This window comes from Anabrus simplex, chromosome 1 (assembly GCF_040414725.1).
Source record: "Anabrus simplex isolate iqAnaSimp1 chromosome 1, ASM4041472v1, whole genome shotgun sequence".
Lineage (NCBI taxonomy): Eukaryota > Metazoa > Arthropoda > Insecta > Orthoptera > Tettigoniidae > Anabrus > Anabrus simplex.
The window spans coordinates 1,635,979,825-1,636,047,351 of NC_090265.1; the positions used below are offsets into that span (position 1 = coordinate 1,635,979,825).

At 42.5% G+C, this 67,527-nt stretch overlaps 1 protein-coding gene across 1 annotated transcript; it reads right to left on the reverse strand.

Moving 5' to 3' along the window:
* Positions 1-4,472: 4,472 nt before the first annotated feature.
* On the reverse strand, positions 4,473-51,344 carry LOC136881360 (myrosinase 1). Its single transcript, XM_067154147.2, has 11 exons — positions 50,999-51,344; positions 42,289-42,422; positions 42,068-42,202; positions 34,977-35,099; positions 33,736-33,919; positions 25,718-25,812; positions 12,462-12,609; positions 9,496-9,644; positions 6,813-6,947; positions 6,426-6,532; positions 4,473-4,728 (listed from the first exon to the last, which is right to left on the reverse strand). Exons 1-11 carry the CDS (start codon positions 51,282-51,284, stop codon positions 4,602-4,604), a joined length of 1,623 nt encoding a protein of 540 aa, XP_067010248.2. The 5' UTR covers positions 51,285-51,344; the 3' UTR covers positions 4,473-4,601.
* Positions 51,345-67,527: the final 16,183 nt, after the last annotated feature.

Genomic DNA, 67,527 nt, shown 5'->3' on the forward strand with positions numbered 1-67,527 from the left:
CTATGGAGTCAGTGCATAACAGAAATAATAGGTTTATAAAAACTACCCTTCAAATTCCCCTTCATAGTACCACTAAATTTAACAAATCTTTTGTTTGCACTGCATCCCGTATCTTCAATGTCTTTAATCTTCACCGTTTCGCAAATGACAGGAACTGTAACCAAGTAAAGCAGTCCTTAACATCTATCTTCCTGGAGGAGTACGCAAGGGGCTGAGATCAGGCATTCTTGTGTCTCGCAATCAGAAATATGTATATTTCTAAGAAAATTGTTTCAGTTTTCAATATTCTTAGGTTATTGTAGTCTAAAATGTTAAATAAGCTGAACGATACACTTTATTACTTCTTATACATGTTTTAATTTTATTGGAATTGGTATCTGAATTTTAATTTTTAAGTTTAATGTTTAATTTAATATTTTAATATTATAAAATGTAGTTAGTATATTCATAAACCTGTATTGTGTTATAAGGAAACGCTACATAAAGGGGCTTTTCAGCCTCAGTGGCATGTAAATCATCATCAATAAATTCAAATTCTCTCTCACCCGACGGTATTACTTTCACGAGGCCTAGGGAATATTACATTTTCGCACCCTTCATGGTCCTAGTCTTTCTTTGGCCGATACCTTCGTTTTTGGAAGTGTTGGACCCCTTCCATTTTACCCTCTGATTAGTGTTAAGAGAGAATGGTTTCCCAGTTGCACTTCCTGTTAAAACAATAATCACCACCACGACCACCATCCTCCCGGGAGAACCCACATCCTAAATATTTGAAATGATCTACCTGTTCTAATTTTGTATTCCCGACCTGGCATTCAATCCTCTTGGGTTTCTTTCCTACTGACATCACTGTATTCTTGGAAATGCAAAATTTCCTATCATACTCACTGCACCTCCCGATAATTATGTTCCTGCATATATTGTACCTCTTGTGGGCTAGAGACCCGCATGTGCATATTGCAAATTTGGTACATTCCTTTCCTTCCTGCGTATTCTCCATCCTAGGTTGCTCTTCAGAATTCCAGTTGTATTCCAGAGCTTCTACACAGGTGCGTGCACTGTGATGAGCGCTTCTACGATTCTTAACTGAATTCTACTGCACTGAAGTAGTATTTCAGTTGCTTTCTTAAGGCCCGGTTTCACAGTTTGAGTTTAAGCCGAAGCTTTAGTAAGCCACGCACGCCGCTTAAGCAAGGCTTACTCTTTGGCTTAAACACTACGAGTTTCACAGTAGGGGGAACATGTGCAGCTTTACTAAGCTGAACATCTCCGAAGTTGGTAATGCTTGCGCATGCGCAATGATTCAATTCTCATCTTTGTTTACATCCGTAGCCTATGATTGATTGACTTGTAGGTTATACATCGTTTATCAGCCAAGATAATTTAGAAAAATGAACGGAAAATGTGATTCCAATTATAGTAACAAAAATAAAGTTTAAAAAAGGTCACTCGCCCGTCCTACTGACACGTATTACCACTACAGTCTAATATGGCCATAACGTCTGAACCATTCATGCAAATAATGTCCTGACAAGGTTATTGTAATCCTTATAAAATACTGGAGGAGGTCAAATAATTTATTTCGATGAGGAATTCGAGGATAATATCGAAATATTTATTTAATATTAAGGAGTTATATTTTTTTACCGCTGAGTATAGCATAAAATCGCTTCTAGAGGGCAAACGGTTGGAAATAGGTATATACCATCGCGGACTTTTTTTGTAGAGGTTTCTATGCTCTACAATTCGTACGCTTACACTTGGGGTCTATCGTTGATGGTTCACGCAGCGTAAGCCAAGAAAGCAAGAGACCGACCGACATTTTTGTCTCTTTTACTGTATATCGGAACACGGAAACTGTATTATTTCACGAGCCTCGAAATATATTCAGAAATATAAGTTATTTAATGTTAATGTTATTGGTTTTACGTCCCACTAACTATGAATTTGAGCACCGTCACCACAGGACTGAGACAGGATCGAACCTGTCAAGTTGGGCTATAAGAAGGCCAGCGCTCTACCATCTGAACTGAATCCTTAGCTTAAACCTCAGTTTCATACAGCTTAAGCCAGTCACAGATATGCTCGGCTTACCACTTGCACTCTCCACTGTGAAACTCGTCCAGAGTTTAAGCTCCCGTTAAGCCCGATCCAAGGCTTAAGCTTATACTGTGAAACCGGGCCTAAATGGTCTTTTAATACAGCGTCCCCAAAACAGGGTCAAAGGTGGCTTTCGCTCCCGTTGTGCCACGAGCACATGCCCATAACTCTCCCTGCTCTGAGCTTGGAAGTCAGCCTTCTCAACACGTCAATTACAGGATGACTGTGATTGGAGTTTGACACTGTGTAAAAAGTTTTGTATTTTTGCTGGTCGTTTAACGTTCCACTAACACTTCGAAGATTTCCGGCGATGTAAGGATGGAAAAGTATTAGGACTGGGAACGTTGCGGTCGTGGCTTCAATAAGGTACAACCCCAGCATTTGCCTGGTGTGAAAATGAGAAACCACTGAAAACCATCTTCAGGGTTACCAACGCGACGTTGGGATTCGAACTGTTTCGATTTAACGCATTAAAGAGAATCTGATTTGCCTCATATTACTGCAATACAGTTTGTTTTACGTCGCACCGACACAGATAGGTCTTATGACGACGATGGGATAGGAAAGGGCTAGGAATGTGAAGGTATCGGCCATGGCATTAATTAAGGGACACCTCCGGTATTTGCCTAGTGTGGAAATTGGAAACCACGGGAAACTATTTTCAGGGCTGCCAACGGTTGGATTCGAACCCACCATCTCGCAAATGCAAGCTCACAGTTACGCGACCCTAACCGCACGGCCAACTCGGTCGGTTGGAATAAACTACCTCTAAAACATAATCTCTCAATATGGCCAACCGTTTATTCCTTAGCATTTTATCACTTGCCTTCTCCAGATCTAAGAAACATGGATGTAATTGGTTATTCCTCTCGCTCAGTTACTTGAAGCATACTGAAAATCTGGTCTTTATGGGCCCAAGGTGGTCTGAAACCACATTGTTTTTCATCCAATTTACTGTTCATCTCTTTTCTAAAATGCATGTCAAGTTGTAACACTTAATTTAATGCTTTAAAAATATGTAATCACTCAAATCTCTCTATTTTCAGGCAATACCTTTCTACATGCTTCACTGAAAAGAAACGACAAATATCGCAAAGCCACTGAGTGGATTTCCTACCCTCGCCTCACTTCTGTTTTGGGTCATTCTCTGAGCAGCTTTATTTGGAGTCTACGGTCTTGCAGCAGTTCGTCAGTAGATGCAGAGTGGGTCTCGGCCCACAAATGCTCACGGTTTGTCCGTGGTCGAACAGCTCTGTACTCCGACCGGCTAACCGAGCAGAGAAGGGGTGGTCATGGCTCTCCCGTGGCTCTACGCCTCCGCATTCGAGAAACGGGACAGGGCTGGTCCTCAAGGCTGGCCCCAACCGTCGGCTCTCCTGAGAATGGTTTCCGTGGTTTTCTATTCTCCTGCACTAAGGCGAATTCCGGAACAGTTCCTAGTATAGGTCACGGCCACCAACCCTCTCACCTTTTCCGAGCATCTCCTTCACCGTAACAAATCTCCCGGCCTGAGAGACGGCGTCACCGTCTAAGAGGACCGCCTCCCTCTTCAGAGGAGGAATAAAAACGTTTTAGCAGTAGCAATGCAGCAGTTCAATATGCCGAAATGCAAGTATGTGTTTACTGCCGCATTGCTAGAAAAGTAAGTGTCTAAAGACTTGGAATTTGTAATGAACGTAATCAAACTTAACTCCCCTTAATTATCAATAAGTAGCTTTTATCACAGATATACGATCGTAAATAAAACACAAGCTGATTCTGATGTTCGTTGCATCACGTATAACATCGAATTTGTCGCATGGAGGAAAGAGCGACATTGAATAACAACTGAAATCAACCAAACATAAGAACGCATGAATTACTGTCGCTTCGCCCCAGAGTCTTTTTTTTTTTTTTTTTTTTGCGTGTGTGTTATTTTAACATTAACAACGTACGTAAGTGGAGGTTGAGGTTACAAAGTGCTCAATGTTGGGAAGTGTCCCGTTATCTGCTTCAGAAACTATACCAAACCAAACCAAACCCCATGGCACTACAGCCCTTGAAGGGCCTTGGCCTACCAAGCGACCGCTGCTCAGCCTAAAGTCCTGCAGTTTACGAGGTGTCGTGTGGTCAGCACGACGAATCCTCTCGGCCGTTATTCTTGGCTTTCAAGACCGGGGCCACTATCTCACCGTCAGATAGCTCCTCAATTCTAATCACGTAGGCTGAGTGGACCTAGAATCAGCCCTCAGGTCCAGGTAAAAATCCCTGACCTGGAGCGAATCGAACCCGGGGCCTCCGGGTAAGAGGTAGGCATGCTACCCCTACACCACGGGGCCGGCTTCAGAAACTATAGACACATATTATTAAATAAAAACACTCAATTGATCGAATTTTCTGTTATACGCAGTATATATTCATTAATATACACAGTCATGTGCGTGCAAATAAAAACAGAGTATGTAAAAGTAAGTATCTGAGTAAGTAGGCAGTTTGTAAAGGAACACAGAGCAGACGTGTCCTTATCTGGTGAACTCGTCGGGTAGTTGTCGAGTACGGATGATGTTCCTGAGGACCTGGGCTGACGCTTTGGCCGTCCTGGGCCTCGTTGGATCGCTGAAGTTGACGAGATACAAACCGAACCTCTCCCTGAAAAATAAATTTAAGGATATGAAATAATCGGAATCTATTCACAAATTACTATCAATCTGAAATAATCCCTACACCAGGTCGCTTCTTGTGAGACCATGAGGATATTCTTATAGAGTTCTTTTGCTTTCATATTTCCTATCCGACCCTCAACGGGGAACTCTTTTTCTCTTCCAAAGTCGACAGAATAAGGTTTACCTATTCAAGAAACATCACCTGATTGACAGTAAATGATCACATGGATGTCCTGCTCTGGCTAAATGGTCAGCGTTCTGGCCTTTGGTCATAGGGGTCGTGAGTTCGATTTACGGCAGGATCGGGAATTTTAACCATAATTGGCTAATTCCAATGACACTGGAGCTGGGTGTATGTGTCGTCTTCATAATCATTTCAACCCCATCATGGCGCGCAGATCGCCTACGGGCGTCAAATCAAAAGATCTGCATCTGGCGAGCCGAACTTGTCCTCGGACACTCCCGCCACTAAAAGTCATACGCCATTTCATTTCATCACATGGATCCTGAATTCTAAATTTACGTTTGGAGGAGAATAAGCATGAAACAAAGACACTTGAGAAATATTGATTCATCTTGAACGATGACGGTTCATAACGAAGAAGGGACATGGTGAAGGTTGCTGCACGAGTCTTTGATTATGTCTATTATAGTCTTCTCCAGCATATTTTGCTAGATCTTAGTTTTTAAAGGGACTCCACCAGTACTGTCAGGTCCACCGAAATTTTGGAAAATCTTTCTGATTTTTAGAAAGATTCCACAAAATACGAAATTAGGTGGAAATCCTCCGAATTTCCTCCGCCCTCACTTCAATAATAATAATAATAATAATAATAATAATAATAATAATAATAATAATAATAATAATAATAATGGCGTGTGGCTCCGGAGAGGTCTGGTGCAGATCTTTCGAGCTCACGCCGTATAGGCGACCTGCGCGTCTACGAAGTGGTGCCCTACCTGGGATGAATTGTAATGATGAAGACGGCACAAGAACGCAGACCCCGAGCCAGAGGAATAAACTAATGAAAGTTTAAATCCCCGACCCTGCCGGGAATCGAACCCGGGATCCCTTGGCTCGAAGACCATGGAGCCGAACATTTCATGGATAAAAGTAACCAGGTGGAAAAATGTATTGTTTACAGTTTGGTTTACGTCGCACCAACAAAGGTAGGTCCTATGACGACGGTAGGATAGAAAAGAGCTAAAAGTGTCAAGGAAGCGGCCGTGGCCTTAATTAAGGTACAGCCTTGTATAAAAATGGGAAAGGACGGAATAGCGTCTAAATATGGGTTTCCGTGGTTCCCCATTTCCATTTTTTGTCAGGCAGTGTATATTCAAACTGACTTATGATCGAAGTTTTGAAGTTGAGATTTGTCAGTAGAAGATCAAAAAGTGACAAGTTGGAGTGTTATTAGGTCTTAGATTGGTCTATTCATTCGCATTCTATCGACTCTTAAACTCGAATATTCATACTTTTGAATCCGACAGTGGCTCCTCACACATTTCAAGGAAGGAAGAGTCTTGAGAAGAGCACTGTACCGTACAAGGCTGGCTGTAATCCTCCACTGAGTATTCATAGCAATGCAAAACATTTTCATACATTTTCTTCTCCATTTTTGAACATTTTACTTATGCTTAGTCGTCAACTTTCAGAAATGTTTCATACTGAGAGTTACTCACGTATATCCACTGTTCCACTCGAAGTTGTCAATGATGCTCCAGGCTGCGTATCCTATAACGTTACAGCCGTCCTCGTGAACAGCCTTCAATAGCTCGGACAAGTAGCTCTGGAACAACCACGAATACAGTAGTTACTCGTATGATCAACTGAAAACGGCAAATAAAAATATACACAGCCTTCGGGATGGGTTTCAAACAATTGTTAAGGAGTGCGAAATGTTATCAGCAATTAGTTTAAAGCAGATTTTGAGGATATTTAATGATACATCTTCAATTTACTTCAAGACTTAGGAATGAGTACTGCCTTCGATTTCTCTCATAATAATATCAAAAGCAAAAAAGAAAAAGAACAACGGAGGGGGCATGGCAATAGCGCAGACCACTCACCGTGTAGTAATTGATCCGGCCGGTGTCGTTCAGAGTGCCGTGATCGGAGAAGCCGCTCTCGGTGATCAAGATCGGGACACCATTATACTCTCTGTACACCCAGTTGATCATCTTTCGAAATCCCCAAGGCACCACCTGAAATTCAATGAGAAATTTGTCAGAAGCATGGTAAACCCATATCCTTTAATCCCGTTTCCTGATACGGGAGCGGAGATGAGGTGAGATAAAAGTATATGGCATGCATTACGGCCGGATGCCCTTCCTGACGTCAATCTCAGTTCAGGAGATAATCAAGATGACATGAATGATGATAGAAATTGGGTAATGAGATGGAATGAATCGGCATTGGCCTACGAATAGCAACTCTCCCGGCATTTGCCTGGAAGTGAAAATGGGAATTCACAGAAAACCGTTCTCAGGACAGCCGACAGTGGGGTTTGAACCTGCTAGTCTTCCAGTCAGTAATCAAATATTATAATAATAAGACGAAGAAGTAGAAGAAGAAGTAATTCTACAAGTTGCTTTACGTCGCACCGACACAGATAGGTCTTATGGCGACGATGGAACAGGAAGGGGCTAGGAATAGGAAGGAAGTGGCCGTCGCCTTAATTAAGGTACAGCCCCAGCATTTGCCTGGTGTGAAAATGGGAAACCACGGAAAACCATCTTCAGGGCTGCCGACAGTGGGGTTCGAACCCACTATCTCCCGAATACTGGATACTGGCCGCACTTACGCGACTGTAGCTATCGAGCTGGGTAGAAGAAGAAGACCCGAGTGAGTTGGCCTTGCGGTTGGGGTCACGTAGCTGTGAGCTTGCATTCTGGAGAGTGTGTACCATGGCCGATAGGGTCCACTTTCCCGACCCTAGCCTTTTCCCCATCCTTCCGCTGCCGAAAACATTCGATGTGTTAGTGTGACGTTAAACCACTAGCAAAACAGGAAGCAGAAGAAGAAGAAGAAGAATCAGAAGAAAACTACGAAGAAAAATAAGCAGTTGACCCCGCGATCTAAGTGTGGCTATTCTGTCTGTTATTTGGAGGCCCCGGGTTCGGTTCCCGGCCAGGTCAAGGATTTTTTCCTGTGACTGAGTGGTGGTTCAAGGTCCACTCAGTTTGCGTGATAACAATTGAGGAGCTATCTCACGGTAAAATAGCTGTCACAGTCTAGAAAGCCAAGAGAGCCAAGGCCGAGAGGATTCGTCGCGTTGACCACGTCGTACCGGCTAATAGTGCGCGAACTCCTAACTCTCGTAGAACTCAGACAAACAGTCTATTTCGGTTACATTTTGACAAATACTGCCAAACGTTCAGTCCAATATTTGTGCAAACGAGTTTAGTCCATCTATGCGTAGCATTTAGGTTACGATATCAGATGGTGGAACGGACTATTTTGAAAACAAATTCCACGTGCAGAAAAAAGACCACGCACGGTATTCCTGATTGGTGTACACCATAACGATGTTGTCCGGACATACAGCCGCTATCGTGTAATACAAAACATTGAAGATCATGCTCGCAGTGGTCATCCGCGGTCACAGATGCAGCTGACGACCGTTACGTGCCAATCCTGGCTCGCAGGAACCCGGCAGACACCTTGACAGAACTGCACAATTCTTTACGGCAGACAACTGGTAGGGATGAGTCATCAGAAATCGTCTGCACAAGGACCACCTACACTCAAGAGTTCCTTGGGGAGCACCTGCACGTACACTCCAACACCGCGGGGCTAGGCAATGGACTGGACTCTGGAAGAATGGGAGTGGGTCCTCTTCACGGATGAGTGCCGATATGTCTAACGCCGGATAATCGTCGAGGGAAGGTTTGGAGAGAGCGAGGAAGAGTCCTGTACACCATCTAACATGCCCATCAGGGAGGCAGATCCGTCATGTTTTGGGTCGGTATTTTGTACGGACATCCGACGCCACTAGTTTTCGTAGAGGACAATATGACTGGTACACAATACCGGAAGAGAATCCTCTGGTTCATTATTCAACCATACCTACAACACTTCGGCTAGTGGCGTCCGAGTCTCCCGACATGAATCCCATTGAAAACTCATACTGTCCAATCGCCACATAAACACGCACTAGTGGATACATACCTCCACAGAGAGGTGGCGTCGGGAAGGACAGTAAAACTTCGTCAAATTCACATAAAGTTACGACCTCAGTAAATTGGGAAGAAGAACCGGGTTGTTGACAGCCAACGCTCCTATTTGGTACCATCTCTCAGAGACGCAGAGTGCGACACCAGAGGTAGCAATTATAATAATGAATTTCGAAATGCGCGTACATCGGGAGGCATCGAACCTGTAAACTTCAGTTTATGAATCAATGCTCCACCTCTGATCCTTAGAAGTAGCTAACCTAAGTACGTATTACATCCTACAAACAATATTTGAACGATACGGAGGTTGAATTCTGGCTGAAAAGCAACGACCATGAACAATCTCAACAGTATTGTGCTGCTTTCCTGACCGCATTCACACCCTCTCATATCAACAGCTCCTGCGTTAACTAACTTGTCTGAGGGAACCCTGTTTCTACCCTCAAATTAGGATTTAAATTATCGGACGAGCCAAGAATGTATGGTTGATACAGAAAGAAGAACAATTGGGTAAAGATGATCAGAAAACAAACAAATATGTATATAATTGGAATTTGGGTGGAAGCGTGCTGTTTACCTTAAGCCAGCTGGAAGCAGACGAGGGCCAAGATGGATCCACAGAAGACAAAGTCCCCGCATCACGATATCTCGATGGTTTCCTCCCGGCTTCTCCAGAAGCAATCAATTGAGTGCTGTAGTGGTTCAGTGCGAAGAAGTCGTAAGTTCCTGGAAATCACAATAATATTTTAATAATGAGACCAATTTTTCCGTCTAGTAGCTTAATGGATTGTTCAGACAGTTCTGACCATTATCGTAGTAGAAAATTAAAGAAGTGAATGAATTCAGGATGAATCGTTATTCATTGAACTTTCATGCTTTCACATACGGTATAACAATATTACAACTCGTAGATCCCTCTGGATAGCAGTGATGAGTTTTAACTTCTGAATGCCAAGACCACGTGCGCAAAGCCTGCGGAGATAGCCGCAATTCTAAAGAGCGGAGAAAAGATCATGTTGTACAATATCAACATGTTACATTTCTGGCGACGCATTAGGCGTTTAACCGACACAATTACAGTAAAATTCCGATAAGACGCTCGTGTACCAATTCTCTCTTTACGGGTGGGGGCGGTAGAATAACACCCACGGTTATCAGCTGCTTGTAATAAGTGGCGACAAAAAACGGGCCCCAGGGGCTCTTAACTTGGGAGCGTTGGACCACGGGGCCCTTAACAGAGTCCTGGCATTGCTTCCACTTACTTTGTTTTTTCTAGGGGCTTTACGTCGCACCGACACAGATAGGTCTTATGGCGACGATGGGATAGGAAAGGCTTAGGAGTTGGAAGGAAGCGGCCGTGGCCTTAATTAAGGTACAGCCACAGCATTTGCCTGGTGTGAAAATGGGAAACCACGGAAAACCATTTTCAGGGCTGCCGATAGTGGGATTCGAACCTACTATCTCCCGGATGCAAGCTCACAGCCGCGCGCCTCTACGCGCACGGCCAACTCGCCCGGTGCTTCCACTTACTTGTGCCAGGCTCCTCACTTTCATCTATCGTATTCGACCATCCTTGGTCAACTCTTGTTCATTTCGGACCCCGACGGTAGTAGGTGTCGAGGCCTTGTGAGTCTTTCATTTTCACGTCTTTGCGTCCCTTGTGTTTCTTTCGCCGATACCTTCATTTTTGAAGTGTGGGACCCCCTTCAATTTTCCTCCTGATTAGTGTTAATAGAGGTTGGTTGCCAAGTTGTGGGCCTGCTTCCTCTTAAAACCAGAATCACAATCATCAGCACCGTGGACTAATTATTGTTATTTTGGTCTTTTTCGCATCTCTCGACCATAATTTAGACTAATGTTCGTCGCTGCTATCAGCACATCAGCAAGCTCTCCTCCGCTACTAGCAATGGCACTGTCGTCAGCAAAGCGTAAGGTACTGATTTTATTTCCGCTATAGGCAGCTAAAATGAGTACCACATGCACTGTTTACTACTGAACGTCCTGTTCTATTAAATAATTAATCTTCTGTGAGGTACTTCTAGAACGTTCCTTGTAAGTCTGCGGGGTTGTAACCAGCTTGTTCGATGCTCCTTAAATCAGGGTGCTCGAAAATCATGTGTGTGGGGGGGGGGGTGAGGGATTTCCTCCCCACTGACGATTTTATCTCAAAGGTCCCCCCCCCCACTAAAATTGCCCGGGGGGAATTCTTTCATTATAAAATAAAAACGCCGCATCTGTTTCACTCTGACAAGTCCAAATGAAACCCAGGCGAAAACGTAAATTACTTGAAGCTCTCCTCCCTTGTCATTGCTCTAAGTGTCCGACTCGTTGGCTGAACGGTCAGCGTACTGGCCTTCGGTTCAGAGGGTCCCGGGTTCGATTCCCGGCCGGGTCGGGGATTTTAACCTTAATTGGTTCATTCCAATGGCATGGGGGCTGGGTGTATGTGCTGTCTTCATCATCATTTCATCCTCATCACGACGCGTAGGTCACCTACGGGTGTCGAATAGAAAGACCTGCACCTGGCGAGCCGAACTTGTCTTCGGACACTCCCGGCACTAAAAGCCATACGCCATTTCATTTTTTTATTGCTCTAAGTAGTTTGACCTTACCCCAAACCACTCCTGTACTTCTTGGAGAGGGTGTGTTTCCGATAGGTATCAATAAGACAGGTCCGCCTCTGTGGTGTAGTGGTTAGCGTGATTAGCTGCCACCCCCGGAGGCCCGGGTTCGATTCCCGGCTCTGCCACGAAATTTGAAAAGTGGTACGAGGGCTGGAACGGGGTCCACTCAGCCTCGGGAGGTCAACTGAGTAGAGGTGGGTTCGATTCCCACCTCAGCCATCCTGGAAGTGGTTTTCCGTGGTTTCCCACTTCTCCTCCAGGCGAATGCCGGGATGGTACCTCACTTAAGGCCACGGCCGCTTCCTTCCCTCTTCCTTGCCTATCCCTTCCAATCTTCCCATCCCTCCACAAGGCCCCTGTTCAGCATAGCAGGTGAGGCCGCCTGGGCGAGGTACTGGTCATACTCCCCAGTTGTATCCCCGACCAAGAGTCTGAAGCTCCAGGACACTGCCCTTGAGGCGGTAGAGGTGGGATCCCTCGCTAAGTCCGAGGGAAAAACCGAACCTGGAGGGTAAACAGATGATGATGATGATGATCAATAAGACAGTATTCACTTAAGCAGTGTACAAACCGACAAATTTGTTCAGTCAACACTTAGCCCTGGTAGAGGAAGGTTTCACTAATAAAACAATAATTTAGGACAAATCGCGCCTCGTTTGGCCTTTCTTAAGACAACGACAGTCTCTCATAAAATTCTTAGCTGATTGGAATAACGTTCTAATGTGTGTCATTCTCGTTATAACAACAAAATTCAAACAAAAAGATCTACAATTTACATTTTTCTCGGGGAGGGAGTAATTAAATTACCTATGTTGCTTCTCGCCCCCACCCACCCCTTATTTCTTATTTAGCACCCTGCCTTATATCACACAACAACAATATGTAATCAGAATTTGAACGTTTTGCATGTGAGGCTCACCTTTGATGTACTCCACCATCTCCTCGCTGAAGACTGGTAGACGAGAACGTGTCCGTCCTTCAGCCTGGCTGTTCCTGTCAACTCGCTCCCTTACAACGGCGGGGTAGTCTCCCTCACTGCTGAAGATCGGGTGTGCGAACAATCCAAGCTGTTGACACAGGAAAGAAAAGTTCATAGGAGTGCTTTGCATTGTACTTCTGTGTAAATTGACATTTGGGTGGATTTTATCAGTTCCAACTTACTTACATTTTACTATATTTTGGATCAAAGTAATGGAATGGAATGGAATGGAATGGAATGGCGTATGGCTTTTAGTCGGGAGTGTCTGAGGACATTTTCGGCTCGCCAGGTGCAGGTCTTTTGATCCGACGCCCGTAATCGGCCTGAGCTTCGTGATGAGGATGAAAAGATGATGAAGACGACATATACACCCAGCCCCCGTGCCAGCGAAATTAACCAATGATGGTTAAAATTACCGATCCTACCGGGAATCGAACCCGGGACCCCTGTGACCAAAGGCCAGCACGCTAACCATTTAGCCATGTAGCCGGACGATCAAAGTAATGGCGTTAATAAATCACCCTCCCCTTTGTAACAAATAGTTAATGGAAATCGTGATTATTTTCAGAATGTGTACTTTATAAATATGTGTAATTTTTACCTATGTTACGTATTCTCTTATCTTATCTTATCTTATCTTATCTTATCTTATCTTATCTTATCTTATCTTATCTTATCTTATCTTATCTTATCTTATCTTATCTTGTGTTATCTTATCTTATCTTAATCTCTTTACCCTCCAGGGTTGGTTTTTTACCTCGGACTCAGTAAGGGATCCCACCTCTACCGCCTCAAGGGCAGTATCCTGGACCGTGAGACATTGGGTCGGGGGATACAACTGGGGAGAATGACCAGTACCTCGCCCAGGCGACCTCACCTGCTATGCTGAACAGGGGCCTTGTGGGGGGATAGGCAGATTGGAAGGGATAGACAAGAAAGAGGGAAGGAAGCGGCTGTGGCCTGAGTTAGGTACCATCCCGGCATTTGCCTGGAGGAGGTGGGAAACTATGGTAAACCACTTCCAGGATGGCTGAGGTGGGAATCGAACCCACCTCACTCAGTTCATCTTCCGGGGCTGAGTGGACCCCGTTCCAGCCCTCGTACCACTTTTCGAATTCTGTGGCAGAGCCGGGAAATGAACCCGGGCCTCCGGAGATGGCAGCTAATCACACTAACCACTACACCACAGAGGTGGAATGAAGAGTATTATACAGGGCATTATTTTTAACTCTTCTCCGATGACAGAGCATTTTTCTTGTCCGCTGCCTGGCACGCGATAGCACCAGTTCTGTCCTTGACCGGTCTGTAGCCTGCAATGTCAAGTGCTCAGTCGGAATTGGAAACCCTAGATTGTTCGATTGTTCATCTACAAACATGCCTTCATTACAACAGCGCATCTCCGTATGTAATTAAAAAAAAAAGTATTTTAAGTACGAATGAGCTCGTCGTTTGTATGGGAAAGAAAAGGTTTATCAGACAAATCCTCATACTTTGGATACATTACGAATGAGATCAGAAACATTACAGTGGAAGAACTCACTCACGTCAGTCAGAATGTGCTTTCCAGATTCAATGCCTTTATAACCCAGGAAGACGACGCTTCCAGCATCTGTTATAAAATAAGACTCTATTGTATTTTATGTTATTGCATACTGAACCGTATAAATGTAGGAAGATACAATTATTTATGAACGCCTCATGCATATAAAGTATTAGCAATTTTAAATTTTTTTTTTTTTTTTGCAAGTTGCTTTACGTTGCACCGACACAGACAGGTCTTATGGCGACGATGGGACAGGGAAGGGCTAAGAGTGGGAAGGAAGCGGCCATGGCCTTAATTAAGGTACAGCCCCAGCATTTGCCTGGTGTGAAAATGGGAAACCACGGAAAACCATCTTCAGGGCTGCCGGCAGTGGGGTTCGAACCTACTATCTCACGAATACTGGATACTGGCCGCACTTAAGCGACTGCAGCTATCGAGCTCAGTAAAGTATTAGCGCCAGGGATTGAAGCTAGGAGAGCCAGACAGTGACACTGTACGCGATAGTGGCCCACCCATGACGTGCAGGGACCCCAGCATGTTGTGGGAAACTACAGTTTAGTCTCTACCTCTATTAACGAGTCATCGAGTTGCCACTACTCTACCACAAAAGGCGGGAAGTACAGTGGTGGAATTGAAATAAAATAATTCATTACATGCGCTTACCAGCGATGTTCTGCCAGTGTGGAACGAAAGAAAAATATTGGTTAAATTTACTCTTTCTCTCGATGGGATAAGATCAGCTAACTAGTGTCCAATGTACTAAATAACTGTTTTCTAAGGAGCGTGGGAACCGACGCGGACTCATCACAAAGATTTAGCGTGTGTTTGGTGGTGATTCGCCAGAGCATAGCGTCTTCCCAGAAGTTTATACCGGGTTGACAGTGCTCGATGGTTAGAAGATTCAAGTCCCATGCAAGTATACTTTTTAATCCAGTTGCCTGGAGTGTGGCAAGGTTGTATACCTAATACCGGTATTTTTCACAGACTGATTTATTTGGCCCTGAAAAGGGCCGTGGGTATGGAGCTGGATTGATAGAGCTTAGGAAACTTGTGACAGGATTGCAGGTTTCCACGTCGTTTAACGCAGCACCTGCTCGAACTGACGACCTCCGTGGTCGATACACAGCTGCGCGCGATTTATAAGGGCCGTCTGGCCCTTTGCAATATCTCTGGCGAAACGGATCGTCATGCCTCGGTGATGAGCTGTCTAAGGTGACAAGGACTGGCCGGCTCCTGTCATACGCCAGTTGTTCTACATGGCCACACAGAAAAAATCCAAGTATGTGAGATCAGGTGATCTGGCCGGATAGGGGACGGGTCCTACCCTCCCCATCCATTTATCAGGATTCGTCGCATGGAGATGGTTCTGGACGACCACTGCCGCGTGCGGTGGAGCTCCGCCATGTTGAAATCACATCCTGCAGCGGTCAAGGAGTGGCACATGTTCCAAAAACGGTGGTAGTTCATCTTGGAGAAACCCCAGATAGCGTTGGCTGGTCAGATGGCCCTCAAAGTAAATGAAGCAATGAGTTGATCACCAATTATTCCACACCATACATTCACGCCCCATTGTACCTGAAAAGCTGTCTGTCGCACCCAATGGGGATTATCCACACTCCAGTAATACATATTATGGCAATTAACTGTTCCATTGTTGTGGAATCGTGCTTCGTCCGTAAATAAGATAGTCGCTAGAAAAGCAGGATCAGTGTCCACATGCTGTAGGATCCATTGACAGAGCGCCACCCGGGCATTCAAATCATGACCATGGAGCTCCTGATGTAAGTGCAGATGGTACGGCTGAAAAGGGTGAGTAAGCTATATCCGCATAACAGACGCTCGCCTGATGTTCGCCTCCTGTGCAATGGCCCATGTGCTAGTATGAGAGTTATGCCAGACAGCGTCAAGCACGATCTCTTCATTGTCAGCAGACGTCGCGGGATGATGTCCGGCTCCATGGCTAAATGGTTAGCGTGCTGGCCTTTGGTCACAGGGGTCTTGGGTTCGATTCCCGGCAGGGTCGGGAATTTTAACCATAATTGGTTAATTTCTCTGGCACTGGGGCTTGGTGTATGTGTCGTCTTCATCATTTCATCCTCATCACGACGCGCAGGTCACCTACGGGTGTCAAATCGAAGGACCTGCACCTGGCGAGCCGAACATGTCCTCGGACACTCCCGGCACTGAAAGCCATACGCCATTTCATTTCATTTCATTTCACGGGATGATCTCGAACAGGCCGTGTCCTTCCCAGGGATGCAGTATCCCGCAGGCGTCTTTCCACACTCAGTTGTCGCCTATCGGGATAGCGTTCTTGGTAGAGGCGTTGTGCCTGGTATGCATTCTGTCTAGCTACTTCATAGATAAGTAACATAGCCATATACTCGTCGCTGGAATACATCTCGAGGCAGTGAATAATGTGTTGCGAATTGCTACATACTTACCTGACGTCGCATATTGTTATCGTTCCAAAGGGGGATACTTTGCTCTACCTGTGGTCTACGAAGTCTGGAATATATACGACGTTGCTAACTGGTCACAGACCATCATCTCCTCATCCTCGTCCAATCTAGCAACATACCCAATGCAACGATACATACGGTCTTTCAAGGGTCAAATAAACAAATCAGTCCTTGAAAGCTATCAAGTATGCAACCTTACCACATCCCCGGCAGGTGGCTGTTAAAAGAATTCTTATGTGGGATTCGACCTCCTACCTCGAACACTGTCCAATATCACATATCTCCCCGCCCGCTTGCCACGTGAGCTACTGCGCCACTTGACCTACGGCGCCCACTTCCCAGCCTATACAGTACCGTGCTCCCGGTCTGTGCGTCCACCTCCTGTTTTAAAGTACGTGTTCTGCGTATCTGTACTCGTTTTACGGGTTCATTCGAGGTACCCATAATGAATTAATAGTGGCGCTCACGATTCCTGCTGTCTTCTAGCCCGTGAACACACATGTCGTTATATTACCCCGATTTAGGGAGAGAGACCGATGTCTGTCAGAATTATAGTAAATGTAAAGGGATGCATAAAACTGAATCACAAGGGGCTGGGGTGGACCACCCGGTATGAGGTTAGAGAACCAAGCGACGCTATGGCATTTACTCCTTACTTTGTTACACAGGGTCAGAGGCAGGAATCATGTGAAAAGTTGACGGCTACTCTAGAAGACATTTGGAACTCCCTGCGTGCCAAACAGAGTGTAAAGAAAGAAAGAAAGAAAGGAAGGAAGGAAGGAAGGAAGAAAGGAAGAAGAAGTGACCCTTCTACGAAGGTAATTTCGCCAAACCACAACAAGCCAACGACGTCAGGAGTGGGCAAATCTATGAAAACGATAAATCAGTCTAGGCCAGTTCTGTAATGTCTGATCGCATGTGAAGTGCCAGAAAGTGTTAGATAATGTCTATTTTATGTGTGATGGCTGTCAGGAATCAGATAGTGATTAAGGACAGTCAAGCAGACTGAAAACAAGAGCAGAATTTTGTTTGTGCATATTTTTTGTGGAATATATTTGGCTCTTTTTTTCTTTATTACTATTTTTGTATGATACAAAGTTTCAATATGGCCAATAAAAGATAACTGAAACTTATTAATATTAATTGAACACTTCCATTACATAAAAAACTAGTTTCCATGATTAAAAAGTATTCTTAATGGTAAGCAGCATACTATCACGGAGTAACTTGAACACTATCACGGAGTAACTTTAATATCACGGAGTTACCTACTTCTACTACCAATATTTGTAAGTTAATTCCTAGAAATAACATGTAGATATTTGTAATATATATGTAAGAAATGCTTCGTAGGACATCCCTCTTTCGCATGAAACAAATGAAAACAACCGTAGTCTAAAGTTTCCGAATCCCTAGCAGAGAAAGCTTAGTATCACGGAGTTACTTAACTTTACCCTACAAAGTATTTGTGGAAAGGAGTGGTTGGGCTATGTTACGGTGCGCGAATCAAGAGACAATAATTAAAGTATATTACAATGAATATTGAATTTTCACGACCGCTTTGTAATCAACCTATTAGGCCGTGTTACGTACATTTAGTACTTGTTGAAGAGATGTTAAGTACAGAACAACATGTACGTAACACGGCCTAATAGGTTGAAAGTCGGTTTCGATTACAGTGCGTTCGTGAAAATTCAATATTCATTGACTTGGCCTTCAATGGGCAACTCAAACGCACTCTACAGTGTGATGGCAGTAGTACTAGACCTGTAGCTTTGATCCTTTCCAACGGAACAATGATTACCTAGGCCACCATAGCTCAATTGGTAGAGCAACCGACGCGAAATCTGGAGGTTTGGGCCAGTTGGCCATTTTTGTTCTGTACTTAACATCTCTTCAACACGTACTAAATGTACGTAACACGACCTAATAGATTGAAAGTCGGTTTCGATTACAGTGCGTTCGTGAAAATTCAATATTCATTGACTTGGCCTTCAATGGGCAACTCAAACGCACTCTACAGTGTGATGGTAGTAGTACTAGACCTGTAGCTTTGATCCTTTCCAACGGAACAATGATTACCTAGGCCACCATAGCTCAATTGGTAGAGCAACCGACGCGAAATCTGGAGGTTTGGGCCAGTTGGCCATTTTTGTTCTGTACTTAACATCTCTTCAACACGTACTAAATGTACGTAACACGACCTAATAGATTGAAAGTCGGTTTCAAAAGTATAAGACAGTGCGCTAGAGCGGGAAAAAACATCATTTAAGCTTTCTGAAAAGACAGCGAGAATCCGGAATAATTTTAGAATTTAAGGAATAGATTCAAAGACATTAATGCTGGTGGAACGGGGAGTAGAAATTAATTCGGGAGAGACCCTATAAACTATAAGCCGAAAGAAGGGCGTAGTTCGATTACAATAGCAGGGAAATCCATTAACGTATTACGTGATGGTGAAGTCAATGACAGTGTCGTAACGCTCAGGTGACAGCAAATGCTTCTAGGCTGATTACAGTGATCAATAGCGCTCAACCAAGTAGAACGAATTGAACGAATTGAACGAGTTGAACGAGGTGTACGAGTGATAGCAGCATCGGCTGAGGAAAACGAGGCCATTCAACTTCTTTCCGGCCGAGTAGACGACATCGCTATGGATTGCAGTGGAGAACGTGCCAGAGGGATTCGAACCATAAACTGCCAGGTTGCAATGATGCGCTAAGTGTCGCCGAGATCCAAAGCGATGGAGCCTGACGACATCACATGAAGAAGTTAAGTCTGAACAGATATTATCCTGGGTTTAGACTAGTAGGGTTCTCTTAATTGTTTGTAAATACGCCTTTAATTAAGCTTCAAGGCAAATGAATAGTAAATTAGACAGGCTAAGGATTAGTTGTGTGTATAGTGTTGTATGTTGGATTAGGTTATTGGTTTTGAGGGAAATGTGTTAGACTAGTTTATATGTTTGTGGTTTGTTCGCTGGTTAGTCGTATCGTGTTTAATGACATGAGATATGAGAGTTAGGGTCCTAAAACCGACCAAGGACGAGAGAGCCTTGTAGCTATTGGTATCTGGAAATAGATCAATATGAGGGATAGACAACCTAACGATAGAAATTGCATGAATTTACAGTGATTTGAAGTGATAGGATGTAACTGTTCCACCTCGTCATAACACTTGGGGAGATGAAAGTTATTATCTTGGGACACATGAATATTAAATAAACTATTTGTGGCTTGCCCGCAAATTGCCACGCAAATAGAAACAATTAACATTCCATGGTTCCCCATTTCTCTATGTAATGTTTGGGCGCCATGGTTATAGTTTTAAAATAAAACTGTAAACCAAAATTTATATTTACTAGCATAGAGACTTATACTTAGATCACAGGGGTAGGATTTTAAATAATTAACCATTAAGTATCGCTTAAGAAAGAAAATTAACGCAATATAAAATACAAATGAATTTATTATACAAAAAAAATGAGATGAATCGGAAAAGTTTCCTTAAAGCGTGGAGGAATTTATAATTTACTGAATTTACTATTGCTTGCTTTATCTAATTGAGGCTTACCAATTTCAGCTTCCGTTGAAGTCATCTGGTTTCCGTGGTTACTCGTTCTCTTCTTCTCGATGTAGACTCTGCTGCATGGACATCCTTCCTTCCTTCTCTGATATGGTACGGGCTATCTGGACTAACACTCCCTACATGCCTAGTCTTTAAATTAGACATTGGCCCTATACTTGTAAAAACTGATCAGCTGTGATCGTAAGAGCAGAAAATTCAGAGATATGAATTTTTCCATATTAGTAGAAATCTCAATCCAACTGAGCTATACTATTTATACGGTACAGACTTGTACCAAATTCCGTAGACTTGAACTAAACATAGTTCTTCGTCCACAATATTTACTGAATATCACACAAGCCATAAGCTTGTTTCGTTTCTCGTAGATCCGATAACATTACCGCAGCGACAACACATTGTACAAAAGTAACTATGTCGCGGAGCGACCACACACTGTTTCAAAAATCAAATCACGTCGTTCAAAATAGATGTTCACAGTTGAAGTAGTAGTGATGGAGTATCTCGTAGTTAGGTTGTAAGGTCGTACGGTTGTAAGGTCTTAAGGTAAGGCCTTAAGGTCCCGTTCTCGTTTTGAGAATCAGTATATATCCGGGCTCACCCCCACTCTTGGTAACAGTTCAATCTCAAAACTCATATACAACGAAGTATCTGATTCGATAGATCGAAGCATCAACTCCCCTTCTCTTCCTCCTCGACAAGTCCAGAAGGCGTGGCGAAGATATAGCTGACCAGCTTTGCAAGCCTCGCGCACGGGTCGCTGTTTACTAGCCTCGGTCATAAAATAAACCCATGACTAACGCAAAATCCCAAGCTTCAAGAATAACCCTCCGTATACACAAACATGAGATGAAATGAAAACAACTATGTCTCAACATATTGACCGTATTTACAACATAATGAATTCCTATCCTACATAATATAATACTTTAAATAATAAAACGATGTTATTATATATATACAATATGATTCCAAAAAGCCTTGATTACAAATGATTGACGTTGAATAAATATGTTATTTTAAATAATTGCCGTTGGCGGATAAACTTGATATCAAATGATATCGCGTAAAATGATATTATATTAAATTAGTAGGGCTGGAGAAGCCTGGACGGTTACAAGGATAACAGGGCGGACCAACGTTAACAAAGTAGAGTCCTCAGATATTCGGGCAAGGTGACTCATGGTACAGCGAGAGACGTGGACAACGGCCAATTAAATAAGAAATATTACGACGAGGGATTTCGTCTAGGGAACATAGTGTTAACATGCATGCAAGGAATATGGACTAAGGGCTCTACGATAAGATATACTACGAGAAATGTGAAAACAGGGTTATAAGATAATAAGTACTACGCGAAATATGAACCAAGAGTTCTAAGATGAGAAATGCTACGAGAAATATAAAACAAGAGTTCTGAGGTAGGAAATATTACAAGGAATATGAACCGAGGCCCATGATATAGGAAGCATGCGATAAAAGAAATTATGGTAGAAATATGAACAAGGGTGAATTTGAAGAGAAAGAATGAAAGATCACGAGGCGAGGAATGAATGTCAATAGCGCCTAAACCTCCCTTTGAAAGAGTGTTGTAGACCACGGAACACATGTCTGTCCGTGCTGTTTCCTCCCAGTCCGTCCCAGGGAAGGTTGTTTATCTTGAGTATTTAAAGGAACGGGCTACAGAGAAAATGGGAGCAGCCGAATACGACATTGTCTCAGTTTTCACTAGCTCCGAGGCGATGACCTGGGATCGCCTCCAGCCACGAGACTTACGATACGTTAACCCCCATGATGAATGTATTGCCTGTATGTATATTTACTTGTGAGTGTTTTCTTTGAAGTTTTCTTACGGTGTTTATTGCCATTTTATTGTTGTTTTGCCCTTGATATAGCTGGGAATAAGCTCGTAAGCGTACAAAGGGGAGTGAGCTTCTGTGCTCGTTCAACTGAAATATGAAACCGCGTCATATCTAGAGTCAGTGATTATTTTCGGGGTGTTTAGGGCGGTCCTGGACAAATGTTATTATGTTTGTGTTTTAAATGTTAATTAATGTAAACGTGCAAACCTATCTAGTTTTTCCCGTATTAAATAGATGAATCATTATTTGTAAAAATCCAGCTGTTCAGACTAGAAATATCATAACGTTTTCATGAACTAGAAGGTATCTCACGTATCCACAAAATAAAGACGATGGTTAAATTAATATGAGCAGTGGACCCATCACTCAAATAAGAGCGCGAGGGTTTTATGTATTTTGTACAGCCTTTAGTGGGAATTTATTCCAGATTTTTTGTTATTCTCATTACATTTCCCAACCTTAGCCTACTTCGTTGAGTTCTCATTCACAACTATGTACCGGTACTTTGATCACTGTCCTGCCAGTTATATTTTAGGAACCCATTCTTTACTATCCAACAAGCCGTGATCTTAACGCTGTCCAGCCGGAGTCAACAGCAGACAGGATAAGGTACAATACATAGTATTTAAGACAGGAAGTCCGAGAGTGCACCCTTCACGCGCGCTTGATGGCGGAGAGACGAACGCATTGGCCACGAGTTAATTAAAAATAAAGCCCTATAGAACACAATGCTGATATATCAAATTTTTTTTTGCTAGTGGCTTTACGTCGCACCGACACAGATAGGTCTTATGGCGACGATGGGAAAGGAAAGGCCTAGAAGTTGGAAGGAAGCGGCAGTGGCCTTAATTAAGGTACAGCCCCAGCATTTGCCTGGTGTGGAAATGGGAAACCACGGAAAACCATCTTCAGGGCTGCCGACAGTGGGATTCGAACCCACTATCTCCCAGATGCAAGCTCACAGCCGCGCGCCCCTAACCACACGGCCAACTCGCCCGGTATCAAATCTAACAAGTTTATTGATGTAGAAGCTGGTGCTGTATTTTCTCTAAATTTCGCATCTTCTACGTTCTCTTTTATAAGACTCGTGCCTCCGTTGCTGCTGTTCAAAATGTGGAGTCTCGTGAATAATAAATCATCATATCGGCCAACCATAAAGCTTCATGACCCATACCGCATAGAAAACTCTCTCAGCCAATTACAGTGGCTCTAGTCCGACAACCTAAATGTCTTCTTCCCTTGTTTCCTAGGTGTACCCTACAACAGTACAGGGTCTGCTCGCCTGATCACCGTTCACTACTTCCTTCTCACGAAGTCATCTTCCGGTCTGAGGCCAGTCACTTCCGTATCCTCCTTGAACCTGTTTAGCCACCGTTTCCGCGGGTGGCCACGATATCTAATTCCTACTTTATCACATCGGAGGGGAGTTCTTGCCATAGTGATGTGCCAGTACCACCGAAGTCGTGCTTCACCCATTTTATTTGTAATGGATGTCACTCCCATCCGTGTCCTTACATTATAATTCTTGGTGCAGTCTAGCCTTGTAACATGCACAGACCGACGTAACATCTTAATCTGCATTACACGGAGGGCCTGCTCGTACTTTGTTGATGCTGACCAGCAATCTGAGCCGTATAGGGCCACTGTGAGAATCATAGACATATACGTTTCCTTTTAGATCGTCAGCCAACGGCCGTAGCCGTGTTGAAACACCGGATCCCGTGAGATCTCCGAAGTTAAGCAACATTGGGCGTGGTCAGGAGTTGGATGGGTTGCCACGCGCTGTTGGTGGGGGTAAGGGAATGGAGGAGCGGAAAGGAACTGGCCACCCTACCGCACGTAAACTCCGGCTCAGGAGCACCTCAGCGGAGGTTCGGACCTGCCTTACCCTTAGATCGTCAGGTACTTTTTTTTATCACTTAGCACTCTGGAGACTTGACAACATTTTGGCCACACAGGATTAACTCGTGTTCGGGAGTCAATAAATGTATCTCCATCTGAAGTGATAAGCAAACCGAGGTTTTTAAATTGTGTAGTCATGGCGAGATGATGATCTTCCCTGCTATAGGCACTATCGGTTTGTGTGTCGTAATGTAAAACTTAAGTTTTGTTGGTGATTAGTCTGAAGCAATTCTCGCACAGGTGATATTTGCAGCGTAAAATCCATAAGTCCGGCAGCTGCGATTGGCAAAAAGCACGTCATCAGCACACAAGATTGTCAATGGGTGAGATGTCTGGATATCAAATACTACTGTGTCCATGTACAAAACGAATTGAATGGGTGATAGTGCTGCTCCTTGGTAGACTCCAACACTGATAGTAGAAGGTAAAGTTCGTTTTGTACAACTTACGGTTCTTGTGATTACATCGCACATAGGCTAGCGGAACGTCATGTTCACGAAGCTCTTTCCGGATAATCTCATGCGGTACTCTGTCAAATGCTTTCTCGATATTAAGAATGTCAGGAGTAGAGGTGGTCTCCTTTCCCTGGGTTTCTCAACAAATAGCCGGGGGGGGGGGCATGGATTTCATCAATTACGCTGAGCCCCTTAACGAATCCCCCTGTGGGTGGGGGCGGTAGAATAACACCCACGGTATCCCCTGCCTGTCGTAAGAGGTGACTAAAAGGGGCTCCAGGGGCTCTGAACTTTGGAGCGTGGGTTGGCGACCACGGGGATCTTAGCTGAGTCCTGGCATTGCTTCCACTTACTTGTGCCAGGCTCCTAACTTTCATCTATCCTATCCGACCTTCCTTGGTCAACTCTTGGTCTTTTCCGACCCCGACGCTATTAGGTTTGCGAGGGCTAGGGAGTCTTTCATTTTCACGCCCTTCGTGGCCCTTGTCTTTCTTTGACCGATATCTTCATTTGTCGAAGAGTCGGATCCCTTCGATTTTTCCCTCTGATTAGTGTTATATAGAGGATGGTTGCCTAGTTGTACTTCCTCTTAAAACAATAATCACCACCACCACCACCTTAACGAATCTGTACTGGTTTTATACGCTGAAAGATCCTCATTGTGTGGCTGAGCAAGCGGATTGGGCGACAATTGTAACATTCGCCGATATCTCCTTCACCCTTTCAATGAGATGGTAGTACTGGTCTGCCAGACTTCAGGTAAGGAATCCTCAACAAAGATACGATTGAAGAGCGCCGCAAGGGTTGGGGTTTCTCATCATCCGAGCGTCTTCTACAAACCGAAGTGTGACGCTGAAACTCCGAGCTTAACTGATACAGACAAGTGCCCTGCGCCAAGAAAGTGGGTGAGGGAGTGAATGATTACTGAATCGTATACTTCCTACTGATGATATACTGTATATTCCAAAACCAAGAGTGTTTAATGGTTTTGTAGCTGACGTTCTATCCCGGAGTCCGGCGAAATGATTCAAATCACTCATTCGTAATTCGATGTTCCTAATTGAATCCGAAATGATTCTAGCAGCACGAGAAATAAGTTGGTGATCAGCATTACGTAAGCACTGGATATTCCTTGTCCATAATAACTGGCAATAATTCCAAACAGTAAAGGAAGTCTTGTCTGACTTAATATGAAGTCACAAGATCTGAAGATTTACTTGGAATGCGAATGACTGGGATGCGAATTTTCACTTGCTTTGAGTGGGATCTGTAATACGAACTCCTGGATGAGAAGCTAGTGTCGAAATCATTCAGTAAATACTCCTCACTATAACAATTCCACTATCACTCTCCATTTGAGTTCATAACACAGAGAGGGCGTACTTACATTGAACTGACGTGCGCGTTCAGCAGCAGCGACATCATCAGTGGAATTCGTTTTAGGTTCATCCCACTCGTTGTTCAGGACAATGGACACCTTTCCTGTAAAAAAGTTGACTGATGAAGCCATGCATACTATAAATGAGGGATTTTCAATGTGGTCTGATTTCAAAAAAACACACTGAATGTGCAACTAACTTGTTCTGAAGCTGCTAGTGAAAATATGCCTGCATACATAAATTGATATGACCTAATGAGACCGAACATTTTCTGGTTTAGTAATATACATTATTAAATTAAATGTGGATATAAATATATTTTCATCAACCTTAGAGTAAGGGCACTTAGAATATAATTATCCGAATATAGTCGGTGAATCTCGTGACCATTTCGCCGGAAAATGAAAATAATTAAAACAGCAAAAATCTCATAAGTGTAAAATCCCTCATATATAATTTCCATTTATTTTTGAAAGACCTCCTGTATTTACAGGCTGCCGCTAAGAACAAGGTAAAACATATCAATTTTATGTACATATCTATTAATTAAAGACAATTCAAAATTAGCTGTAGAGGTGGTCTCAGGATCTTGATGGAGGCTCGGAGAACGAGGGTCGCGATTTCGGGAATGAGCTCCATTGGGAGTTGGAAGCGTTTCCATGTGGCGACGAAGTGACGAGGTATGGTCCCGTGAGCTCCAGCCATTATCCCTGTTATTTCAATTTTATGAAGGTGGTATTTAGATTTGTAGTAAGGGATAGTGTGTTTGTATTTGTTAATATTTTCTAGATTAACCTCCTCTGGCTGACTGCTATGGTGCTCGAACCTGACAGTCGGATCTAATATGAATCCTTGAGAGCTGTTGTCTTTAAAGGCTATGATGTCAATTCTCTGCGAACTACCATTTCTGGGCAGTCCATGTACCTCCTCATGTACACTGAATCCATTCTTTCTCAGTTCTTCGGCAATGAAGGATCAGATCTGGTGGTGCCGCGTGTTTCTTAGGAGCTCCCTGCGTCTGCAGAATCCCAGGACATGACCAAGAGTTTCTTTCTCTCCGTGGCAATGCCGACAGAGGTTGTTGTCCAGGGATCTGCCTGGCACCGAGCGCACCGCAGAAAAATTAGCAGCCATCTTTATAGCCTCTCTCCACTCGTTACAAGACAGTCCGGTATGATCTCGCACCCAAGAGTTTGCTGGTGTATACTCTTTGTAAATTTGTACTCCGAGTCCTTTTTGCGGTAGTGAACAACGAATTCTGCCAGATGCTGTAGAAATGAGCTTAATTTTATTTTTAAATTTTAAACAAATTATTGATACAAATAAATAAATAAATAAATAAATAAATAAATAAATAAATAAATAAATAAATAAATAAATAAATAAATAAATAAATAAATAAATAAATAAGCTATAAATTGTTCATAAAAGTAATAGTGGTAGACATGTTTAAGCCCATATCTCCTTAAGCTGTTTTCACGTAGCCCATATTCTGTATCTCAAAAAATTCAGTACAGTTTCCCCAATTTCCCGTTTAATTTTGTACACTTCTGCTGGAACAGCTTGCATCTGGTCGCTGCTCCTTATGTAGAAAATAATGTACGTGGCCTAAAATTTGCTGTATGACTCTTAGCTGCTTGACTGGGTAATGCGAAATGTACAAACCTCACAGAAGCGCCGTATTCGCCTCACATTTAAATACCATAGGAGTTCACTAAGAAACCACATTTAAATACTGCTCTACGACCGTCGTCATCACACTATTATTTAGAAAATCATACAAAAGCAACCAGTAAATATTCCTTTCTGAAAATTTGCATGCATGATAACGAAGTAATAAACTTACCAATGCCGCTATTTTAGTACGTCTGCTGGGTGTGGTACACCTCAAAACATTCTTCTAAGTGAAGAGCTACGCCACACTTTTTGCACTGCCAGCAACTTTCACTTCTTTTACCCCGGCTGTAGCACACAACACACCTTCTTGTGACTTTTGATTTCTTCTCCGTAGGGGGAATACGCATGGGAAAGTGGGCGCATGATTTAGCTTGTAATCTGGTTTGGGGTGCTCGCTGAAGGTCGACCTCGAACCGAGTACTCCGGCAACTGAACAGTCTCTAGTAGCTGCTGTGCAATGCTAGTTCTGAAGTCCGTGTAGCTCGTCTTTCTGTTAGCAGCGATCTTGTGATACACAGTGAAGGAATTGAAAATACACATATCTAGGAGGTAAAAGAATATTTTCCTCTACCCTTTCACTGTGCGTCGCATGACGGGGAACAGAGCTGTAACCTGATGCTGAAGGTCATTACCACCCATCCCCTCCTGGTATTCAAGGCCACACTTAGGCTTTATCACTTCTTCCCTACGGGTTTGTCCTCTCTTTCGTCTGAGTTTGCCTGTCCCTGTCATGTCAGCTGATTTGTGTTTAGTGGTGAGAAAGCAAACATCCTTTTTATCTTCCACTTCACACACAACATACTGTTGGCAGCCCACGTCTCATACTCTCCACGTTTTAGTTTCGTCTAACAGTTCCAATTACATTCATCTGCTTGTCATGTAGCCTTTTGAATAAATCTGGGGAAGAATACCAGTTATCTAAAAACAATGTATGCCCTCGGTCTAACAAGGGTTCACACATGTTGAGCACAACGTTTGTATATGCTGGCAGACTTGGATCCGTTACATTGTCACCTACATAAATTTTGAAAGACAGACAGTAGCCAGAACTTGATTCACAAATTTTGTAAATTTTTATTCCAAACCTAGAACGTTTATACCTATTACACTGGACATATGAAAGGCGGCCTCTGAATTTCATTAGACTTTCATCTAGAGCAATGTCTTGTGAAGGTAAATATAATTCTGAACATTTGGAGAAGAAATGTTGTACCGGTATTATAGGCCTAATCTTTCTTACTTTGTCACTACTATCGACTTGTTCGCCAACAAAATGTAAAAATCGTGAAATTATAGTAAATCTTCTCCTGCTCATGGTTTCAGGAAAAATAGGAGTGTTTATACACCTGTTTTTACTCCAGTATAACTGTATTCTTGACATTTGCACTGGTGACATTAATATAACTAACGCAAAATATGCCCTAATTTCGTCGGGTGTACTCTCAAACCATTCGTCATCATCTTTCAACTTTTTTTCTGTCTGGATTGTTCAACTGGTTTGCTGCATATGAATTTGTCTCGACAGATATTTTGTCAAACAAAGGGTTCATGTATTCACAAAAAATTGAGAGTTTAGATAGTGGCTGCGTATCAAACTTTTTCAATAAGTTTTCACTAACCCCACTGCATTCACTAAACTTATGTACAACAGGTTTGTTGTCACTTTTTGTCCAGTTTCAGTCTGTGCCGAGGTACGAGCTCGTTTCGAAAGACTCGGCACACCGTCACTTTCCGTGTCATCAGAACTATTATACGCATCGCTAGTACTCAAACTAAGGACTTCAGGGTCTATTTCGTCGTCACAAACATCACTGCCTTCAATATCACTCTCTGAAACACTATCTATTAGCTTCCGTATTCCTTCTTCATCAACACCAGCACATCTGCTTGACGCCACGATGGCAACTGACAAGAGCGAAATAATAAGATTCTCTTATCTCTTGTTACGGAAGTGTGTGAGAACCTGGTGAAAGGGAAAAAAACCGAAGCCACATGTGTAAACTTCAGCTCAGAATGCATACAAGTGGCATCTGTGGGTTAGTGACTGAACTACATGGATTGATGTACAGCTGTGCATCGCCGCGAGCAGAGCTCGTAATTTGGTTAATATGCCACGAAAAACGATGACGAGCTAGGGTCGTCAAATGATGCGATTGGGTTAGAGGCGGGGTGAAAATAACACAACAGTTATTTTAGAACTGCTCCGGACTCGGAACTGTTCTTTAAATGAACAGTACCCGCAACATTCTGTTCTGATATAACAGTGTTCCGAATTGCCTGAACTCCAGGTGGATTGGTCTAGGTCTTCACTCTCACGTGTCCACACTTTTTTCGGCTGGGTGGACCTCTTCTCTGCGCATACTCAGTCGGCCCAGGAATAATTAAACGGGCAGACGCCTAGTTGGCTGTCGCCTTCCCCACTCCACGATGTTTTACACCTGTCTTATTCAGGATGTGGACACCACTCTCCCCGACCTGTTTATTCGTCGTGAAATCGGCCAGGCTGGTTACCCCATCTACGATGTCCTGCGGCTCCGGGACGACTTCACTGGTCAACTTTCGACGGAGGTTCTGACCTTCTTCCTCCATTCACACGCCCCAGCAGCCCTGATCTCCAACGGCGCAACCATCAACGGCAGGCTTCATGAAGTGGTCTCTACTCCGGAGGAACTCATCGAGGCGCGGCGCCACCATCCTCATCCTATTTCCACTGTTCATGTCCGTCACCCTCACACATCCCCACCGTCTCCAGCGCCCCCGTCCGTCATAACGACCACTCTCATCACTACTACTACCACTACCACTACCATCACCACTTCTGCCCATACTACCCCGTCTACTTCTCTTCTTCATACAACAACTAGCCACCTCACTCCTATCATGTCTACTCCCACCATCACCCTCTCTACCACACTATCCAGTCCACACCCGCCTCCTGTCACCTACACGGATGCCACCATTACAGCTCAGCAAATCTCCCGCGCCGAAGCAACCACAGCAACGCCAACTCACCAGCAGTCTCCATCTCCGAGCTGTGTCATCCGTGGCATTGACCCCGCCATCGCCGATCGGGACATCCTGGAGGATCTACAACTGGCAGGCGTCCCCGCCCGTCGGGCGTTTCGTATCTTCAACGCCAACGGCCCAACCTTCATGGTGCGCATCCAGCTCTCCTCTGCAGCCGACGTAGACTATCTACTCACCACCGGATCCGTTTTCGCGGGCGGACTTATCGAGAGGAGCCCTCTCGCTCCCCACCCCGCCCCGACCGCTCCACGCCTCTTACCCCTTCTCGTAGCCCGCTGCCCGCCCCGCCACCCACCCCATCCCCGCAAGCTGTCCCCCTACCCGCTCCACAACCGAACTTCCCCATATCGCCCTTCCCGACTCTAGACCTCCTTCGTCTACTAGCCACTTCTATTACCAACATTACCACGACCCTTTACTACCTTCTCTCACAATCCTACCCTCCTCCTTACTCCAACTTTCTCCCGGCACAATTTATGTAATTTATGTAATTCTCTGTAAATACTGTCACTTTCTGTAACGCGCGCCCGAGATACATCGGTATTAAATAAATCAACTGTCCCCTCTTCCCCCGGTGTTTGCGTGGGTTTGCCTACGCGGGATGCTTCGTGGGTCTCCCCTGGGTCCCGGCTTCTTGTGACGGTGCCTTTACGCCAGATTCATTAACTATTTTCCCCTCTGGTGTGTACAACACACACCCCCTACATTTTCTCTTTTTCACTAATTCTTTCCTTTACACGGCCGAAGAACTCCTTAGTTGAGTTGATGGTCCGTCCCTCCGGGTCTGAGGAAAGGGAGTGAAATAACTTGTTTTCGCTTCGCTTCGTCTAGGTGTTTAAGAACCACGCACGCCCCAATTGCTGGCGGATTGTTCCGACTCCAGAAGAACGTGAGTGCTAGTTTTCTGACACATAATTCTTACTCTTTGTTCATTTTAATTCCTGCTGCGTTAAGCTACGTGCATCAGCTACTAGTGTTTTATCTTTTACCGCAGTTTACGGCTTTTTATGTTGTGCTGTCTACTGTAATTTGTAAATCAGAGGTGTTAAAAGATGAACCAAAGGAAGTGCTGAGAACTTTAGTGGGCCAAGTGCTATATTTCTAAAATGGATAAAAATAAGGTTAAAGTTTAGTCACTGTCATAATTCACAGAAATAGATTACAGAGACTGCAACCTTTGCATACCGTATTATAGTTAATAAATCCAATAATCGCTACAAAACAAAATACAAAGGGTATCTGGGCTTTTAATAGAAATGAAAAGTAAGTAAATACCATCATTTTCCACTGGAGTGGATTTGGCCCAATTTGGCTCTGAACGAAAGTATGAATTTTAAAAATACGCCAGTAGGCCAACTCCACATGGCACAGTAAGGTAATTTACTTTACCGTAGCTACATCACAATAACACAAATCCTTAAAATTACTTATGATAACTGTGGAATGAATGGAAGCATGGCAGTTAAATTATCGGGTACGTCGCGCATTCCTATCTACGAAATATCACTGTAGAATTTATCACAAATGGAACATAATAATTGATTTTACACAGTTGAAGTCTAAAGTCTGCGGTAAATTAAGAAATATTATATTTTTGAAGAATATTGTGTATATCTACTTTACTTACTTTACAAGAACTTTTGGTGCTACGCTCACAGTAACACACGTATGTGTTTTGTTTGTCTTACACTTTCAACAATTTCGTGTGTGATGTCTGTGTTCACTGAAGTTCTTTGCTTTCGTTTCATTGCTTCAGTTGTCAATGACATCATTTCCTGAATTGTATCGCGATATGCAAGATTTAATAGGCGACAAAAAGCTATGGCCAATGTACATAAGAAGAACTCTGTGGACTAGTGATTTATTGGACCAGGATCATGCTATTTTTCTTTCAACAAATATCATTTTTGCGGTACTTACGATATTTCTCTGTAATGTGCAGCACCAAGTTGTTGAATGCGTCCTTAGTTGTTTTTCCGTAGAGTTCCAGCCACATCACTATAACATGGTCATTTGCCTCATTGAAGAACGAAATAACATCGTGAATGCTGTTGACCTCCATTCTGCTGTTTGAACTGGCCGCTCTAGTCATATGGACAAAGATAATAAGAATCCACAGACATAACACTCCCATTCTTCGGTGCTAGCCCTGAACCTCAAGAAATTAACTAAAGACGGCACCAGCAGCGGAATACGACATAAAGGAGTCCTGTGTACAGGCCTTCAATATGTATCCATATTTCTCTAATAACGGCGGTATTTCTTAATTTACCGCAGATTTTTCACTTCATTTAAGTAAAAGCAAATATTATGTTCCATTTGTGACAAATTTTACAGTGACATTTTGTAGATAGGAATTAGCGACGTAACTTAAATTATCATATTTAGCTTGTGCCAGCTTAATGAGCGCTGTGTAAGCAGGACTCAATTCCCATGGTGAAGGTACTGAAGTTGTTACCTTTACAGATGGCCTGCCCATAGGAGAAGGTGAAATATCAAATATTTCCCATTCTTCCATTTCTTTGAGTGTGTAACTGAACTTAATGTTAAGAGGTTTATTAAAATGGAAACGAAACCATCTAAATTTAAGCCACTGAACCTTCTTCTCATGTACTGTTTCCTTACGAATCACAAAGTTTTTTGAGAGCTCGCTGTTGTGCTGACCTACTTCTGTTGGGCCCTTTTGTGCTGTATCTTCACTTCACATATAAATGTACCCTTTATCATTCCCACAGTTATGTATTCCTACATTATACACCCAAAACCTCCTGTTGTAAAAATAAACGCTATTTATTTTCTTCGAATTTGTATCACTGTTTACGTTCTCATCATTGCCGATGTCCGCCTTGATACTACGCATGATCACTCGACTGAGAGAAAGCGAGGGATTGGTCATGAGGACTTGGCCCACAACAGTGGTTGATATTTTTTAACCCTGTAGCACATAAATGGGAAGACGTGGAGGTAGCCCAGTTGAAGAGAAAATATCTGAGTCAGAAATGAACCACTAGATGGCATTAACTCAAATTCGACGGTCGGTGGATTTGGGCCACTCTGGTTCTCAGCCCTTATTTTAAATGCAATCACTTTCATATGCAGTTTTCATTTAGCGTAAAAAGCAGAAACATAGTTTATTCTTATTTTAGCATGATTAGCATACACGAGATCTGTTGAAAGTTTCTTAATTCCCGCAGGTCCTAAACCTCGATAGTTATTTTGGAACTGTTATTTGGAACATTGTATTTTATGGAACAGGAACAAAGGGAGATGTTCCAGAAAAAGAACAATTTCACACATCTGCAAAGCTGAAGGTAATACTTACCGTGCTGGGTAGAGCGGTAGTGGTCGTTGTAGAGGTGGTACGCTCTAGCGTGGGCGATGAGCATGTGGTGAGCTGCTAAATAGTCTCCTACACCTGGCTTATCGATTGACGGTGCGTCCTCTCCCGAAGATGCGTAGCCATTTATGCAAGACAATGGTTCATTTAGAGTGAACCACCATTTAACCTAGAATCAGAAACCGAGAATACATCCTGCGTAAAGGCATGTTCAACAGACACGGAATCACTGTCTTCATTGTCTCCAAAGAGCAGATTTGATACACCACTCAATCACTCGTATTAAACCCAATCACAAATAAACCCAGCCTCACGAAATGTACACAGAAAGCTCTTCATGGGAAGTACCTCCATGAACTGGATGAGCTACATACTTAGACTAGTACCAATATGTGTCACACGTCACGCTATAGCCACTTGCAGCCACCAGAAAATATCTTGAAGGATTCAACCATTTCATAAGAAAATCGCCGTCGCTGCTACTGGTCAACAGAAACCATTCGTAACACTGCTGTCCACATTTAGCGAATTCCACTTACAAACATCGACACGAACAAATAAAAAAATTCATCCACCAGAAAATGTGTCCTCCAGTGTAAACTTCTTCAATTATCCTCTAGCTATTGGAAGTAAAAGGCAGAGGCGATCATTGAAAGGTCAAGCTATAAAATTTTGTGGGACATCCCTGTTAATGCCTAGAAATTTCCTCATAATTTGCAAGGTATACAGGAGAACAGCCTTTTGGGTCTATAGAAGTAGATGGATGCACTGAGTGTGTATGATGAACTGGGCAGAATCTTGAGAACATCACCGGTACATAACAAAGCTATTAGATTGGTGGTTACAGAGTGCAGTTTCCTAAGTATGAATTCTCTTCACCAGACACCTCTTCAGCATTAGGATTCAGTGATTAACGAGAGACAACAATGTAAAAGTGAATAAATCCCTTACCCGGTTTGTAGGCGTGTTTTTGGATCCAGAGTTCGACACTCTACCACTGATTCAGATAGAGAGGTGGGGGTGGGGGTGTCAATATTACCGACAGAACGCGCTGTACTTATGAGCAGAATATGAAATGTAGCGTGTAGTTGTGTCATTCTTTAATGACGAGAGATATTGAATCACTCCTTTCTATCACTACAGATGTATTTCACTTAATTTTCGAGGTATGGTGAACCAACCAGCACTTGTTTTTATAACCTACAATAATTGTTGAAGTCACTCACCCGATCACCAAAGTTCTCGTACAGGACTCTGGCGTAATCTTCAAAGTAGTCAGCTATGATGGGGTTGGTCCATCCTCCGAGATCCTGGAGCCACTGAGGGAGATCCCAATGATACATCGTGACCTGCAAATACGCCAAGGATATTCTTGATTCTTCATTATGAAAGTAACAAAGTGACCATCATCATCAGCAACTTACATAGGATATAGTCTCGTGGTATTTATTTCCGTATATTGACTGTGAGTCATTGCCGGAAATAGCCACGTGTAGCTGCTTTTTCGGTCATCGTTTAAATTCGGGGCGTTCCATGTGAAATGAAATAGCGAAAAGTATGTTTTTTAATTTTGAAGTAATAATAATTTCATGTAGCTATTCCTAGCCTGTAAGGCAGATCCTCTAACGAGGGTGGGAGCAGCCACCGTTTATGGGAACTACATGTTTTTGTAGTGGAATATAGTGTTCATCCCTCCGTCTTGGAATAGAGCAATGATAATTCTCCTGCACAAAAAAGGGAACATACATGACATGAGAAACTATCATTCTGTTAGCTTGCTCTCTGTCGTATGCAAGGTTTTCACCAAGGTACTGACTAAGTTCAACGCTTGATTTTGCCCAGCTAATTGAACAAGCAGGTTTCCACCGAGGTTTTGGAACAAACTACCACATACCCACCCTTCGTGAAGTTATCAGCAGAAGTAATGAATATCAAATGCTGCTCTATCTATCCTTTGTGGACTTTGAAAAGGCTTTTGAATCGGTGAGCCACGCTGCTGTTATGCAAGCCTTAGCCGAACACGGCGTCGGTACTGCCTACATAAGAGTACTCCAGCATATTTACGAAACCTCTTCAGCCTTTGTGAACGTCAGTGTACCAACCACGGAATTTCCCACTCAAAGAGGTGTAAAGCAAGGCGACCCCATATCTATCAAGTTGTTCTCAGCAGCATTAGAAATGGCCATGTCAGAAATCAACTGGAGAGGTACAGGAATCAAAACCAATGGGAAAAGTTTGAAAAATTTAAGGTTTGCAGATGAAATTACAACGACATCGATGAACTACAAACTCTAATAAAAGATCTTGTACCGGGCGAGTTGGCCGTGTGCTTAGAGGCGCGCGCCTGTGAGCTTGCATCCGGGAGATAGTAGGTTCGAATTCCACTATCGGCAGCCCTGAAAATGGTTTTCCTTGGTTTCCCATTTACACACCAGGCAAATGCTGGGGCTGTACCTTAATTAAGGCCACGGCCGCTTCCTTCCAACTCCTAGGCCTTTCCTATCCCATCGTCGCCATAAGACCTATCTGTGTCGGTGCGACGTAAAGCACCTAGCAAAAAAAAAAAAAAAAAGATCTTGTCTCAGCCTCTCACAAAGTGGGACTATCCATGAACCTTTCTAAAACCAAAGTAATGCTCAACAAATGGGCCCCAACAGGAAAGCTACACGGGAGAAACTCTACATTACAACAAGTCACTGTATATGTCTATCTTGGCCAGCTTGTAAACATTAAAGGGGGCTTAAGACCGGAAATGTTCCGACGTATCGAACTAGGATGCAAACTTACGGGAGAAATTCTTCAATATTCAAATTCATCATGCCAACCCACTTAAAGAAGATAGTCTTTGACCAGAGTGTTCTCCCTGTACTGACTTACGGTTGTGAAACCTGGACATTGAGCGGGTTTGTTGAGCAAAATCACTAAACAGCCCAAAGAGCTATGGAACGGTTTATGCTAGGCTTCGCAAAGAAAGACAGGAAGAAAATAGATTACATCAGCTCAGTGACATTTCAGAAAGGGTGGCTATCCTTAAAAGGCAGTGGGCAGCCCATGTTGTTTGGAGAACTGATGGTAGGTGGACCAAGCTTTTGCTTGAGTGTAGTTCGAAAGATTATCTGAGACGAAAGGGATAAAGACACCCGGCAGATTACTGGGATCAATTGGCAGAACACTGCCCAATACCGTCCCAGATGGAGAGACCTCATGAAAACCTACTTTGCTTCGGACTTAAAGAGGCCACATCGCAAAAACGATTGAATGTGACTGACAGTGGTAGTGTTGTGTGTGGCGTGTGATTTACAGGAATGTTACGGACAATAAAGACACCCAGTCCCCGAGCCAGGGGAAATGACCATATAATGATCCGGTTGGAATCGAACACAGGACCTTCTGAACCGAAGGCGACTATGCTGACCCTTTATCCAAGAGACCGGGCAATTTTGAAGTAATATCTTAGAAAAATGAAGTGATAGAAGACGTTCATTTCTATGCAGATTCCTCTTTTCAACTATTCTTGTATTAAATGTTGAATAAAGTACTGTTTTTGGACACTTAGCTCTTTCCGAAAATATTCTAACATGATGGTCCGGTGGTAGATAAATAAATGCACGACTGGTAGCGCTTACTCTAAGATTGATGAACTAACACTCATTTTTTACCTGCTATATAGGAACACAGCTACACTAGCTCTTTCTCACTGTCTTCAATGCTCAGTCACACTAGTATTTCACTCTGATACTAACGAGATAAAACGGTTATACTACACAGTTGACATATACACCCACTGTACACTATACTGGCCACACAGTCACAGTCTGCACACGCGCAACACGCATGTACGTGCTATAGAGTTCACACACACACACACACACACACACACACACACACGGCAATCTTCTTTTATCTGTTACCCCTCTTCGCTCAAACTGCAATGTTGCATCGGTTCACATGCAGCACTCTGGTGCTCCGAAGCACACACTCCACAGCGCTGTCACTAACTGAACTGAACCATCACGATCGTTGGCAGTGCCGCACTCCTAGTAGGGATGGGCTGCGAACGGAGTCGCGAAGAGTCGACACTGCTACCTCTGGAACCGACACTCTCGACTCCAGTGTCGACTCGAATGATGCAGTAACGCTATCTATCAACTATTGTCGGAACTGCTCGGAATTATAGTTCCACGTTCCTCCCTTGGAAACACGTGATACGATGAATACAAGATGATTATTTAGCCAGCAAACATTAAATATTGTTTCGAGATTTTATCATCGTTAGTGTTAATGTTGTAGGTCTATTTTGGCGACGATGATGATAATGACGACGCTAATTGTAGTGGTAATAATAATCTGACAGTATACTTTTACACCATCGCCAATATTGACTTCACCGAGTTCAGTTACGCAGTATAGGGTGCAACGCGTGCGACTGACACCCGGCGGTCCCGGGTTCGATTCTCGGCTGGGTTAGATTATTTAATTGTAAACGATTAATACCCCTGGCCTGGGGCATAAAACAGAAAAAAAAGAAGCGAATGCTTAGAGTATGATTTTACAACAAATTTTTTACCAAACATTGTGCGCCATAATAGCCGCCTCCGCAGTCTAGGGAGGCCCCGGTATCGATTCCGGCCAGGTCAGGAATTTTTACCTGTATATCAGGTTTCGTGATCACGTTGAGGTAGAGACCGGGTCTAGAAAGCCAAGAATAACGGTCGAGAGGATTCGTCGTGCTGAACACACGTCACCTCGTAATCTACTGGCCTTCGAGCTGGGCAGAGGTCACTTGGTAGGCCAAGGCCTACCAGGGCTGTCGCGAAAAGGGGCTTTTGTGTATACTACTACTGCTACTACTACTACAGTACTACTACTACTACTACTACTACTACTACTAATAATAATAATAATAATGCAACAAGACTTAACGTGGTCCATGAATTATAATGATAACCTACAACCTGTTTTCCAGTCAGTGGCCGGGTCAGGAATGGAATGAATGAAGCCCCCATCCTGCGGCGAGGATAGGAATTGTACCGGTTGCCGAGGCCTGTCGCACTCCTCTGGGGCAATGATGAATGACTGACAGATAAAATGAAATGATGTTGGAGAGTGTTGCTAGAATGAAAGATGACAGGGAAAACCGGAGTACCGGGAGAAAAACAAATCTCACGTGGAGTGACCGGGATTTGAACCACTGAACCAAGCGGTGAGAGGCCGAGGCGCTGCCGCCTGAGCCACGGAGGCTTTGAATGATGTAGTGTATGTTCGAATTATGTTAGAGGATTTACCCATATTAGATTTGTTTTCATCGTACATGTGCAATTCATAATTATTTACCATCGATGTCTGTTTATTAATTTCCTAATCACGACAAATAAAGAAGTGAAATAAAATGTCCGTGGTCTGCTTTGCCGATACCTTCTGACATGACACGTTTAATTTTATTTCAACTACATCATTACGCTCGTCGTCTTGGTTAACGATATCGTACTTCACTCTACAATACTCTTCAAACACCCAATGGGCAAATGAGCAGCAACATGTATGATATTTCATGTTATTTTCCGCGCCACGACACGCAAGCGGCCCCGCAATGAGAGTCAAGTTCGCTTGGAGTCGCGAGGCTTCATGCGAAGCGAGCGTGCGGCCCCGCAATGCGCATCAATTTAACTTGGAGTCGCGAGGCTTCATGCGAACCGAGACCGGTGTTCGGAGTCGATGGAGTCGACGCTCTCGATTCCAGGCTTCAGTCGCGCCCATCCCTAGCTCTCAGTCGCTTCCTGACTGACCTCAACTGAACCGTCCAAATCTCATCCGGCTTGTCTTTTATAGGGAGGCCAGCCCTTCCAGATACTTCCGACGAGGAAAAGCTCCTGGATCTCTGTTGGAAATCGACTGCTCTGGTCATAACTTCGATTCATTTCTGATGCTACCAGGAAGGCCCGAAATGATGTCACAGAATTGTGGCCAAGGGCATCAGTCTCGCGTATGACTGGTTGCAGCAGATGCACGCTACTGGGACGTCACACGTGACTGGGAGCAAGCTAGATCGCTCCTCCAACGGCCTTCCGTTCAAAACAGTGGAACCCGCCACAATATTATGAAGCAAATAATAAAGATAAGCCATCCATTTACGTAAAGATAAAACTATGCAGAATACAATAATTGCTGTCTTAAGAATTTAGTTATTTATTAATATGTTCTGGAAGCACACTGTTACGAATAAAATACGGACTGTTGTAATGAGTCCGCCTCTGTGGTGTAGTGGTTAGTGTGATTAGCTGCCACCCCCGGAGGCCCGGGTTCGATTCCCGGCTCTGCCACGAAATTTGAAAAGTGGTACGAGGGCTGGAACGGGGTCCACTCAGCCTCGGGAGGTCAACTGAGTAGAGGTGGGTTCGATTCCCACCTCAGCCATCCTGGAAGTGGTTTTCCGTGGTTTCCCACTTCTCCTCCAGGCGAATGCCGGGATGGTACCTAACTTAAGGCCACGGCCGCCTCCTTCCCTCTTCCTTGCCTATCCCTTCCGTTCTTCCCATCCCTCCACAAGGCCCCTGTTCAGCATAGTAGGTGAGGCCGCCTGGGCGAGGTACTGGTCATTCTCCCCAGTTGTATCCCCCGACCAAGAGTCTGAAGCTCCAGGACACTGCCCTTGAGGCGGTAGAGGTGGGATCCCTCGCTGAGTCCGAGGGAAAAACCGACCCTGAAGGGTAAACAGATGATGATGATGATGATGTAATGAACTAATTTAATTCATTGGTGACGCACTTAGTACACACACTAAGTTATACTCTACTATGAATAATCGTACTCAACTACTTATTGGGTATTTACAAATTTCTCTTGTCCTCATAGCAGGTCTTCGGCTGGCAGTCATTACTTGGAACGGCGATTCTTCCTAATCATGACGGACACGTTTCACCTTTCACTTCGCCTCGTACTCACCGGTCACTTCTAGCAGCCATTCAATATAGACAGCCTGTATTTCGTTTCTCTATGAGAGCGGCAATGAAGTGAGATTAAACTTCGTAGCGAATTTTAACGACCGGATACACTTCCTTACGCCAACCTCACCGGAGAAGTTAATGAGATGAGGTGAAATGAAATGAAATGGCGAATGGCTTTTAGTGCCGGGAGTGTCCGAGGGACATATTCGGCTCGCCAGGTGCAGGTCTTTTGAGTTGACTCCCGCAGGTGACCCGCGCGTCGTGATGAGGATGAAATGATGATGATGACGACACATACACTCAGGCCCCGTGCCAGCGAAATTAACCAATGATGGTTAAAATTCCCGACCCTGCCGGGAATCGAACCCGGGACCCCTGTCACCAAAGGCCAGCAAAATAGCCAATTAGCCATGGAGCCGGACATGAGATGAAATGAATGGCGTGATGTATGATAGTGAGAAAAGGGAGAGTGAAACCCGGTTCCGGCACATAGACCACTCCTGTCGAATATCACCGAGGGTTCGGCTCAATTACGTCTCCATTCGACGGACGAATCACCATCAAAAGCGGCATATGCCGTCAGTCCATATGAAAACTGCGCAGAGCTTTGGAATTGAATCCAGGCTTTTCTCAGGCAGTCTAGTGATTATAAATTGTATATAACCACCTCTCCTAACCTGCCGGCCAATTTGTGAAAGGTTTTTCGTCCAATGGGAATATATGTATATATTTTTTTTTCCTAGTGGCTTTTACGTCGCACCGACACAGATAGGTCTTATGGCGACGATGGGATAGACGAGGCCTAGGAGTTGGAAGGAAGCGGCTGTGGCCTTAATTAAGGTACAGCCCCAGCATTTGCCTGGTGTGAAAATGGGAAACCAAGGAAAACCATCTTCAGGGCTGCCGACAGTGGGATTCGAACCCACTATCTCCAGGATGCAAGCTCACAGACGCGCGTATCTAACCGCACGGCCCCAATGGGAATCGAACCGCCTAACCACGGTATCAGACCTTATAGACGACTTAACGATCATCGCAAAGAGGAGAGCTAAAAGGCCTATATTATAATACGAATATGAAACTTCATTACATTTTCTATGGATAAGAGAATATGGGCCACGAAAGTCACGAGAAAACATTTTAGAATGTAAATTTACTACTATTTTTCGTGAGCGCGATTAAATATTTTAACATTATATTGCTTTTCAAGCGTTTTTACGTCTGTTTGAAAATTTCAGTAATTTAAAAATCCAAGTTAACTTTTTGCAATTTTTGTTAGACCTGAAATGGAATGGCGCTTGCGGGAGTGATGGATCTCTATTACTTAGAAAACACACTGAGTTTGGTCTCGGGCAGCAGCAAACTTCACTCACCATTGGTTGGATTCCATTGTCCAACAACTCGTAGATCAGGTTGTTGTAATACTGAATTGCTGTAGGATTGACATTGTTCGCTTCCCCTGTCGGTAGAACACGGGGCCAGGATATGGAGAAGCGGTAGAAATCCACCTGTAACAACAGAAAGTGTTGCAGTAAACTATGTTACAACGGTTGGTATTTTAAAGAAAATAGAGTTGAAAGAATTGTTATCTTACCCCTAGCTCTTTGAGTACCCTTACGTCTTCCTTGTATTTGTGGTACGAGTCGTCTGCCACGTCACCGTTCTGTCTGTCCTTGACGTAGTCAGGATGATCGTGTAGCATACGGTCCCAAATGCTCTCCCCTTTACCTAAAGAAATATAAAACAACACAGGGTAGCAGTGGCGTGTGGTAAAATTTTACTGACAAGGGAATCCTATAATGTCGAGTTTCCGTAAGGCTGATCTGCATTGGTAGAAAATCAATACATCGAGTAGGCCTACTCTCTTTTTAATTTCCAAATTATTTTTACTCCCTGAAATGTTCAACTACCTGCTGCTGCACTTATACATGTGTTTTGTTTAAATAAATAAATGAGCCGCTTTCAAGGCAACAATGTACTCTATATGTATTAACGCCGGGCTGAGTGGCTCAGACGGTTGAGACGCTGGACTTCTGACCCCAACTTGGCAGGTTCGATCCTGGCTCAGTCCGGTGGTATTTGAAGGTGCTCAAATACGTCAGCCTCGTGTCGGTAGATTTACGTAAAATAACTCCTGTGGGACTAAATTCCGGCACCTCGGCGTCTCCGAAGACCGAAAAAGTAGTTAGTGGGACGTAAAGCAAATAGCATTATTATTATTATATGTATTAACATAGGAAAGATGAAATTCTCTAGATTACGAATAAACAAAAACTAAAATTGAAAATTTCACGATTTCAACTTGTCAAGAGCCTTTTAAGGTAAATAACTGTCGAACATGGCTTTTTTAGAGTGGTATGTGATACAGCATTGATATACATTATTATGGGACTTATCGTGTCAGAAATAACATACACTTAATAAGTTAATAATGACCGAGCTCGATAGCTGCACTCGCTTAAGTGTGGCCCGTATCCAGTATTCGGGAGGTAGTGGGTTCGAAATCCACTGTCAGCAGCCTTGAAAATGATTTTCCGTGGTTTCCCATTTTCAAACCAGGCAAATGCTGGGGCTGTACCTTAACTAAGGCCACGGCCGCTTCCCTCCCACTCCTAGCCCTTTCCTGTCCCATCGTCGCCATAAGACCTCTCTGTGTCGGTGCGACGGAAAGCAACTTGTAAAAAAAAAAAAATCGTGATCAAACCAGAAGTACTATACTTTGCTGAGACCTTGGATTTAACAAGCAGAGGATACGCTAGAGAAACTGGAGAAGAAGGAAAGGAAGATCCTAAGCAAGATTCTGGGACCTACATATGTTGGTAGACAACGAAGTTTAAGACATAACAAAGAGACTGAGGAAATTATAGAGTCGATGAAGAGGAGACGAATGCAAATTTATGGACATTTCCTACGTATGAATCAATCCAAGGCTGACTCGAAAACTAGTTACACATTTCGAAGGGAAAAAAAATGTTCCTAGGTGGTTTATGGAGATATATGCTGATATGGAGACAATTAGTTTCAGACTTAAGAGGCTTCCGAGAAGAAGGAGGAAATACATCTTTCAAAAGTGATTTTTTCAGAAGAAGGAAGGAAGCAGATAAGCCAACGAATGAAGCTATATTGGCAGAAGATCAAAGCCATGGGGAGGGAAAAGCTGATCCATGATACCATAGTTGTTACTACTCCGTTGTCCATAGCTCAAAATCGAACATAATAATAATAATAATAATAATAATAATAATAATAATAATAATAATAATAATAATAATGGCTCGGAAGTTCATGATCTAAAGAAGTACAAAATATGCCCTAACAACTAGATCACAATGACTTGAAAAAGGTAAAATATAACTTAAGCATTTTAGGGATATGTGACAAGTATTACTAACATTATCCGTGTCAATAAGTGATACGCGATAACACAGCAGACACATTTAATAATGCAAACTGACAGAGCTACAATAGGTAAATTAAAACTTTATACACTCATGTAGTATCACAGCCCTGAGGTGCAGTTCTCAGTCTGTTTTCCTAAATAAAAATATACAAAAATGAAGTACTAGCATTCTTTTTGGTATCTGACGGCGTACATTCGTACAGCATCTCTTTCTGGGAAGCATGTCTTCTAAACCTGATACCTATCGTTTTCAAAAAGAAAGAAAAATACATTCCGTGGTTTCCCCATTTTCACACCAGGCAAATGCTGGGGCTGTACCTATCTAAGGCCACGGCCGCTTCCTTCCCACTCCTAGCCCTTTACTGTCACATCGTCGCCATAAGACGTATCTGTGTCGGTGCGACGTGAAACAACTAGCAAAAAAATAATCTACTACAGTGTAGTATTTTTAAATTCTGTGTTTGAAATTCGACGCAGATAAAATATACCTTGTTAAAAACGACACCCCGATTTAAACAAAAATGCTCAAAATACAATAAAATATGATCTTATATCACTAAAATCAGCAAAATATAATAAAATATGACCTTATATAACTAAAATCAGCAAAATATAATAAAAGCAATGAAAATGGCTAAAATACGCATTTATATACAGCATAAAATTGCTTTAAACGGGGTCAGGAACCCATCATTAACAGCTATTCCTGGTAAAATGACGATAGGAATGAAATATGACTCTTTCATAACGCCCGAACCTTAGTTATTAGTTGTACGTCCCACTAAATAGTTTTTCGGTTTTCGAAGACGCCGAGATGCAGAAATGTTGTCCCGTAGGGGTTCTTTTACGTGCCGGTAAGTCTATCAACACGGGGATGACGTATTTGAGCACTTTCCAATACAACCGGACTGAGCCAGGATGAAACCTTCCAGGCTGGGTTCAGGTAGCCAGGGCCTTAAAAGTCCGAGCCACTCAGCTCGGCACAATTAATAAGTTAAAAGCTATGATGAAAGATATTTTAAAGAAATATAGAGGAGCGAGAGTGGGGAAAACAGGAAGTTTCTTTGGTGCCCCGAACACGTGCACAATACTTTACGAAGACAGCGCCTTTAATCACTATGCTATGAAAACGTTTATCTGAGTGCTGTCTTATGTGATGGTTTATAACTGGTGTTTCAAAACTGAAACGTCAAAATCTCGAAAATTAAAGGACATTAGAGAGAATTTCCAAACAGGTATTGATTTTGAAACGATGTAGATTAGTCTCACGTAAGCTCGACTAAGTTGACGTCCCCTACGCTATAGAATCACTTTTTTGAAAGTAATTACATCTGCCTTATGGTGCATCGCTTGCGTTTTCATAGACTTCGATGGTTTCGAAGAAAGAAAACCAAATCAACGTTTAATTATTTTATTTATTTATTTATTTATTTATTTATTTATTTATTTATGCCCTTATAAATGGCGGAATTAGCGCTTACGGCCCTCTCTTACATTTGACCCCATTCTTGATTACAAGTTGGATTTTAGCATTGTATCTGCCACTTCTCCCCACCCGTGAAGTCGCGCTTGGATGCTAACTATGTCGCATATGTGAACTTGGCCCTGTTTTGGCCCCGGCGCCAACTCTATGTAGAGGGACGTTATCACTATAGCGCGGTTCTGTGGTGGTTGGTAGAGTGTTGTCTGGATATGAACAGAAAAGTATTGGGGCAAACACAAACACCCAGTCCTCGAGCCAGAAGCATTAATGAGACTTGATTTAAATCCCCGACCCGGCCGTTAATCGAACCCGGGACTCTCTGAATTGAAGGCCTCAACGCTGACCATTCAGCCATGAAGTCGGACAAGTATTAACATTCGATCTGTATTTAAAGGCAATAGTATGGCCTCAGCTATCGTGAACATGCATTTTGATTTGTTATTGGTTACAGTAAACGTGACCTTTTTGAGTAACCTATACAACTACGTATCAGGGCATGAGTGTTATTTTTTACATTTGTCTCTTAAAAGGGTTAATAATAATATTGTCATATACAGTAGCAACTCTGTGTATAATGTAGCAGTCGGCGGCCTCTTATTATTACCCAGCCATCTCCGAAACAGAGAGTTTTACAACTCTGGTCTACTCACCAGTTTAAACATTCTACCAAATAGAAAAGCGGTGTTCGACTTTTTAAAATGTTATATTATACGCCAACAACACCTAGTTATCTGGTGTTCTTTTCTATTAACAAAAATCTTAAAGAAGAATGTTTCAGTCCTTAAATTCTTGTATCTTATTGATTCCTCGCATATGCTTAATTTTATCACATGCATATAAATGTATACAGTCCCTTAAAGTTAGCCTTGCTCATGAACACATTGAAATTCAAACTGAAAAAATTAAAAAACCTCTCAAACAGAGAATATTTTAAAGGCGAAGATGAAGCAGGAAGTGGACATGGTCGAAAGTGAATATTAGGCTCTTTGTGGATTGAAGTAATTTGATTTGACTTCACCATTTTTTTATGTGTGAGTACAGCGGTGAAACGTATTTGAAGAAGGTTGCATCTAACCATCAGCCCTTACCTTTACAATCTTTCATTTAGATGGGAGAACTTGTAGCAGGTGGTTGAGTATAGTGTTATGCACGTAAGATGGACTTGTTTCGCAATACATGGCTTTTCTGCAAGTATGGTAAGGTCTAATTATGAAGAAGGGGCTGCCTGGCTGAGGCGGTAACAGTGTGCTCGGTTCACCCGGAAGGACTTGGGTTCGAATCCCCGTCAGGAAGTCGTAAAATTTAAGAAACGAGATTTCCACTCCTGAGATGCACATGGCCCTGAGGTTCACTCAGCCTACACCAAAAATTGAGTATCAGGTTAATTCCTGGGGGAAAAGGCATCCGGGCATAGAGCTACACCCCATCACGTGCCGAGGTTACGAATAGTGGAAGCATTTACCTTCCACCCCTCCAAGGGCCTTCATGGCCTGTACGGAGATGACTTCGCTTTTTTGTTTGCTTAATTATGAAGAAGGTGGCAACTCGACACAGAGAAGATTTTAGAATAATATGAAGATGATATTAAATATAGTAGAAAAGTAATCTATGTCCACCTGTGTGGTGTAGTGGTTAGTGTGATTAGCTGCCACCCCTTGAGGCCTGGGTTTGATCCCCGGCTTTGCCGACGAAATTTGAAAAGTGGTACGAGGACTGGAACGGGGTCCACTCAGGTCGGGAGGTCAACTGAGTAGAGGGGGATTCTATTCCCACCTCAGCCATCCTCGAAGTGGTTTTCCACTTCTCCAGGCAAATGCCGGGATGGTACGGTACCTAACGTAAGGCCACGGCCGCTTCCTTCTCTCTCCTTTGTCTATCTCTTCAGGTCTTCCCATCCCCCAGAAGGCCCCTTTTCAGCATAGCAGGTGAGGCAGCCTGGGCGAGGTACTGGTCCTCCTCTCCAGTTGTATCCCTCCGATCCAAAGCCTCACACTTCAGGACAGTGCCCTTGAGACGGTAAAGAGTGGATTCCTCGCTGAGTCCGAGGGAAAAACCAACGATGGATAGCAAACTGGTTAAGAAAGAAAGAAAGAAAGAAAGAAAGAAAGAAAGAAGGAAGGAAGGAAGGAAGGAAGGAAGGAAGGAAGGAAGGAAGGAAGGAAAGAAAATAAATCTATACAGCAAAAGGAACAAACTGTTGACAATCAGTGATGAAAGCAGATGTTTTAAACTTTATATTGCGATATTTTACAAGTATTAATGTGTTCTCTTAGGAGTAGGAATTTCATGCAGTAGATTAACAAGTTGGAATGCAATCGAGTATCCTCTTACCCGCTGTATGGCTGTATAGGACGTATTGCATAAATACGACTAGCAGGGGATATAGTGTACCTACTTCCGTTCCCCGGTATCAATGCAAATCTCAGAGCATTACCATCGTGCGGGCAAGAGGAGTGGTGGTGGTGATGGTGGTGATTATAGTTTTAAGAGGAAGTACAACCAGGCAACCATCCTCTATATAACACTAATCAGAGAAAAAAAGGAAGGGATTCGACACTTTGAAAAATGAAGATATCGGCTAAAGGAAGACAAGGGCCACGAAGGGCGTAAAAATAACAGACTCCCTAGGCCTTGCAACCAATACCGTCGGGGTCGAAAAAGAACAAGAGTCGACCAAGGGAGGTCGGAAATTGAGAAGCCTGGCACAAGTAAGGTGAAGCAATGTCAGCACTCAGCTCAGGGCTCCTTTGTCGCCAACCCACGCTCCCAAGTTGAGAGCTCCTGGGGCCCTTTTAGTCGCCTCTTTTGACAGGCAGGGGATACTGTGGGTGTTATTCTACAGCCCCCACCCACAGAGGTTCGAGCAAGGAGATATTAAATAGCCGTTTGCATTATAACCTGATGCTATATAAAACTCCCATCGCTACAAAACCTAATTGATACAATGCAGATGTAAACGGAGCGGAGAGGCCGCGAGTTATAACGTGCTGCGGCTACGGAGCCGAGCTCTGCATTCGGGAGGTAAGTGGGCTGAAACCCTTCGAATGGTTCTCTGTGGCTTCCCATTTTCACTTTCAGGCGAAGGCCGGGCAGTTCTTATTCGTAGGCCAATGCCGATTCCTTCCACCTCCTTACCCATTTTTGTTCACCATCATTAATTTGATCTTCTTTAGCTCCTCAACCAGGGTTGGTGTCAGGAAGGATATCCGGCCGTAAAACATGCCATAGGCCTATACATTAATATCATCTCATCACCAACCATGCATTAAGACACAGGACTAAGGGGGTAGACAACAACAATTGGGGAGAACACATTATTACGGTTGTAAATAAGGGGTACACATCTCTGCACATGCTTATGAGGGTATTTAGGGGTTGTAGTAAGGATGCAAAGAAGGCATATACGTCTCTGGTAAGACCCCAACTAGAGTATGGTTCCAGTGTATGGGACCCTCACCAGGATTACTTTATTCAAGAACTGGAAAAAACCCAAAGAAAAGCAGCTCGTTTTGTTCTGGGTGATTTCCGACAAAAGAGTAACGTTACAAAAATGTTGCAAAGTTTGTTGATTGATTGAGAGAAAGGAGACGAGCTTCTCGACTAAGTGGTATGTTTCGAGCTTTCAGTGGAGAGATGGCGTGGGAGGACATCAGTAGACAAATAAGTTTGAGTGGTGTCTTTAAAAGTAGGAAAGATCACAATATGAAGATAAAGTTGGAATTCAAGAGGACAAATAGGGGCAAATATTCGTTTGTAGGAAGGGGAGTTAGGGATTGGAATACCTTACCAAGGGAGATGTTCAATAAATTACCAATTTCTTTGCAATCATTTGAGAAAAGGCTAGGAAAACAACAAATAGGGAATCTGCCACCTGGGCGACTGCCCTAAATGCAGATCAGTAGTGATTTATTTATTTATTTATTTATTTATTTATTTATTGATTGATTGATTGATTGATTGATTGATTGATTATATAGATGTGCTGTACAGTCCTATACTGTAATAACTGTTTGGAACCTAACAATATATCTCTCTCACTGTCTTATCGTTCCCTCACTTCTGAGGATCGTGATTTCCGATTGTCTTCGTTTCTTGCGGTCCTCGGTCAAACGTACTGCACACCAAAGGTGACTCTCGGTAATGTTCAACCATCGAATGGGAAATCGCCCACGATCTCTCTTGCCGGGAACATTTCCAAGAATGATCAGTTTTTCTATGCTTTCATTCCCACGTCGCATAGTGTGCTCAAAAATTGTAAAAATCGAAATCATATTTATTAGTAATTCATCTATTCATGATCATGCAGCACTGCAATTTGGAAACTTACATATCCCTAGAATGAATACAGTGAAGTATGGGACTAATGGTGTATTGTATAGGGCTATAATAGCATAATTTTCATTACAGACTCAATAAAAGCTTGTCAGAATTTCAATTATTACAAAAGAAATATTAAGAAACAGTCATTGACAAAATTTAATGCTCTTGGATTTAGAGTCTGTTTAGATTAAGTCATTATCAGGTTTTATTTCGAGCTATTTGGTTCTGTACATAAACACACAATTGCATCCTTGAAAAATGTTCTATTTTAAATTTAAATGGTTATAAATTTTTATGAGCTCTGTATTATCAATAATTCAATTTGTCTTTGATATTGTAGCTGTGCCAGTTCTTTAACGTACTGTCCCAATACGAGCGATCTTTGAAAATAAATAAATAAATAAATAAATAAATAAATAAATAAATAAATAAATAAATAAATAAATAAATAAATAAATAAATAAATAAATAAATAAATAAATAAATAAATGTTATTGACATATTGATGATAACCTGATTCTGAAATTGAGCTGGTTTATAATGGAATCATTGGTGCGAAATGCTGTCCAAGGTATGCGAAACATTCTTTGCCAGCACCACATTTCAAAAAATAGATTGTCGTCAGGCCTGTAGCACGAAAGGTACACGTCTCAGCTCCATAGAGGAAAAGTGAATGTACCAGACTGCATACTACACTCATTTTCAGGGGTGACGGGATAGAGCGATTTTTCCATAAATGGAACAAATTAGTCATAACATTTGTTGGCCATGGCTATACTTCTCTCAATCTCAGGAGCACAGCTACCTGAACTGGAAATGTCGTTTATGCCTGAAATGTCCCTCCGTTGCTTGATTCTTTATATTCATTGTTGAGAGATGGCAAGCTTAGCCGTTCACAATCATTAGAACATAACAGTTGCAACTTGCAACGAATAAGAGGACAAAGCAAGTATTTCGTGTCTTGTCGAACTTAAAATAGGATATTCAAAATGTCAATTTTTCCCATTCCACAAAATGAAAGTAATGTACGCACGAAATAGATAATTTCGCACCGAGTTGACTGCAATGGCAATACAATATAGCATTAGTCTGTTAACTTACCGTCTTCGTCCCAAGCGCCCTCCACTTGATACGCAGCGCTAGCAGCACCGAACAGGAAGCCTTCTGGGAAGCGGTTGGTAGAGTTACTGGTTCTGGCCACCCCGAGCGCTAGTACAGCGAGGAGTAGCAAAGCTACGAAGCCTGTCATTACTAAGCTGAGCGTGTTCCTTGATTTCTGGCTGTGATGCTGGTGATGCACGCTCGAACCGGACACACTAAACCATGTCCTTATGCGATAAAAAGGAAATGTTGTTACACGTCTTATACGGTAGTCAGACAGCACCATGCTACTACGTACTCTCGTCGGTTTCCATGGAAACACTCATGCGAACGGATCACGCCTTGAATTGATGTGATTATGCGCTGCCTGCTGGCCGATGTGGCTACTAAAATCTTAACAACCAAGGCCAACTTGATGCGTCGCTCTAGCTAGCTCCTTACCGGCCTTGATAATCGCGTTCACGCATTGTAATCGGACTAGTTTCATAGCTCTACATGTGGCCCTGGTGGTCTGAGTTTTTGCGGTAGAAATGCATACTCCTCTATTGAAGAGAGATTTACTTTGATTGCCGGTTTATAGTAATTTACAGGTACTGAGAATGTTACATATCTTAATACTGTTACAATGATTAATCCTAAAGACTACTTTCGTTGATATTCGCCAAAATCATGTCGTGAAATGAAACTGCGGAGAGGTGGTCCAGCTGACGTTCTGATAGTGACTTTGATTGCCTATTTATCTTAATTTAGGGGAATGAAGGAATATGTTACATTAACTAATACTATTAAAATGATTAACCCTAAAGGCTATCTTCGTTGATATTTGCAAATTAATGTCGTGAAATGAAACTGCAGAGAGATGGAGTAGTCCAGCTGACGTTCCTTAACTGTGAGGGATAATAGTAATTACTTTTATTATCCATAGCATTTAGATACATAGAACTTACCCCACTGTCGGCAGCCCTGAAAATGGTTTTCCGTGGTTTCCCATTTTCACACCAGGCAAATGCTGGGGCTGTACCTTAATTAAGGCCACGGCCGCTTCCTTCCCACTCCTAGCCCTTTCCTATCCCATCGTCGCCGTAAGACCTATCTGTGTCGGTGCGACGTAAAACAACTAGCAAAAAAAAAAAAAAAACATAGAACTTAGAACTTACCACAATCCTTTTGTCTTCTGATGTTAATCTTGAGATTAAAAGCCACTGTTCAATTAGAGTTTTAAAATTCTTCAAGTGCTACTGTCGGGAAGGGGGCGTGGTAAAAATATAAAAGTATTATTTTTTCTACTTAAATATTTGGTATATGGATAACATAAATATTTTGACTCAAACATGTTTAAATTTTTATTTCAGTATATATACTTTCAGATTACATTTCATTCATACCTTGCACTAGAATTTTCGATAAAAATTCAGTTATAGAAAAGTATTTTGAGTAAATACTTGGCAAACTATTCATTGCAAAGGTAACACTTAGATTCATACGTTGGCCTTACTGTCATAACAGTAATGGTTTCTACTTATCAGTGTTAAAATGTAAAAGTTCAGATTATCAAAATGTGTTGTGTTGCTGTCATGCAGTAAATATAACTCCACCTAAAGGAGTATTCAATGAAAGTAAATTTAGGGGTAATAAATACCCGAAAATAGAAACGGAAATCTAAGATGAAAGTGCTAATTCAAGGGTGGTTGCAGGGAGCTATAATACAAACACAGGTGTTTCAGTCATCCTTGTGCTCGTAATGTAATTTCTGATTCAGACATATCTCCACTTTATACTAGTTGCTCTAGAGTGAAACTGTCATTTGAAAATTAATTTTGTAAGTAAATCTAACAAAATATCAGAATTCATCAGATTACTTTTTCATAGTTTTTAACGTACTGTTATCACCTTTGTGACAGGTTGTTAGTTGTAGTGGGAGGAATTAAATGATTTCTGAAAAATGCAAAAAGTTAGAAGTGATTTCCCGACATGAAGGCTACAGACAACAGAAGAAGCAGAATTAGTGTTAGTTACAAAGTTATCGAGAGAAATTGCTTTGAGCCACTCCTTAGTTTTGTCCTGGTCTACAGAGAATTCGTGAAATGATAGTGTCCCTTTGCTTTTTTTCCTGTTCGAAGCTGAAAAAGGCACACAACATATATGTTCCAATATTTCCAAACACAGTTAAAGAAAAACAAATCACTACACTACACAATAAAAAATTAAAAGTAATTAGCGTATACATTAGAATTCTTATTTAGGACGAAATTACGGCAAGAAATCACTTTGAGTCACTCATAAAATTTGTTCTTGTTTACAGAAAATTTCTTTTCGAAGTAGAAAAAAGGCGCACAACAATGTAACATATTCCAAGATTTGTAAACACAATTTAAAAAATCAAATCACCACACTACACAATAAAAAATAAACTAATTAGCGCATAACGATCAACTGTCAACAACAAGCCAACAAACACCTCATTACGAACACATTACCAACTCTTACAACAGCAAAACAATATAAATCAACGTGAAAATACGGTAATTTGCGGTACAGAGCTTCCTATCAGTGACTTAGGAGGCCAGCGCTCCAGCGGCATTATGGTGAAACTTTCCGATTACAGCTTTATGCAGGACTTCACAAGCGATTGTCAAGGCCGGTATAAGGACAACAGAAAGGGATCCAGTCGACCGTGATAATAACCACATCCAGTCGGCAATAATAACCACATCCGAATAGCTGTGACAGTAATAAAAGCTCGGCATTCTCTATGCAATGGTTCCTTCATCGAGTTCTTAATATTGACAATATTTTACTGCAAACTACACTTTATATGCATATCGTCTCCAAATTCGCAAGGGCAATATTGAAATACTTAGAACTCTTTAGCTATCGAGCAAGTTGGCCGTGCATTTGGCGTCGCGTAGGTGTGAGCTTGCATTGGAGAGATGGTGGGTTCGAATTCCACAGCCGGCAGTCCTGGTGATGGTTTGCAGTGGTTTACCATCTTCACACCAGACAAACGCTATTATTTAATTAACGCCACGGCTTCTACCTTTCCGATCCTAGCCCTTTCCGATCCTTGTGCTGCTGAAAATCTTCGATGTGTCAGTGCGACGTCAAACCACTAGCAAAGAATATCTTTATATATATTTTTGCTTCTTCGGAAATGTTCCACCGATTACAGTACGCTTTGACTGATGTAGAGATAGGTTCGTCCGGGAGCTGACTTCCTTCTTACAGAATACTGTTGATCGTAACTGCGAGCTCACCGCATTATCTTTATTGCACCTGATTCAATCTCATTTACTATATTACCATCCTAGGAGTCCGACTCGTTGGCTGAATGGTCAGCGTACTGACCTTCGGTTCAGAGTGTCCCGGGTTCGATTCCCAGCCGGGTCGGGGATTTTAACCTTCAATGGTTAATTCCAATGGCCCGGGAACTGGGTGTTTGTCCTGTCCCTAACATACCTGCAACTCACACACCACATATAACACTATCCTTCACCACAATAATACGCAGTTACCTACACATGGCAGATGCCGCCCACCATCATATGAGGGTCTGCTTTTCAAGGGCTGCACTCGGATTGAAATAGCCACACGAAATTATTATTATACCATCCTGGGAGAACACACATCCTAAATACTTGACATTATCTACCAGTTCCGGCTTTGTATCACCAATCTGACATTCAGTTATCTTGGTCTACCCATTGACAATTTACCCTTCGAAAGGCTAATTTTCATACCATAATCATTGCACCTATTTTAAAGTTCCAAGATATTAGACTGCAGGCTTTCGGCACAATCTGCCATTAAGACAAAGTCGTCAACATACGCCAGACTACTTACTACATTTCCACCTAACTGAATCCCTCCCTGCCGCTTTACACCTTTCAGCAGATGATCCCTGTAAACTACGAACAGCAAAGGTGAAAGATTACAGCCTTGTATAAACCCTGTAAGTACCCCGAACCAAGAACTTATTCTGCCATCAATTCTCACGGCAGCTCAATTATCAGTGTTCCGAGGTATCTGTGGAACAGCAGAGGTGAAAGAAGGTGCGGGCTAGAATGGGTCTAACTACAAGGCCACAAGATGAATTTAAAATTTCAATAAAGGTTATATTTTTAAAATTATCAAAACTTAACAAGATTTAACAAAGAGCTTTAGACTTCAACAAAAACCAGCGAGTCAAGCAATAACCAACTATCCGGTCCAAGACCAGGAAAACAATTTTCCACTAGGTGGAATAACAATGAAAGGCAGGTACAAGAATAATTTTACCAGTTCAGGGATTTTTTTACAAGTTTTGGGCTTCGAGCCCCACTTTCACAATCCTTGAGCTATTAGCCCAACTTTACCAAGGTACAAATTTGAACTAAGGGGCAGAAAACCCCATAATACCAAGGAGCACTTGCTCCTAATTACCATGTTAAACCTCCTATAGGCCCCCATCAGAATACAAGAAAGAGCAGAGCAGACCCGCTCTCGATTTTACAAGCCTATCAAAGGCCACAACAAACTTTATTTCTAACTGCCCTCAAGGCACACTTACAAGGAAACAGGGGTATCATGTATCCAACCTACAGGGCCTTCGCATGAAGACAAAAAAACAACAGGTTAAGTTACTGGCCCAAAGTACAGAGAGGACTGGAGGCGTGAACTTGCACTCCTAAATACACATTTTAAAACCTAAGTAGCGCTAGGCCGATTACACAGGGGATAATCCCAATCTATGGAGGTGACTAGTATACAAGATAAATTTAACACATTAAGAAGGAAGAGAAAAACGGTTACGAAAACATAGTCACCTCAAATTCAAAATGAAGAGGAGCTCGAGAGGGTAAAGCACTCTCTATCCCCGCTTTACACTTAAAGAGATTTGTAGATTTTACATAGACTGAAAAGGGATTTACATTTTAAAGAGGAGGGTTACATATTAAAGGTTTCGAACCTTTTCCGCAAGTTAAACTGCTGAGCTAGCGAGATATAAAGATGTTAAAGAGCCATTACCTTGTTGAAGAGCTGCTGCCTGAAGAAAGAGGCGCTTCCCGCTCCCTGCTACATATTCACACACTGAGTTAGATGTTATACGAGTGGCCCGGAGACAAGAAAATCAGCAGTTTTTATACCCTCGCGGAAAATTCGAGACCTTTCAAGAATGATTAGGACCCGCCCACAAAAGTTTTATTGGCTAACAGCAAAAACTTATACACAAGGCGATGAAGAAACACCTTATTGGTGGGAAATTAATTACAGAAATTTAGGATTGGTTAAATTCAAAACAGGCGGAAAGGAAGCTTAATATTGCCAACCCTCAAATAAAAGAACAAAATTTAGTAAAGACAAAACTTATGAATACAAAATTTCTCCCAGAAAGTTCATTCCTTCGCATCAGTGCATAATAATATTTTTTAGTAGAGACATCTGTTAGAGAATGTCCACACTTCTCGATCAACAAAAGCAAATCAAAAACACCTAGAGACATCTTCTGATAAACAGGAGAGTTAATTCAGTTGTTACAGTTCAGGGTTTCTCCTATAGAGAAGTTTCAATTGGCGCAAGATTTGAACTTGCGTCGTAGAGGTGTACCGCCCGGTACAATCAGTATAAATGCCTTTGATTGATTTTAATAATCTACTGTTAATTCCGTAGCCCCCACTATGGTGAACATATGTTCCCTCGGTACCCTGTCATATGCTTTTTCTAGACCTACGAAACATAAACACAACTGTCCATTCCTCTCTTAGCATTTTTCAGTTACCTGGCGAATACTGATATATCTGATCCTGACAGTCTCTCTGTGATCTGAAACCACACTGGTTTTCATCCAACTTCTTCTCAACGACTGATCGCGCCCTCCCTTCCAAGATGCCAGTGAATACTTTGCCCGGTACACTAATTAACGAGATACCGGGATAGTTGTTGCAATCCTTCCTGTTCCCTTGCTTATAGATAAGTGCAATTACTGCTTTTGTCAAATCTGAAGGTACAATACCAACACTCCATGCTAACCTTATTCTGTGAAGCCATTTCATCCCTGCCTTCCCACTACACTTCACCATTTCAGGTCTAATTTAATCTATTCCTGCTGCTTTATGACAATGGACTTTATTTACCGTTCTTTCCACTCCCTCCAACGTAATTTCACCAACATCATTTTCCTCCTCCCCATGAGCCTGGTTGTTCGCGACACCCCAAGGAAGATTTCCTTTTACGTTGAGTAGATTTTCAAAATATTCCCTCCACCTGTGCAGTGATTCTCTAGGATCTATTATGAGTTCACCTGAATTGCCCAAAACACTGTTCATTTCCGTTTTCCCTCCCTTCCTAAGATTCTTTATTACTGGCCAGAAAGGTTTCCCTGCTGCTTGACCTAGCCTTTCCACGTTATTACCAACACCTTCCCAAGACTTGTTTTTGGATTCAGCAACTATTTGTTACACTCTGTTTCTTTCATCTATGTACAATTCCCTCTCTGCATCAGCCCTTATTTGGAGCCATTTCTGATAAGCCTTCGTTTCACGTTTACAAGCTGCTCTCACTTCATCGTTCCACCAGGAAGTTCGCTTTATCCATCTTTATACACAGTGGTTCCTACGCATTCCCTTGCTGTTACTACTACAGTATCCCATGCCACCCATTTTCTCTTCAAATTCTGAACCTGCTTACTGACCTCTGTTCGTAATTTCTCTCTAATCATATCCATGTACTTCTGTCTAATTCCTCGTCCTGGAGATTTTCTTTTCTTACAAGTTGTTTTACGTCGCGCCGACACAGATAGGTCTTACGGCGACGATGGGACAGGAAAAGGCTAAAAGAGGGAAGGAAGCCCCCGTGGCCTTAATTAAGGTACAGCCCCAGCATTTGCCTGGTGTGAAAATGGGAAACCACGGAAAATAATCTTCAGGGCTGCCGACAGTGGGGTTAGAACACACTATCCCCCGAATACTGGATACAGGCCACACTTAAGCAACTGCGGCTATCGAGCTCGGTTGGAGATTTTCTACCTTTATTCGTTTGCAGACAGATTTCACTTTCTCTATCCTAGGCCTAGAGATACTTAGTTCATACCGATCAGATGGTGGTCTGTATCAACGAAAAATCCCCAGAAAACCCACACATTCCTAACGGATTTCCTGAATTCGAAGTCGGTTTCGATATAATCTTTTATGGATCTGGTCCCCCTACCCCCCATGTGTAGCGGTGAATGGCCTTATGCTTGAAGAATGCATGTAACTGCTAAACCCATACTAGCACAGAAGTCCGGCAAACGCTTCCCATTCCCATTAGCTTCCATATCTTCCCCACATTTATCAACCACTCTTTCGTGTCCTTCAGTTCTATTTCCAACTCTCGCATTGAAATCACCCATTAGCACTATCCTATCTTTGCTGTTGACCCTGACTACGATGTTACTCAATGTTTCATAAAACTTCATGTCCATAGTAACAAGGATATGCACTTTTTACTTTTCCGTAATTTCTGTCTGTCTGTCTGTCTGTATGTATGTGTGTTTGTACACGCATCACGAGAAAACGGCTGAAGAGAATTTAATGAAAATCGGTATGTGAAGTCGGGGGATGAACCACTACAATCTAGGCTGTAAATCATTTTGCTCACGCAGATTGAAATGGTAGTTTAGGGGAAGGCCTAAAATTTAATTCTCAAATATTTATATTATTAGTATTCCTATCGATGTACACTACATAATTAAAGTTATATAGAATTAAATTTCCGATCATTCATGTCATACATTGTTACCGTACCGGCTTTGATAACACAGATATTCATGAATTTGTATTTTTGTTGCCAGATCCATATCAACGCCGAGCCACGAGAAAATAGGTAAAGTAATGTATGTCGGTATATAGAGTCGGGGAATAAGAAACTACAGTCGTAAACTACTGTATGCGTCCTGTATGAAATTGTAGTTTAGGGGAAGGCACCTAAAATTTATTTTTTAAATACCTATGTTATTGGTCCTGTCGAAAATTACTACATAACAAAAGTTAACTTATAGAGAATACAATTTCCGATTATTTATGTTTTATTCAATTTTACCGTACCGACTATGATAAGAGTGGTATTTCAGAGTCGGAAGAAAATTAAATGTGAAGGCCTACAATACTTAAAGGCATAACATTGATCAACAATAACATTACATTGACCACTGTTTGTGGTGATGTTCTTTGTCTCTTATGCTGCCGCTCAACTCCGATAAATGGGATTACTGATGCGTGCCGAGTATAACAACCTGACTGAATATTGGCGGGAAATAGCTGGGGAGTTAGAACACTTTCTTCTTTAGCATATCATTCCTCTACTTCATACATTTTCTGATACCGTACTGCTGGTACGTAACTCAATGGTTCATCATAGTATTCCAGCTATTCGATCCTTACTCTGACGCGCTGTTTTGAATGAGCAGTGTGCACTCTTAAGTCAGAGGCTCACTTAGTAGTAGTAGTAGTAGTAGTAGTAGTAGTAGTAGTAGTAGTAGTAGTATGACCTGGTTTAGAATTAAAATTAGGCATATTCCAAATTATAGCACCACAATTTATTAAATAACTCAAAATTCAACCCTGAAAAGAGCCGTTTCTTAAAAAGAGCTTTTCCCCCTCCACTTTTATTAAATTCTACATTCATTTTATTCAAAATTAGCAGTGAAGAGGGGGCTTCTCCTCTGGCTTGGAGGATTTTTTTTTTTGCAAGTTGCTTTACGTCGCATCGACACAGATAGGTCTTATTGCGACGATGGGACAGGAAAGAGCTGAGAGTGGGAAGGAGGCGGCTGTGGCCTTAATTAAGGTACGGCCCCAGCATTCGCCTGGTGGGAAAAGGGAAACCACGGAAACCATCTTAAGGGCTGCCGACAGTGGGGGTGGAACCCACTATCTCCCGAATACTGGATACTGGCTGCACTTAAGGGACAGCAGCTATCGAGGTCGGTGCTTGGAGGAAAAAACTGCCTCCAAGTCAGATAGATTTTTCTGCCGCCAGTGCAGTGAATTGAGATTTTCCGACTCATCGGGTACTCCTAGAAAACAGATTAGTAAAAGGGCATAGTTTTTGCCCTGGGACTCTCCACTTTTCGACACCCCGCCCCCCCCCCCCGCCCGAAAAAGTCTAAGACTATTCACGGATCATGGCTGTCTCCGGCCTGGTCATTCTAGCTCTGGAAATTTGGACTGTTAGATCGGCAGCGTAGTACTGTTCGTTAAAAATGAGAAAATGTGTGGTTTATCATTTGATCAAGTATTTAATGTGAAATCATTGCTTTTACTCGCACCATTTCTAGTGACGTCATTGTTATGACCTATGTTCATTTCAGTTGTGAAAACCACTAAGACAGTCTTTCTGAGGATGTAAAAAAAGTCAGGTGGAGAGTGAGTGTCTGCCATTATAATGCAATTCCCGAACCTGATTGTGACTGATGGTAGGCAAGGGGGCCTACCATTACTATGAAAATTCTGTAATGCAGTCTTCATATGAGACAAGACGTTTGGTGATTTCTCCGTCGCGTTTCTGGGGTAACGTTATGAGCCATGCAATTTAATACAGTTTTGCTCACAACGTGTACTCTACCTAACCTACAATTCTGTATATACAATGTAGAATTCCGTAGCGAAGCACGGGTACATCAGCTAGTGGGGAATAAACTGAGACAATTCTCGTGCTAATTCCTCCAACTGCCAAATCTACCAAGATCATTAGCTCATTTACGTGCCTAACAGAAACTATATTGCGTGCAAGAGCTTTCCTGTTGAACAGCCCTACCCCACACTCTGGCCTTCCCTTTTTAACATCCGTCAAGTACACTTTAAGCAAGGAGCACATTACATACGTCCCGCTCGGTTCAGTTCAGTTTCCCGCGTATCTGTTCGTATCAGTTCGTCTGCCGCACATACCTCCCGTCTCTTTCGGAAGCTGTCAGTGAACCCGGCTTGGAACAGCGCCTGCAGTAATGTCGAGCTCTTTGTCCGAAGACAGAGAAATTATAGACTACGAAGAAGAAGAAGAAGAAGAAGAAGAAGAAGAGAGGAGATTTTGTATACATGAAATACATTTTAAAAGGGAACACTGTGATGAATATTACCTTCACTTTCCGGACTTGCTACGTGATGAGTACAACTTCTTTAAATCTTTCGGAATATTACTCTCAAGTTTTTTAGTTGCTAAGCGTTTTACCTCAAAAAAAAAAATCAAATTTCAGAAAACCAATTTCACCTTTTGAGCGACTAGCAGTAACAGTGAAGTAACTATTGATTCCCTTTCATATTTTATTTAACAATACTACACGGTCTAAGTAATTAGAATTGTATAATACTACAAGTCAGGGTACAGTCTGTCATGTTCCGTCCCTAGAGCAGTTATTTTAGATTTAAATTCAATTTGTAGCAGAGGACTGTTTATTCCACGGTTTCATAAAATCCGCGGGCTTTCTATCCACTTTTGCATATTTGTCAGTTAAAAAATTGTCCAACATATTGGCCACAGAGCTAAGTCTCTTTCTTTGCATAGAAACCGTGGACAGAGTTGCTGCATCATTATCACTTCTTGCCGATTGACTTGATCTTCTCCTTGCCATATCATGATATCGGGATGTCATTTTACAACTTCAGTCAGCAGTTCTTCATTGATCATACTCATTGAACTCAAATAAAACACTTCCCCAGAGGCTGGCAAGGTGGGGTCTACCTTCCGTCTTCCGTCAACTTTGCTTGTGAGGGCAAGCTCGACTGAACGGATGGTGGGGGAGAAATGCTGAAGCGTGCGGAACTGAAGCAGTAGGCGGCTGGACATTTGATTACACGTGAACCAAATATCCAAGGTCAACTGAACTGAACGGAATGGAAGCAGTGTGCTCCCTGCTTTATAATCTCTTATCTCTTCCTCTTGATCTCCCCTTACCCGAATAGCATTTACTCCTAGCACATGCAGATACATCCTCTTTGCTGACTCAACCAGCTCTACTTTCTTTCTTCCATAAGCCCCATTAATATAGATAGCTCCCCATCGAATTCCATTTCGTTCGCCAAGTTGTTTCCAAGGAGTCCCCCGCCTGTCAAATGGGAATGGGACTCCATTACTCCCATAGGTCTGAGGTTTGCCTAAAATATTTTGAGCTCAGTAAATTCGTGAATTGGAATGATGCCCTACTTACACATAGTCCAATGGAGGATCTTTCCTCTAACGGGTTAGGGACCTCCGGTGGATTTTATACTCCTAGCCACCTGAGCACAAGGAGTGCTATGACACAGAATTTGCCCGAGATGCCCACTCCCATTCCGTAGCAACTGGTATCCCGACTCTCAGAAGCACTTACTAGGCCACTCAATCGTTGCCCATGGTTTACGAACTAGGCCGTGACTACAGTAACCCACACCATAAATAAATAAATAAATAAATAAATAAATAAATAAATAAATAAATAGACAGTATACCAGTACGTCTCAATTTTGTTATTGAAATTTCTTGCTAATCAGAGTTGTAAATCATTTTGTGACTTATCAGATAGTCACACTGATTTCTAATTATATACTTTGACTTATTAGTGCCTCTGCAGTTTCCTAGGTTTCCTTTGATGATCAATTAGCTTACAAGTTGAAAATATATCCAAAAATCTCCCTTCCTTACTGCTTACTGAAGAAAGAAGAAAACAGCAATCAAGCAAAGAAAGGTAAGTTCTTGAACTTCATATTGAACTTTTGAAAGTCACAATAAATCATACAGTCAAGATCTAGCTCTGCTTTTAAGAACAGGTCTACAGTTATATTAATCCATACATGAAAACAAAGGCAGAAAATATGTAGGCCTAAATTAAATTAAGGGAGTTAGGGAAAATGTGTCTTTTTCTTTCTTGATTGAGCTTGAAGGCTGAATCTAATTTGACTCATTAGTGCCCCTATACATTTCCTGAGTAAGCTTGAAGGTATAACCAGCCTCCAAGCTGAAAATGTGCTTAAAATACCCTTCCCTTATTGCTTTTAGAAGAAAGAAATAAAGAAGGAAACAACATTAAAGCTAAGAAAAGTAAGGATAGATGTAGGCTAAGTCCTAGAACTGCACTACTCTGAACTTGCATTCGGGAGATGGTAGATTCGAAGGCCACTGTCGGTAGCTCTGGAAATGGTTTTACGTTTTAACTCCAGATAACTAGCTTACAAGCTGAACATATATATAAAAATCTCTCTTTCTTACTGCTTCAGCAGGAGGCCACAAGCCATTATTATATCAAAATAAAGAAAGAAACGTATTAGTTTGAAAACTGACATTATTATGAATATCGTGATTTATTTCCTATGGCTTTTATGAAGAACGCGGCTGCATCTTAAGTTTCATGAACAATTTACCCTCGTAAATCGCTTTGTTGCTTCTACATTGAGCTTAGTTTGCTTTGGTAATGTTTGATAATTTTTAATATGTAGGCCTATCTTGTAGTTGGCAGCATTGATGATACATATGAGGAACCATATTTGCTTCTTAATATCCATCTTTCAGTGGTAACAAGTAAAGTGTCCCTCATATATGCTACTTAGGTTCCAAAATGGGTAAAATATAAATATGTAAATAAATTCAGTGTTAATTTTAATCTTATACCAGTTGTATAGTATTATTAGAAGTAATTTCACATACCGTACTGTATATGAGTTGACTATGTTTGTAAGATATTATAAGTAGAATTTTGTAAACAATATAAATTTATTAAGGATGATGTGTGTGTTTAATAGAAAAAATTATTAGCGTAAATTGTATAATATTGCATTCTAGGAAAATTTTCTTCGTCTCCTGTTAATTTAAAATTTAGTGCTTGACAATAATGTATTTTAGTGTACCATTTGCCACCGAGGTAGACACCTCATTTGCAAATAAAGAGATTTTTGATTTGATTTTTGATTTTTTTAAATATAAACTAAGACCGTCGAAGCGGCGGCGTTTTTACTCTGCGATACGTAAGCTACAGTATGGGAGGTGCGCGCATAGCTCTTGAACTTGAAAGCAGCCTGCACGTGTTCGACCTGGCAAGCACCAGTTGCCAGTCTGAATCTTAGCTGTTAACTGGTGATACAGTCATCATTGCAACACCGTATTTTCGTATATGAAAGTTCTGGTTTCATCTTAATGGCCGTGTGAAAATTCATAACTCTCGCCATTGGTGTGGAGAAAATCCTAGTGGTGTTTATGAAGTCCCTCATTGTGATAAGAAGATTATAGCTTTGTGTGCTATTAGTGCAAGACGAATAATTAAGATTACTTTTTCGAGACGACATTAAATGTAGAGAGGTATCAAGATGACACTTTGATGCCGTTCTTCCATTAGTTAACGAAGGAAGAAAAATCGCATGAGTGGTTTCAACAAGATTCAGCTCCTGCTCATACAGCGGAAGATTCTCTTCTTACAATATCGGAAGTGTTTGCAGACAGAATGATCAGTGCTAGTCTATTTCCTCCTCGTTATTCACATCTAACAGTGTGTGATTTTTACTTGAGGGGTAAACTGAAAGGAAAATTGTGTCGAACAAGTCCTCACAAACTGGAGGAACTGAAATAAAACATTACGAATGAAATCAGAAACATACAATGGCAGAACTCAGTCGCGTCAGCCAGAATGTTGTTACCAGATACAGTGCCTCCATAACTCAGGATGTACGACTCTTCGAGCATCTTTTATAAGGTAAGATTTCATATAGGATTGTATACAAGCTTAAAGCAGGGCGGCCGCGCGCGAGATAAGTTCAGCAGAGGCAGCCGCCGTAGCGGGGAGTACAAACAGCGTGCGTTCGGTGTGAGTTTTTATGAGAGACCCTGTACAATTGGCAAGTCAGCCTGTCTGAATAGCTGGTTCCTGGAGTGCACCAAGTACGTAAATAAAATGTTTCCTGTGTTTTCCGTAAATTTTTATAAAGTGTACACATAAAATATCATCCAAATAGGTCTGCAGAGCCATAAAGACTTCTTTATTGAAGGACTCACTCGCAACTTCACTCTTGCTGGCACAGCTCCTTCAAAACAATGTCTGCTCGTTGAATTTTGTCACTTACGTTTTCCAATAACGAATCAAATTGTTCCGTATTTATTCTCATGATTAGGGTTCCGAAATGTATGCTATATCATTTTTTATTCCTTACTTCCATTTGAAAACAAATACATTTTACTCAATTCTGATTTTTAAGGCGACGATGGGATATGAAAGGCCTAGGAGCGGGAAGGAAGCGACCGTGGCCTTAATTAAGGTACAGCCCCAGCATTTGCCTGGTGTAGACATTGGAAACCACAGAAAACCATCTTGAGGACTGCCGACAGTGAGGTTCGAACCAACTATCTCTCGGATGCAAGCTCACGCCTGCGCGCCCCTAACCGCATGGCCAACTCGTCCGGTAACTCTGATTAAATAAGGAGGTATGTATTGGCCATATAGTATGAATTATTTGTTGAAGCTTCTTAGAATTTTCCTTTAAATAAAATAAATCGACAGGGGGATTTCTGAAGATTCAAGGTGACATAATAAATCTCCCTTTGTGATCTTAAAATACTTTCACAACACATCTCGTTCTGTGAACAGAGAGGGTAATTACTGCAGGTCAAGCAGGGATGAGATAAGCGCTTAAAACGGAAGATTGAGTCATTAATTTGAATAAAAGGCAGAGAGTAATTAGATCAAGAGTTCCTAACTAACACAAGTAAAAAAGAGGGTTAAAGGAGAATGGATAAAGGAGAAACACAGCAGTGACTCAAAAGTGTAGTATCGTAATCTTATCGACATATTAAGAGAGCGCACACCTCTAGCTCTTACGAAGAAGGATATCACCATCACCCCTGATCTGCATTTGGGGCCATACCCAGGTGATAGAACCGTTTTCTTTTCTTAAAAGATTTCAAAGAATATGGAAATTTATCAAACATTTCCCTTGAAAAATTATTCCAGTCCCTTATTCCTGTTCCTCTTGAATTCCAATTTTATCTCCATAATTTGATCTTTCCTACCTTTTAAAAACTCCACTCAAGCTTATTCGTCGATACATACTGTAAAAATAAATAAATAAATAAATAAATAAATAAATAAATAAATAAATAAATAAATAAATAAATAAATAAATAAATAAATAAATAAATAAATAAAGTGGAACTTCGATATCTCGAATCACCTCTCGAGCTAAGTTTTATTTCGAGTTATAGAAAATACCGTTTTTGAGCATACAGAGTACATAATTGAATCATATGTACCTGAGACTGCAGAAGATCTCGAGAAGTTGCTGAATGGTATGGATGAAGTCTTGTGTAAGGAGTACAAGATGAAAATACACTGACTGACAGAGCAAATGCAACACCAAGGAGGAGTGGTTCGAAAGGGATGAAAGTTGGGGAAAAAACAGAGTCGGCACGGAAGAATAATTGATGTTTATTTCAAACCGATATGCAGGTTACACAATGCGCACGGCATCGACTCAGTAGGATGTAGGACCACCGCGAGCGGCGATGCACGCAGAAACACGTCGAGGTACAGAGTCAATAAGAGTGCGGATGGTGTCCTGAGGGATGGTTCTCCATTCTCTGTCAACCATTTGCCACAGTTGGTCGTCCGTACGAGGCTGGGGCAGAGTTTGCAAACGGCGTCTAATGAGATCCCACACGTGTTCGATTGGTGAGAGATCCGGAGAGTACGCTGGCCACGGAAGCATCTGTACACCTCGTAGAGCCTGTTGGGAGATGCGAGCAGTGTGTGGGCGGACATTATCCTGCTGAAACAGAGCATTGGGCAGCCCCTGAAGGTACGGGAGTGCCACCGGCCGCAGCACATGCTGCACGTAGCGGTGGGCATTTAACGTGCCTTGAATACGCACTAGAGGTGACGTGGAATCATACGCAATAGCGCCCCAAACCATGATGCCGCGTTGTCTAGCGGTAGGGCGCTCCACAGTTACTGCCGGATTTGACCTTTCTCCACGCCGACGCCACACTCGTCTGCGGTGACTATCACTGACAGAACAGAAGCGTGACTCATCGGAGAACACGACGTTCCGCCATTCCCTCATCCAAGTCGCTCTAGCCCGGCACCATGCCAGGCGTGCACGTCTATGCTGTGGAGTCAATGGTAGTCTTCTGAGCGGACGCCGGGAGTGCAGGCCTCCTTCAACCAATCGACGGGAAATTGTTCTGGTCGATATTCGAACAGCCAGGGTGTCTCGCACATGCTGAAGAATGGCGGTTGACGTGGCGTGCGGGGCTGCCACCGCTTGGCGGCGGATGCGCCGATCCTCGCGTGCTGACGTTACTCGGGCTGCGCCTGGACCCGTCGCACGTGCCACATGTCCCTGCGCCAACCATCTTCGCCACAGGCGCTGCACCGTGGACACATCCCTATGGGTATCGGCTGCGATTTGACGAAGCGACCAACCTGCCCTTCTCAGCTCGATCACCATACCCCTCGTAAAGTCGTCTGTCTGCTGGAAATGCCTCCGTTGACGGCGGCCTGGGATTCTTAGCTATACACGTGTCCTGTGGCACACGACAACACGTTCTACAATGACTGTCGG

Excerpts from the sequence above, each read along its gene's own strand:
- LOC136881360 (XM_067154147.2), bottom strand. The coding sequence starts at position 51,284 with ATGGTGCTGTCTGACTACCGTATAAGACGTGTAACAACATTTCCTTTT. Across the intron at positions 12,610-25,717 it reads AACGCGCACGTCAGTTCAAT|CTTGGATTGTTCGCACACCC; the intron begins GTAAGTACGCCC and ends CTGTGTCAACAG. Across the intron at positions 4,729-6,425 it reads GAGTGGAACAGTGGATATAC|GGAGAGGTTCGGTTTGTATC; the intron begins GTGAGTAACTCT and ends TTTATTTTTCAG.